Genomic DNA, 72,089 nt, shown 5'->3' with positions numbered 1-72,089 from the left:
GGCTAAGTTTGTTTTATTACGGAGAAACGATTACTATAGTCGTTTACAAACAAACTTTTTGTATAACGATTTAATTTAATAAGGATAAGGTAATATAAAGTAAAACTTTTTCATAACATCATATACATTTTTTCCTAATATTATTAATAATCGAATAATTTAAACTTATGACAAAAACAAAATTGTTACAATAATAATATAATGTAAGATAGGTTGAGATAGTATGTACTAAATTTTGTCAAAATATAGCACGTATATTCCGAGGCATTATTCATCGAAAGTCATAACGTTTTCCTCTTATTTAACCGAATAAAAAATATATTTACTCCAGTACATCACGAATGTTTATCACAATTCTATCGAGTTTCTCATTCCTTCCACGTATTTATCGCTCCTACTTTGTATAACAAGCGTAAACGTCTGTATAAAAGTGGGAAGTCGACTTAGAAATATCTCAAGCAGCTAGTGTGAATTGTCACGGAAAGTTGGAAGCTGTCCGGAACGACTAAAGGATTACAGGGAGAGACGTTCGACAATGTCACCTCCAACTTTATAGTGATACCTTGACGCGACTATAAACTTTGCTCGATCTATAGATTTACAATTCTCGAAAAGATTTCTATTTATATATTAGTTTATTTTAATTGATATTTTCACTATTATTACCAATGCAATTAGAGGTTGTATATATTTTTGTAAATTAATATTATTGATTTATTCAAAATAAGAATAAAGTTTTCTTACGAATGGTCATCTGGATAACTTAAATATTTTGATGTAAGACTTGTGAGGGTAAGGTTTCATTCCAGTGATTAAATATGCAACGGTTGGGTTGCGAGTTTTTTTTCATTTATTTTAATTTTATTATTTTTGTTTTGTAATATAATTCTATTAATATACGCGACATGAAAAACATATTGTTTTTCGTAAAACCTTTTTCTATGATATATAATTCGTATATTGAGAAATAATTGGTTATATAAAAAGGTTATGGAGGTCAGTAAGTAGAATTTCGGTGAAAATCGAAAAATTAACAAGAAAATTCTTTAAAAAAATGGATAGGTTTTGACTTTTTTGGCCAACTTTTATTCTCAAAATGGGTCCCCAAACACGTCCACTTGTTTTTTCGGACCCTCTACAAAACATCCTGTATATAAAATATTGTTTATATTCAAAGTTTTTTTTACAAAATTTGTGACCCTTAATATATTTCAAGAAAACTTTGACACAGGATACACTAGGAAATCCATATGATTTACTTGGCGAGGTACAAATCATATCATAAATATTAGAAGTGAAATCGAATTGTATAATAATAATAATGTGAGCGGATGCGGTATATATAGTAGTAAACTTTTTCCATAAGTCATTTCGTTAGCACTTCGGAAAGACGAACGAGAAAGTGAGTGCATGCTTTTGTATGTGTGGGTCTGTGTATGTGTGTGTCATCTTTAGATATGCTTATTCAATAGTAAAACAATTATTAATGATAAGATTAACTTTGTTTGGAATTTAATTATATAAATATTTTATAAAAAAATATATAAAAGTAAAATAAGTTAAGAGTTTGGAGCATATTTCAACACGCTGCTACAATGCGGGTTGTATCATACTTTGACCCGACACAAGCATGTTGCCTCATGATATTTTACCTCTGCGCAAATGTCGTATTATAAGCACATATTCATTTGATACAGAGTTCATCTTTAAATGTTACTAATGCCATGAATTTATAAATATTTGCATAAATAGTTTCGAATAGCAGGTAATATAATTCAGAACTAAATGTAGATCGCTCCTTGATGCGGGCTTGTTTGTGTACACAAAGTATCTGTATATTTACATCTGTCTAGATTAAACGTGCGTTTGTATTAAAAAGGTTATGTGCAATGTATAACAAAATTACGTATTTTTTATTTTGAAATTTACCTACGTTAAATAGATTTTAAATTTCATAACAAATTTGTAAATGCAGTAACAGTTATATGTATTCTTAATATTTAATAGATAAATAGACTATACAATCATAATCACTTTTACAATAATATTATATTAATGGTACTCACCAGCATTTGTCCGCAGATGAATCAGTTGTTATCTTCGATTCTTATCTGCAACTTAAGTAATATTACAAACTCTATCGCGTTGCGCACTTAATGCTTAGACCTTCTCACTCACTTTTTTAATGATCGTATCTAAACTGTTACAATAACGTAACAATACAGAGGAATACTCCCGATAAGAACGGCCATTATACAATTAAGCGATTTCTCAAAGCCGTCATCAATGAGCCAACTTAAAAAAAAGGATTTACGGAAATAGCAAATTATTGTATAAAGTCATATTTAGAGATGTTATGCGCAGGAAGCGATGTCTAAAGTATTGTGTCGGACGTAATACGTTTTTAGCATTACTGTAAGCAATCCATTAATAGCAAAGTCGCTATCACCAGGTATTGAACAGAAGATTTCATTACGCGTAGTGGCCGGTATCGTCTTTATAGTGTCATAAACGAGGGAATAACATTAAATGGGAGCATAAAAAGACGACCTATGGCATTGCATTCCTGTCTTAACGTTCATACAACGTTAAACTTTCATTTTAGCATGCTATTGCTATTATCTTCTTTATAAATACATATATCTTGAGGTGAAATTACATAATACTAATAATATAATATTCATGCTTTGTTGTCGTCAACTATTTAAGTTATTATGATAAAAAATGCGGCATTAAATTTGAATTGATTTCTTAATTATTAGCTTAAATATAGTATAATAAAAATTTAAGCAATAAACATAATAAGTTATAAACAACAACTGAACTAAACTATATTGTTATTCGCCTGTAATGCCCTAATGCAACGTAATACACCTGCGTATTTTTTCGCAGTTTCTATTAAATATATCGTTACGTATCTCTTACTGAAGAATTTTTACTACTATTAGATTTCAATAAACACAAGTCAAGAAACTGTGAACGTTGATTCAACTAACAATTGAAATTTTATAAATTATAAATAAGCTATGCGAACTATTTATAATAGTAGCTATATAATTTACTAAAATATAATGCATTATTGTAATTGTACGTTTTATAATCATTTGATAGGTTACGTCGATCATTCATATCTAAAATCTTTTTATTTCAAAGTGTATACAGACATATTTTCAATTTTTTATTCTATTATATCAAACTGTCTTTATTTTATCCAATTTTTTTAAATATAAGGAGCTTACTTTGATTATTATTTATTTATTAAAATACATATTATACGAATTGTACAATGTTATTATAACATACGTTTTAACTTCATCGAATAGAGCGTAAGATATATATATAGAGCTTGTAATCGAAGACAAAGTAACATAATATATGCGAATCCATCAATAAAGCAACCGGCCGTCAATAACTATCTTGTTACAAAATCAAATATAGGGTACCAGTATTAAAATTAACATCGCTTAATTGATGTAAACAAAGGGGGAGGTAATGGAAGGAAGGTATCACTCCATTTAATTGACCATATGCGCTGAGGTTGCTATGTTAATTGAAGTTAATAGCGTTACTGGCCCATTCTATATGGGAACATAGACTGTTTATAAACACAAAATAATTGAATTATTTCACGACCAGGCTTTCAGTTTCAATTTAAAATAAAGTTGAATTTTAGCAGCGTTCGGGCTTTGACCGGGTATTAGAGATTAATTGTTACTCTTTGTTTTGCATTAACTATTTTTTTGGAATTTTGGAGTTATTCTTTATAACTTAAATCTATATAACTTGAAGAATCTTAAAAGAGAATAAAAACACAAAAATAGTATCAATATCATTATGAATTTTATTTAATATATAGTCAAGACCATCTATGTTAGTCGGTATCATCATCATCATCAGCCCGTACCCGTCCACTGCTGGACATAGGCCCCTCCAAGTGTACGCCACTGTTATCTTTTGTGGATAGTCGGTAGGTAGGAATAAAAAAGAGCCTAACCTTATGTCCTTTTTTGGGCTTAGAGCTTGCTTCATAGCCTATTTCATTACCTATTTTCAGTTAAGTGGTTTGGGCGAAAAGAGCAACACAGACAGACAGAGTTACTTTCCGATTTATAATATTAGTAGGTATAGATTTTCCAAACAACAAACCACTTTCGGGTTATGTGTAAGTGGGATTGAATATGCACTAGTGGACTGCTTATAGATATCGTCTTTGTATCGACGATTGATTGATTCTACTCGATACTGTTATTGATATAAGGAAAGAAAATCACTAGTTTTTATAATCGAGACGAGTTCGCTGCAGGGTATTTTCTTAATCGGATTTTTTATAGGCGCGTAAATTGTTTCGACAAATGGAAATTCTTAAACAGATTTTTATTTGTGATTCTGTGAAATACCAATTTGTTGCTGTTAATTTTTTTCCTGCTTTGTTAAAATAAAGTTTAATTTAAAGGAAACAGATAAATTTCAAGTGAAATGTATCTATTTTTCAATCGATGTATTATATTGATAATTGAAGTTCGTTACTGTGTGTATGCATGCATACGTTTGCGATGAATTAAGGAAATACTTTGTTGATTTATTAAATTTTTACGAATAGAATATTGGAATTAATGATAATAAAATGAGAAGAGCTGAGATGGCCCAGTGGTTAGAACGCGTACATCTTAACCGATGATTGCGGGTTCAAACCCAGGCAAGCACCACTATATGTATTTGCTTAATTTGTGTTTATAATTCATCTCTTGCTCGGCGGTGGAGGAAAACATCGTGAGGAAACCTGCATGTGTCTAATTTCATCGAAATTCTGCCACATGTGCATTCCAGCTACCCGCATTGGACCAGCGTGGTGGAATATGTTCCAAACCCTTTCTTTAATGGAAGAGAAGGCCTTATCTCAGCAGTGGGAAATGTACATGCTGTTACTTTACTTTACTTTACTAACATGAGATTAGGTTAAATATTTCATCACTAAGTACGTGTTTGTAATGTAGCTGATACGTTAGTCATCAGAACAAAGTGGCACGCTTGCACTAAGACCAATAGTCGGACAACGCATTAGTTAAATGGGTACGCTAAGTCCTACAGTTCTGTCTAAGTTACTCCACAATCCGGCCAGTAACTTAGATCACTGCTGTTTTGCAATCCTATATCAAACAATGTCTACTTCGAAATGAAACGTCACTGCTTCAATGGTGCTTCTGACAATAGTAACTTATAAATGTGATGTGAGTTTCCTAATTACAATAATTATTAAAAACGATAATTAGGTATATATCATATAGAATATATATATTGTTTTTAAATATTTAGCCCGGAATTAATTTAACAAATTACTTAAAATAAATGCTTTTAAATTATAGTTTTCACGAAGATTTGCAACAAATTTGTAATTTATTAAGTATACGTTTGTCGATTAAATTATTTAAATGTCATATTTTATTTTTGTTCTTTCAGTGGAGCGAACGTGGGATTTCAATTACTAGAGCAAAGTCAACAATTTAAAAGAAAGAAGAAAAAGTTAAGAGTAAAAATAATAGATGCATTATGTAAGTAATTTAGAACAATAACTTACATTCAAACTTATGTCACTCAATTTATGATATTTACGATTCTATTTTGATGTGTTTCGAGTCATATTTACTAAACTATATATAGCTATACCCGCCCGCTTCGCTGGGCATTAGTCGCAGAAAAAAAAATGTTTTTCATTTTGTAATTAATTACTGATCATCAACAATGTACAAATAATAAAGAAACAAATAAAGAGAAAAAAACAATCGAGATCTAATCAAATTCTTAAAAAAAAAATTTAATATTCGTCATCTATTTCATCTTCTTCAATGATGTTCTCGATAGGCTGCAGATTGGTCATAACACCCATAAACTTATACGATGTTACATAGGTACGATGAAATTTTTAATTAAATTTCTATAGTCTGTAAAAGTTTGCATCAAACCAACACGTCCTCTTTTATCCGGTTCTATCGAATATCAATGTTAGTACATTTACAACCTTGTCAATACTTGCGAACGTTCGTCAAAACATCCAGAGCATATTCGTGCATATGTCTTGGAATTCCACTGTACGAAGATCTTTGTCCAATATCAGCATCTCGTACATAAATGTACTCTTTTGCTCAGAGTTTTGATTGGTTGTATCGAATGTAGTTTAATCGTTCGTTCTCGACCATAGCGTACATGTCCACAATGAATTGTTAAAACAGTTGACGACACTACAGAATATGGTTAGACTCATTATCTCTAATCATTATACGATATGCAAAAAAATCCATACATAGTTGTATGGATTATTTTGCATTCTCTTCGATGTCACAGAGCCTGTCATGAGAATATTTTGATACAGTCCGAGATGATATCCATCTTCTGCTCGCATAAACATAATTGGATAATCGTAATAATTGTCATACGATTGATGTGTTTCAGCGACAACTTGATTGTTATACCTCGTTTTGTAATTTCTGTACCGACAACTACAGCTGTGACTTCAGGAGCTACGGCAGCATTAAAATGCCTTTCATGCTCTGCAATTAACGGCGTTCTTTCTGCATTGATAATGACTTTGAATCATTTGTTGTTTCACCTTCTAGAGTAGTTTTAAAATCTTTAACTATATATTTATTTTCATAAAGCATACCTAATCCTAAATTTAGCGATGATTTCTCGATTCGTTGTGGTACTGAACATGCATCGAAGATCAATCTTTTTCTACGTTGTCCATGGAAAAAATGTCCAGAAACTGGAGATTTTATTTAGATACTGGAAGATGTGAACCAATCATATGATGATACACTTTAAACGTAGACGCGAAATTATTGTATTGTACAATATTTGTTGCTCCAAAGCAAGAATTGTAATTTTTAATAGGCTTAAGGAAATATTCAGACTCCTCAGTAGTTCCCGTAACGTAGATAAGAAGAGGTTCTGATGGTTCAATCAGTTGTGGTAAATACATTTTGCCAGTGGAGTAGCTCATACCAGCAGTTTATTTTAAACATCATAGCGTGATAATATGGGCATACTATATTCATTGAACCAATGATCACATCGGGATTTATTGAGATTGCTTCTAGTTCTTGACTTTAATTGTAATAAAAGTCTATTTTAATCGTTGATCATCCAGTCGTTGGGCTCGCTCGTCAGGTTTTTCAGTATCTCTTCATTCGGATTCCATTTGTTTCTAAACGTATTTCTTGTTGGTGTGTTGTTTCCGTAGCTCTATTGTTGATGTTCCGAGCATTTTTTCTTCAATGGCATGGTGGTTTCTATTTACATAAATTATTTGATTCGATGATGATTAATGATTTTCATATTTTATACTTTTCGGTTGATCGGCATAGAAATGCATCGTAATACTCGTATTCTGTTGGTTATTTTTAATGATACGGATGAAATAATCACTTTCTCCATGAAAAAATACTTGTACGTACTCATTTTCATGACAATCGGTTGAACGGTGTAGATATCGTAGCGCTACCCGGTTGCGAGTTACATCAATGGGGATAGCATAATCTCTTTATTCATTTAATCTCAATGATCAATCAAATAGTTTCTGAGTTTATCAATGACACACATACAAACACATCGACTTTTGTATATAGATGGCCTATCATTTGCAAGCACATGTTTTTCCTGTATACCAATTTTTATGAAGATGCACGGTGCATCTGTTCTCGAGTTATAGCAGAACATTCACACGGACAAAAATGTCTAAAATGGTAAAAATTATGTCAGTCAATCATAAAAACAATACTTATGAGGAATTAGGACAAAAGTAAGTATAGATTTTGTATTCGAGTGCGATAGTTTTATTATTAGCGTATTTCATGTATAACTTTGGTGTTTATGTGTCTATACCGATTTCTATGCTTCTTTTTTATGGAATAGTTAAGACTGTTATTTTTTTTAATTTGGGATGATTGAGAGTGTTATAAACGCAGGAATAGACAAATATAATCAGAAAGCTTCAAACTACTAAGCCGTTGGGAGTGACACGTGTTATTGTGAGTCAACCATTAAAGATAGACAAAGGCTGTCATGGGAAATTTTTTATATAATTTTAAGGAGAACATTTCCGTAATACACAGTTTCTATGTAGCTTTAACCATTAAGGTTGTACACGTGACGGAAGCTTAAAATATGGAATAACTTCTCCCGCTTTCCCGACATTTCCCTCCACTGCTCTGCTCCTATTGACTGTAGCGTGATGAAAAGTATACTATAACCAGCTCAGGAGTGTGAAAAATAATTGTACCAAGTTTCGTTAAAATCCGTCGAGTAGTTTTTGTTTCTATAACGGTTATACGGACAGACAGACAAAAATTTTACTGATTGCATTTTTGCCATCAGTATCGACCCCTTTTCAACCTCTGATAGTTATTTTTGAAAAATATTTCATGTACAGAATTGACATCTCTACAGATTTATTATAAGTATAGATAGGTATAAAATGGTGACTGTTTTAGAATTAATTTAAATTATTTAATCAGGAGTATAACAAGGATCTCATCAAGGACCCATTTTGTTCCTTGTATTTATTGATGACATTACAATTAACGTTAAAAAGTGTAAAATCTTTTTATTTTGCTCATGACTAAAATTTATAAAACCGTAAATATATAGTCGCATATTGTGTTATTACAGGATGATTTCAATGCAATCAGTCTCGGTATGAATGAAATTTTAAGTTAAGTATTTTCTCACAATGTGAAAAGTACTTTATCAAATATTACAGTAAGCTATAACTATTTCTTTTACAGCTATATAAAGTTAGATTAGAGATTTGGATGATTACACCCAAAAATAAAATTCGTTTAACTCATCACTAAAATCTGTCAATAGAGCAGCTAAAATTCTCGCGCGAATTTATAAAACGTGACATTAATGGCCTTTCTGCCTCAACGGAAACATTGCTGTATAATTTTTTTGTTTGTAGCCATCTGGAATATGCTTTTGTATTTTGAAATCTCTAAATAGGATTCACTCACAATATTTAGTTTAATCTAGTATTGCATTAAGAGAGTACAACGTAATTTCACCAATCGTTTAGATTATTTGAGTAATTTTACTTTAGGATTGGAATTCAAAATTCCTTAGCTTTATTATATTCCTATATTAGATCTAATAAAATCTGCGATTTATATTTTTGATAACATTAGGTTAATATTAAAAATGATTGTCCAAATATGTGGAATTATGACATGAAGGAGGTGGTGGGACATGCGTAGACGCCACTTACACTTTGACACTTGGTACAATAGACATTGACACCGTTAAAGTGCCCTTTTTACTAACAATGCGCCACCAACCGTGGGAACCCTCAGTTCCTCCCAGGTTCCCTTACCCAGATTTGTCTCTGATAAGATAAGTTTACTCTTTTTTTTTACCGGAATACATCAATATTAAGTATTGCTACTTGGGAGCAGAATGTAGGAGTGGCCTACGCAAACGAGCTGGCACAAAGCTTTAGTTACGTGATACGTCTATCACGTAACTCTTTAGTTACGTGAGAGTAAATAGAATCAGGTACATTCAAATAATATAAATTACTCCTCAACGGAATATTTAATTATTTAAAAAATACAAAAGGATTGTTAAAGTTTCTTTATTTATTTATTTGAAGAGAATGTAACTCTCATTTCTCTTAGTTCATTATCGATATCGATTCATTGCTTACTCTCATACAAAGAGTCTGGTGAAAGTTAGAACAAATTGTTGTGTAATTGCTTAATAAAATAATACAATAACTCTCAAGGCGATACCAAAACTAGCATTGTCGAGAGGACGGTATAGAAATAGAAGTACTGAATGCAATATTCATACCAGTTCTGAGATGGGTCACAGGGGAGGGACCTGACAAAAGTATATATTGCTGATTGCAGTGAAGATAGAAGTTCTGGTATAAATGCGTTCTCAGCAAAACATAAAATAATAATAAACAATATTGAGTAATGGTGTTTCATATAAAATGTAAAAGGTAAATCGAAAAATTAATAAATTAAAAGAGCCAAGATTATTCAGTACCAAAACCTCATTATGGATTGACTAATATTCCTATTTCTAATTGTGCTACAAGCTTGAGCAAGGAATGGGTATCTGGATCGAATCTGCAACTTTATACATCGCCGGGCGGCCCATAAACCATTGCGATTCAAGCTTCAATAGATAGAACAGTGGATTGGAAGTAAAAAGTTGTGGGTTAATATTTAGAGTACCATTTTATTTTCATGTACTTCAAAAGCTTTAATAATTCATATAAACATTAATATAAATTCATTGTGCTTTTCGTGATTACGTCATTAAAGTAAAAAAAAATCGTTTTACCTCTTTAGAATTTAGATATTATGGGATAGATCGGATAGCATTTGATTCTTAAACATTTGCCTCAGGGGCTAATGCATGCATGAAATTCTATTTTACAGACGTATACTTCCTTTGCGAGCATCCTTTGAATGAACTTTGTCTGAACAAAGACGAAAATCTTGCTTTATCTTTAAATATGTTATGCGAACAATACAACTTTATTATTTATTTCTCGATGAAGTAACCTAGTATTTTACATATAAAAAGGCACTCAAATGATAACAAATTTAATTTAGAAATAACATTTTAAATCTTGAATATAAATAAAATTTTAAATAACTGCTGTTATTTCGACAATTCGCTTCAATTAAAATCCAAAGTCAACTAAAAAAATACTATACCACAAAGCATATTTGAAAGTTTGACGGTGAAAAATAAATCTCATAGTATCGCTATCAAGCTTTTGTATTTTAATAAAAAAAGGATTAGTCACAACGGACATACTGGACCGGAACAAAAAGTACTGGTTTTTACTGTAAAGAAATTATCAGTTGTAGCACGAGTCTGTGAAGTTAGCAATACTTACGATTTACTTCTATGTTCTTGAACTATTTGTGGCCGAGGCGGTTGAAGAGAAACCGTGCTTTCTGGAATAAGGAACTTGGTATCTATAGACAGAACTAATTACCATCGACTTAGATAACTAATTATATATATGAGAATATATATAATATAAATTAGTTAACGTTCATGTAACGTTTTCTATGTATTGCCCAAGTAAACATCTAAAGAAAATCGTTTTTCTTACCCATCGAGTAATATATTTCGCCTCGTCGCCGTGAATCACTACCTCGTAAGCATCTAATTTAAGGCTCCTAAAAGAACGGCGCGGACAATGAGATGTAATTAAAAGTAATAAATCTCTCAGCGGCAACAAAACGCGCTTCAATGAGCTTCGCATGTCTGCGGCCGGGCGTGGGAAACACGCCTGCAAGAGTTACTATGACCATCGCCTAATTGAATTTTAATTATCTTGAAATTTAATTTTTAATTTTTAATCTTACAAAAACAACAGCAGCCTGTAAATTCCCACTGCTGGGCTAAAGGCCTCCTCTCCCTTTTAAGGAGAAGGTTTTGGAACATATTCCACCACGCTGTTCCAATGCGGGTTGGTGGAATGCACATGTGGCAGAATTTCTATGAAATTTGTCACATGCAGGTTTCCTCACGATGTTTTCCTTCACCGCTGAGCACGAGATGAATTATAAAGACAAATTAAGCACATGAATCAGCGGTGCTTGCCTGGGTTTGAACCCGCAGTCATCGGTTAAGATGCACGCGTTCTAACCACTGGGCCATCTCGACTTCAATTAATCTTATCACAACACTAATAATGCATAACTTTTTTTTGTTTAAATATCTCAGAATCAATTTTATTTTGTTTATATGGAATATTGAAGCAGTATTTTTTCATATCAATAATTTAGTAATGTATTTTTAAAATATACATACAGCTGCAGTACATAGAAAAATGATCTGAGAAAAAATAGTTAAGCATTTAAGCTTTCAGTAAAAGTCTAAAATGATTGAATTCTACTTTGTTACCATTTTATTTGCTTAATGAAATGTTATTTTTATTTCTTTTGATAAAAATTTGTATTCAAAATATATTTAAAGATCTTAAATGATAAAGTATTAACAGCGATTATTTTAGTATTAAACTATATTTAACATGAGTCGAGTCGCGCGTCGTCTTAAAACATGCGCTTAATTATCTTAGGAACTGTATGCAAATTTTAAACACGATATGAGCTCATATCTATTAAGAACACGGTAAGGGCGTTGCGTTTTATATCGCAAGCTTTTACCGGGCTCCAATCGGCGTTAGAAGTTTAGTGATGTTGTGGAAATATTCCAACATGTAATTTAATGCTAAATTATATACTACATTTCCATAATACTATAATATATCCGTTTATACTTGAGTAAGAAATAAACGATACGACTAGTATGGACAGTGTATCTAACCCGTGTAGGTATATCAGTATCAATGACCATTTCATTTGCAAATCATCAGCGTGTCATATAATCTTTCCGTTTTCATAATTGTGAAGTATCAAACTAAGTTCACTCGACCATTCGCTTCTAAATTCAAAGAATATTATTCTGACATGTTCCTATAGTACAGCCATCATGATATACATATTACACTTATAATATAATTGTGTAAGTTAGGACCTCAAATATATTCAACCGCCAAACAACAATATTCATTGGACTGAATGAGTCAGTGTGACAACTAGTGTTACAAGGGCCATACCATATTAGTTTCCAAGGTCGTTGGTGCATTGGCAATGTAAGGAACGAGTATCAATCACCATCTGATGGCATAAAAGCCCGTCCACATGCCTATTTAAAAAAAAAAAACAACAAAAACGCGATACCTAGCGTACTCCACATCAATACGAATAACTTTTATGGAATGGTTTTTCTGAAATAACATAGATTTTTCAGTGTAAAAATGAAGCTAGATCAATTGTAACGTACGAATATTTCAAAATACTCGACTCAGCGGTCGTAGTAATATTTGTCCCCGGTAAAGCCAGTGGCCACGGACGTACCCTGGGGATAATAGCTTGTCCCTAAAAACCTAAATATAAATCAACAACTTCGCCGTCTTATTCAAAATATGATTAGTAAAATGATTGTTTGGAAAAAGGGTATTTATTAATTGTTTGTAATACTCATTCATTTTCAGTTTAAATATATCTGATTAGGTATTTCGATATGTTCAGTTTTTAACAATAAGTTAAACAGTAGAAGCACTAGAAATACTTGACTTTTATGGTTCTTCTGAATCTATCCAGATGTTAATCTATTTACAAACGCCTACTCTCATTGTAATACTGTATAGACATGTTATAACTTACCCTATTCATGCAGGTTTCCTCACGATCTTTTTCTGAATATGGAAAATAAACAAATAATACCTATCATCGTATGATTTCTATAACTTCTACTTTTCTTTTATAAATAGTATATTATGCTGGTCTTATTTTCTAATTTATTTTATCTATTTCACTATATAGGTATTTAAATCTACATATTTTATATATTTTTTATTATAATACTTAAATTTATTTAAATGTATAAAATTTATTTAAATAAGAACTAGTTAGTGTTACGTTCATTAATTCAGCTCTAAGAGTCCAAAATGACAGAAATTTTATGTAATATTTATTTTATAAATTTTATTTCATTCTGTTATATAATGAACTTAGAATAAAAACTGTACGTAATTTTACAAATTTATCCGTGCAATGGATGTCCGGTTTGAAATACCGCGAACAATATTAGGCAAGGCTTCGCGTCTGGAACATGGGGCCTTTCATGCTGAACCTTGTTTTGAAGTCGTAATCTTATTTCATTTGAAAAGCTTTGTTATAGCACAAAACTTTTCAGTAATCATCATAAAAGCATACCTATTTATATAATATTTTACTGCTTCAAAAATTTTCAGTTTAAATATTCTTATTTACTTGCAGCTAAATGTTTCTTGTGTGAGACATATGCGTCTCCAATTTCGTTTCTATTATTTTTAGAGCGATTATTTTAACCGTAAAGGTTCACACCTGATGCTTGGAAATGATTTTTTTAGCAAGAAGGCGATCGACAAATGTCTTGTGTTGTCAACCGTAGATATTTGTTCACAGAGGCCAACGCATGCGTGAAATCCTATTTTACGGCTCGTATCCTTACGTTGAGAGCGCCTTTTGAATGGGCCGTGACTGAGATCAAGTCTTAATATTCTAATTTTACTAAAGATTTAAGACTTATTTTATTAAAAACGATTGCATTTTAAATAAAACTAGATTATGGTTTAAATTTATCATATTTCATATCTGTTTGAATACCATGGACATATTAATTAAATGAAATCATTTATTTGACAATCACAAATAATTGCTTCTGTAATCTTAATATCATTAATGTATCTAATTGTAATTAAACGTAATAGGACGTGTGTTTTATCGATAGAATTATAACTAGTATAGAATGTTAAATTACATGAAAAATTATATACTCATGGGTACATGTATATTAATCAATACACATATTATAATATAATATGGCTGGAAAGAAAAAAAACTTATTTAATATAGAATATGTATTGCTTTTATTTGCCACTACAGACAAATGACACTAGCCTATGCAAATCAAATACAGAAGTATTTGATTTGCATAGGCTAGTGTCATAATAACCACCATATAACGCAAGGAATGGTCAGGGTTATTTATATATCTTGATAGTAATTCACTGACAGGTATCCAGTTTTTCACCCGATTGTAAGTGGTTATCAGAGATATTGGCGCTATACGAAATATTAACCAATTATTACATCGACAATATGACACTAACCTAGGAACAAAGATTTGTGTCTGAGTTAAACTGACTCACTTTAACACTGGAACACAACAACACCAAATATTCCTGTTTGACGGTAGAATGTTATTTAATGAATATTTCCTATATATTTTAAAATAAAATATAAAATTATATTTATTGTAACATTTTCAACTAAATTATAATATAACAATGCTGTGATATTCCACAATATAGGCAGTAATATCGAATAACATACTGAAATGCGGTTTAAACTCGCGAATCCCGTGACGCAGCTTTATTGTTCATCGAATTTTAATGAACCATCTAACTCGCGATGAATACCGATGGAGGCCTTCTGTTTCATTCTAAACAAGCACGTCGTAGTACCTAAATTGTATTCGTATACAAATAGCGGTACCGTTTTTATTCACACTGTTGACTTACGAACATGTAACTTTTTCAAATGTAAATTGATATGCATATGTTGCTGAATAAAATGAAATATTTATTTTCGACTGAATTTGATGTTTTTTTTAAATTTTATTATTATATGAACACACTATACAAAATTTTGATATTCTTTATATGAGTAGACTTTTGTTACAATTTTTGTAACGTCATGTTACGATATTAATTACTACATAAGTTATCAGGGGAACGAAAGAGCTTGTATGTTTATAAACAACACAAATCTGAATCTATAATAAATCTCATACGTTATGTTTCTAGACCTCAAACGTGATGAATGGAAATACACCAAGCATGTCAGGGATAGTTGCGGCCGATGGTGCGAACGGCGAATGTTGCCGCGTGAATTGCGCAAACGTCAGACGCGATGGGCGATAGAAAATAAATATATGAATCAGTATGGATTCGCAGCGAATAGTTTAGGAACCAATATCGTTTGGTTGAAGTGATGAACATACAATCTTTTGTTACTAAAATGTGAGTTTATAAGATTAAACAAGGACTCAGTTACCATAGTACGCCGTATACTTCTATTTCTTCCAAATATAATCTCTAGAACGAGAAATATAATACTCTGCAGCGATTTCGAAAGAATGATGATATATTTGTATATTAGACTTTCGTTCGATACTGGTTGTAACTACACTGGCTTGCAAAACGCGCGGCACGGATTGCTGTCCACCTCGTTTGCGTTGCCCTTTCCTATAACCACACCATATTCAGAAATTCAAAATGTTGCTTTTATATATATTCTAGTTAAATTTTTATTGTAACAATAAGTATCTTAAAAATTAAATAACTCAGTAGATATTTAAATTTGTGCTGTGATACTGTCTAAATTTTTTTTATTTATGATTTTTAAAACAGCTCGCCTCTTTATTTGATGCATGTATTCCTCATCGGTTAAGATATTAAGCGTATCTCGAGCAATGCCTCAGCACAAACTACGTAGTTTGACGTATTGCAAATAACAGCATATGGACGTATTCTCACGCTACGAACGCCTACGGACCGTCGTAACACGAGTGTTTCGTATGATTCGTATCGCTTCATGCCGTAGAGGTTGTACATATTAGGTAAGTACGACTTTCGTAGCCAATACGATAAATTATATAATTACATGATTGAATTTCTAAGATATTCAATGATGTGATTATGTTGTGTTCAGAGTAATTTCGATAGATTAAAATAATTTAAAAACATTATTGTGTCGTTGGTTAATATTGTCTATAATGCCACGTTGGTTTGTAAAAGCAGTTTATACTTCTTTCCGTGCAAGAGTATATCTAAGCAGTTACGATCAAGTAGCTATTTATGTATTAAAACGTATGGTTACATTATATAGATTAGTAAGTGTAGCAGTAGTGTGTCTTTAAATGTACAAGTATTCTGATTGTTAGGTGCTACTGACATTATTATATAGGAACAACAATACTTTATCATTATAAGCTAATGTGGTTGTTAGAAGAGAGTCAAACGATGCAGGCCAATGTGTTTGCTTAAGATTCCATACGTCCATTCGTTCGTACGTATAAGACCTTTTGATATGTAACAGCTATTGTGGAGCGTCGGACCGAGTGTTAGCGCGATGCGTCGCCACGTCACGCGTCGGTAGGCTGAGTGGATAGTTTGTAGCATCTAATACTGTGTAATGATTTGTTATGTGCAAATGACTGTATGACAATCTAATCATTTTTCATATTTCACATCTACTTGTATTTCACGTACTACGAGAGCTCAATTTGTAAGGAGGTCATAAAATTGTTTTTCTTTTTAATATTTGTCGATGGTGATGAATTTTAAGAAAAATTATAAGAACAAAATCCTTATCTAAAGATGGAATGTATTACTACAAATTCGTTGTATATTATGAATAAATGGGAATTCTATTTTAGAGTTTGAAAATGAAACAGAAAGAGAATGAATCAATATTATACATGTTCTAATTTTCTGCATGAAACATGCCAAAGCGAGTACAATAGTTTCAAAGGGCACCGACCTGTGGGACTTCAAAAATCAAATTGTCGCCGAACAGCTGAATACGACAAGTGAGAGTATATAGAGGGGTTGAATAATTTACGATGCACTAACTTTAGCCAGCTACAGATGTCGAACTACATATATCAAAGCGACCCGATGTTACAACTTCAATAAAACTTTTGTAAAACTTATTCAAACGCGTCGGCCGGTGAAAGCTGTTTTTAACTTCTTCCCCTCGAGATCAGCCTTACAAATAAAGAGTTAGTTGAGGTAAAAAACTTCTTATCCCGCTTGCCACCGAAAACTTTCTTTAACTTATGAAAATGATTTTTTAAAGTTGTACCTTCCTTTATATAGTAAAATATGCTTGCTAGTAAATAACTGTTTTGCAATTTGTTTTTATATTCCCGTTTGTATCTTAACTTACTTATAATAATATTATGTATTCATAGCTCCTTCAATGACATTCAACCCGATTCGATGTTATTATTATCTGTAGTTTAAAACTCCTTCAAAATGTATCTCATCAATAATGCCGCCGATAATGAATGATACGTAATTAAATCTTTTACTATATATTATATACTTTTTAAAAGAAACAGGTCTATATAAATTAAAATATTATTTTGAATATACTTTTCGTCTTTCTTAGGTTATAATATTAGTAAAGATATTAAGCATGTAACAATTAATTATTATTTATTTACGAGTTACTAACGAGTTACTAACCAGTCAAGATGGCCCAGTGGTTAGAACACGTGCATCTTAACCGATGATTGCGGGTTCAAACCCAGGCAAGCACCGCTGATTCATGTGCTTAATTTCACTTTATAATTCATCTCGTGCTCAGCGGTGAAGGAAAACATCGTGAGGAAACCTGCATGTGACAAATTTCATAGAAATTCTGCCACATGCGTATTCCACCAACCCGCATTGGAACAGCGTGGTGGAATGTGTTCCAAACCTTCTCCTCAAAGGGAGAGGAGGCCTTTAGCCCAGCAGTGGGAATTTACGAGCTGTTGTTGTTGTTGTTGTAACCAGTTATCAAATTGTTACTTAGTTATTTTAAAGGATAGTTAAAATTTTATATGTAAAGGACATGTTTTTAAATACATTTTATATTATAATTTATATCTACTCGAAATCAGCAACCACTAATTACACTAATGTGCCGTAAACTCAAAAATTTTTTATGTTTATTTAATACTGTTGACAACCGACGAAAGATAACAATATACAAAGGATATTCTTTCTAATAGCGTAGAGAACAAAAGGTAGTTCATATTGAATTCATTTCTCCACGATCATTGTTTTTGCTAACGACCTCTGTGGCCGCGCACAAGCTCGCCCGAACAGCAAATGCATTTGCATAAAGACAAATTGGCTTCAACAAACCGTATGCGACCCGCAATGAAAGTTTAACTAGAACTTCTATATTACATCTCTTAGCTTATTTGTAAAATGAATTCATTTGATATCGAGGTACTTATAAAGGCAAATATCTACAAAACCGTATCTACTTCGCATTAGGGTTAGTTATTTAAAGTGAATGTCGCGAGAGCCCAGTGGTTAAAATAGTAAATCTTGATTAAAAATTGCGGATTCGAACTCGAGCAATTACAACTGAGTTTTAATATTTAGGGTATGTGGAATCCTGCGTGGTGAATGAAATTCTATCATTTTTTTATCCAACTAATATAGGAGTAAAAAAAAGCACTGTGAAATAAGCTAGATAAATTCTCGTTAAGAAGAAGGAGATGGTGGTCTACCTGTGGGCCAAATAATTATACTTTTTGTCGCGTGTATTATGATATATCAAAGAGGTGATCTTAGTTTAGCTAGAACATGATATAGCTATAGTGTTCAATCACAGTAAATTTCATTGCTGCAATTTGTCATAAAGAGTACATGAAGGCATCGCGAAATCTCTGACACTCAATGAATATAAAGCAAATAAACTCGACTCGAGTGCAAGCTTACACTCGTCTTCGAGTGAACACTCGACGCGCCCCACTCGTCAAGTGTTTAGCTGGCTTTGTAAACACCCTCGCACTTATGATTCTGTGATACGTGAATTAGTTTTCATAAAAATATTTTATTTTTTAGTCATTTATTTGAGTCAATTAATATTTCCAGATAATTTTTATACGAGAGTACGAGTCTATGGTGCATTTTTATGCCATGTAGTATCATTAAACCCCCCGGTGGTTAACTTGTATAGTAAGTTGAAGAAACGACGAAGTTGGTTTGTTAATTTGCGACGCTTTCAAGTCTTAGCTACTTAATCGATCATCATGAATTTCAGCGAAGACAGGTTACAGAAAAAACACAGGATCCATTGCACCTTTGAAACTACATGAGGAATCTAGTGTAACAATAATCCTTGAATTCGCAAAAACATTAAAAATATTTTTACTCGGTTAAAAAAATCCGATATGCCAAGGACAAAAGTAAAATAAATTACCAATGACCATGAGACTGCGTTAAAAAAATAAAATCCACCGTAAATAGTGAGGCAATATTTTAAATATCGAACGTTGATTGGGCTAGACAATATTATTTTTAATGAACTCAATTTGTGTAAGTCTATTAAGGTAGATCGAACGGAAAGTTTTCCAATAACGCGGCTACACGTTCCATCGGGAAACTGACTTATATGTCTTAATTAGTTGTTCATTGCGATCGTGTTTGGCTTATGATTTATCCAAATTTTTCTGTTATAAAATGAAAATATTTATTCAAAAATTTATCATAATCAATTTCAAAGGACGGGTAATTTCTGTTTAATTTGTAAAAAAGTAACAGCCTGTATATTTCCCACTGCTGGGATAAGGCCTCCTCTTCCATTAAGGAGAGGGTGTGGAACATATTCCACCACGCTGTTCCAATGTGGTTTGGTGGAATGCACATGTGGTAGAATTTCGATGAAATTATACCCATGCAGGTTTCCTCACGATGTTTTCCTTCACCGCCGAGTACGAGAGGAATTATAAACACAAATTAAGCACACATATATAGAGGTGCTTGTCTGGGTTCGAACCCGCAATCATCGGTTAAGACGTGTTCTAACCACTGGCCCATCTCGGCTCTTAATTTGTGTGAGTTAATAATATTCACAGAAATCAAATATTAATTTTACTACAATTAAAATGATTTATGTTGTTCATTTCACATCGTAACGTTAATCTTATCCCTTGACGTATCCGTTTGCATTGTTGAAGACAAATAAAAATCATTAAAAAATAATGATCAGATTTGGAGCGAGTTTTTCATATCGTATTTTGTAATTAATTATTACAGCAAAACGAATATATTTGATCATTGCGCAATGTTAATATTGATGCGGTAAATTATTATTATTTAATTATTTGTTTGGTTATCATAATATTACCTTAAAATAATATTATAGAATGAAATTAAATATAAAGGGGGTAAATAATTCAGAAACGTTTTTGTACATATTTGATTTAACGTCCAACACCGGGATGAAAATACTTAAACAATGCATTATATTATACAGGCAATATTAACTCGTAACATTGTTGTGTAATAAGCGTCTTCCTTTTTTCCATTTTAACGCTTTTCGTAATATCATAATATCATCTCCACAGTTTTGTAAGTACTAATTTTCGGGTATCAAATGTAAAGAATGTCGTGATGGAAGGATGAAACTCGATTAAATTAAGTTACTACAGCGAAAAGGAGAGCCAATTTCGATTCTCATAGAATTCAAATGAGCTTTTTATTCAAACACAGGACTCGAGGAAACACTAAAACAGACGGTTCTGCTCCATTGCGTTAGAAAAACGTAGAGGTATATTTTTAAACATGCGATTGCAGACTTTGTGACTATGCAAAATGTTTCCGAATATAACTGGAATGGTCTCCCATTGGTCTCATAATTTACCAGCGCTTACTTAAAGGGAGGCATTGAATTTAAAGGCCAATGAATAAAGGCATCAAGAAGTATCATTTAATCAAATAAAAAGACAATATCTATACTTTTTTTTCCAGATAAAAGCCAATTTAAACTCATTACATCTTTATAGCCATGCCGATATATTTTATTATACATATATATTTTTATTCTAACTTATTAAAGCTGTAGATGCTTTACAGCACTATACAAATCTAAATTTATTTATTATAAGTTTGAAACCCATTTACATTTTATATATAAGAATGATATGGCTTAATTTCAATTTTTAAATATGTATATTTGGTTTGATTATTTACTTAGAATGATTATGTAATAAATATAATAGTTCTACCTACGGTATAAATTAATAAGGTCAATAATATTTTAAGATATAAATAAATATTAATAATTATATTATTTTTTATTTTCAAATAAATATATTATAATCATCAGCGGTTTTAGTTATTAATAGTAATAAAGGATACAAACCCGTTAACATTGTGTTAAATTTTATGACTAATCTAATTCTATAAGGTACTAAAGTACAATGGATAGACAGCGAGAGGCATGTTCTGAATAATCTATCGGAAAATATCTGTTCTAAATTACAATTTTTTCATAATCAACAATAATACACACGAGCCTATAAAATTTCTATAATAATAATTTATCTAATATATCATAATGTTACTTAAGCACTATAATTTATAATACACTGTAATACCTACGTAAAGTACACAATTAGCTCTTTTCATAAGCGATATAGTTTAACAAGGCTGTACAAAATTTTATATACAAAGACTTAGAAATTATTTTTGTCTACACATATTTCATGTTTCTATAGATGAACGCCTACAGTAGCCGAATATTTCTTCAATACTGTGTCCAGCTTTTAGCTGAAAGGGAAATACGAAGATTAATGTGATGTATTTTCTTCTTTTTATAAGAGAAATTATAATATTTTTATTTGAATACTTCTAGAGTACTTTATTCGATTTATGATTAAATCGAATAATATATTTTACTATACGTTTTTTTTTTTTCGATTAATCATTATTCAATGCGTATACATTACAAGTTAGAACAAGTTTTAGTTCAACGCGTGCATGTACTACTGTTATCTAATGGTATAGATTTGTTGAGTAATTATATCCTCACACAATAAGAATGCAAGGAATCAATGTGGAAAATAAAGAATATATTGTTAATAAGACGAAAAAAACATTGATAATCTGACAAAAATATTCGCGGACAATTGTTAAACATTTTAACAATTGTCCGCGAACTTGGGATTAAATTAGAGACAGAATTAAATGAAAAAAAAAACACACACTATAGCGAATGACGATCATTAAAATTAATCATACCTTTGTAATGCATATCTCGATGCATGCTGGGACAAGTCTTACCAGGATACTGAAAACAATTTATTTTTTAATATGCAAGTCGAAACAAAAGAACTTCATATCCATAAAATCGTTTTAATTACCTTGCTAAGATCAAAGTCAATGTTAGTCCTGACTGCCCGGTGGTGCAGCGGTTGAGGAGGTCTGAAGTTGTTTCCTAGCGGGGCTTTTGGGTGCCTCGCGTCGCCTTGCATCAATCGCCGTAGGGCATGCAGCTAAAGTTACACATAAATTTAATTAACCACACAGTTAGTGGAACACTGACTAACTTTTCAAATTTGCAAAAGAGCTTTATACAACTCTATTTGTGTTAAATGTAAACCGTTTCGCGAGAGATGTATAAATTTCAGTTGTTCACATCACGGTTATATTACTATGGCACATTGTAAATTAATCAAATTATTTAAGTGCATAATTAACCAATGCAAAATCGATTACCAAATATTTCGTCCGATCTCATTTTAGTAAATTAATTTGTATCTTCTCATATTCTAAATCAAAATACATATTATTTAGCTCAGTACATATTTGCAAACATTTACAAAATTTCATGAAACTTTTCAACATATTAGATCTAAATTTGCAGGTACTGAAAACATACGCTATTGTTTCAAACTCATTTGTGTTTCAGAAATAAAACGATTTCAGGTAAATTGAAACTTCTTTTATATATAGTAGTGTTGGTATAGCGGACGCGGCGGGATTAACTGGCCCGGCGCACGCGAGCCGCTATCATTCTCATCGCTGTTTACGCCGTATTAAACCGTTTGATTGTGATTATAGACATCACCTAAAAGCTAAGAATCGTAGATTGCTGAAAGGATTCCCTACAGCTCTATTATCGCTTCATTGTCTTAAGCATAATTTCCCACTTTATATCTCTTGTGCAAGTAATCTGCAACGAAACTTTTATTTATATATAATTTTGAGATACAAAATAAATTCGTATTTCCGTTTGGATTCGAACAGATTGGAAATCGAAAGTGACAAACTTGGGGAGCGGCGTAAGACTCGGCGAACTAGCCGCAAGATTGCCAGCAGTTTCCACTAGCACTTAATTTCCCTACCAACAAACGGAAAACATAAACAATGATTTATAATAACAGCCGTACAACGCGGCACTTTCAGTTTACTTTTAACACGTACATAACTCACGGTGGAGTCTTTGTCTAAAGGCGAGGGACGTGAGTTGTTTATTGTAGCATGAGCACAAATGAAAATGTTATTACGCTGGCCTCAACTGCGGGCCGGTTCACGGACTTAGCGAGTACCTCACACGCTAGATGTGTCAGCGGCCGGCTATATATCTACTCATACTTTTTATCTGATTAAATATTTTCATTAAAGATACCTAAGAACTTTCCTTTAGATAATCTAATATACCTATAATATTTTTCGTGAAATGATTTCATTTTTTTCCTTTTATGAATATATAATTTTTGAGACGAGATTGTTCATTTTGACATTTTATTTTGATGTTTTTCTTCAAACATATTTTTGTTACATAGGGTATTAAAACGATAATTTATATACTAATTATAAGCAGTAATAAGGAGCGGTCTTATGCTTTAAAGAGTTATTTTTTAAGAACATCATGATAAACTTAATATTTTTAGCGACCCACCTACGTATTCGAACTCAATATCTCGGTATCTGCACCCTTACAAATTGGTCGATAGGTATTCAGGTTTGTAATATTTATGTTGTAAACTTAATTAAATAAATATGCGTTAATATGGTATATTTAGCTACCCTTCTTAATTTCGAGTGCAAGCCGCAGTCGGGTCTTTGCTTATGAATATTATTACCGTTATACTGATGCATGCAAACATGAGCAGTGAACAGGTTTTCAGTTTGATTTACAAGTACCGGCTCGTATAAACGTAGCAACGTCGAGTTAAAATTTTGAGTAACTTCAGCTTCAAGTATTAAGGGTTCGAATATATGCTGCTATTAAATGACTGTCCGAGCGCTATCGAAATAATTGCGTTGACCTTTAAAAATTAATAAATTTCCGTAATCCAATGTGTATTTAAATTTAGAATTGACCTTTTATGGGCATCCTTCCATATTTAAATGATACTGTGACGTAAACAAACATTGTTTAATAAGGCGCGTACAAATAATACGACTTAATCTTTAAGTTATGCTTTGTTGTTATGAGGTAGTTAGGATGTAGGCAGGTTCATTAAATATCCAAACAGCTTTGTAGCACGCATGTTCATATAGTCAATCATTACAGTCACACTTATATAATAATGTATTTATGTTTGTTTACCGCAATTTCTACTAATCTATGAACACACAATTACATAGAACTTGAAAGTATATAGGTAAAGGTAATTAAATATTGCTAATTAATTATTTCATATATAATAATGTATTTATGTTTGTTTACCGCAATTTCTACTAATCTATGAACACACAATTACATAGAACTTGAAAGTATATAGGTAAAGGTAATTAAATATTGCTAATTAATTATTTCAATGTAAGCAGAGAGATAATTTAATCAACCCGGGCGTCATTTTCGCCACTGAATACAAGACGAACTAAATAAATTAATGTTCTGAATATTATCTATAGAGGAGGGAGACAAAACATATCTACCTCTCAAAGGCAAGTCACAATAATACCCCAGTTTGTTATTCTTTTAGAATAATTTTCGTATCTCAATCGTGTAATGTTATGTATCTTTTAAATACTTTATATACTATAACTATACTTAAATTTCACTATCGTGTCCATTCATGACTTCAGAGTTTTTTCCTATATTATAAATACAAAAAATAAATATTGGACAACATCACAAACATAACTCTGATCCCAATGTAAGTATCTGAAGCACTTGTGTTATGAAAATCTGAAGTAACTATCGGCGACGACACCCAGACCCAAGACGACACAAAAAATTAGTGAACTTTTTTTACATCGATTTCAAGAATCAAACCCGGAGCTTTGGAGTGGCGTACCCATAAAACTGGTGTATACACTACTCGATCACGGAGGTCGTCAAAAATTATAATTCTACTGATTAGTTTAACACATTCCCAAACTAAATAATGACTTTATGTAACAAGTTAATTATTTCGATTAGTGTTGAAATAAAGTAATAGCAGAGTAAAAAATAACTTTACGTTTCACACAGTGAGGACTATGAACGATATAACGTTGTACGAAAACGAAACCGACATACATGGAAAACCCTCAAACGTTTATGCAATATGTACAATTTATAAGATGTCTGTTGAGATACAATAGATTAATTTACCTGCTGCTTAGTGATGTAAATGGGTTTGTTAATAATGATCCATGTAACAGTCTCGTAGCAGGCGGGCGCAGTGGTGGAGCCGTCGTATGTCATATAATAGTCCGTGTCGGGCAGTAACCCTCGGACAGACAGACGGTTGACTGGCATTTCTGCCCCTAATGAAATATAATTATATTGTTTATTCGAGTAGATTTAGCTTTATTTATCATAGTTTGCTTAAATAATCATTAATTTAAAAAAATATATTTAGTAATATTAAATAGCGTGATTATACCTCCATATTTTATATTTTCTAATTCCTCTGTTAATATTCTCAGTTCTGGATTTGACAAATCGCCGAGCTGCAACAAATAGTTTTAAACCAATATTAGACGCAATACTTTTTAAACCTTAATTCATAATTAATCAATTTACATGAGAAGTGGATATTGATATAATTTACATTACTAATTGCATATTGAATGTCATATTAATTTAGTATAATTACATCAAAGCAAACACAATAATACAGCTCATAAGTTTAATCTAGTATTAAGAGAAAAATAAACAAACGTTATGAACTTGAATAACAAATATACTGTACGGAATTCAATTATAATACAAACAAGTTAAGGGAGAGTTAGAAACTCGTAGGTAACTCAGTAGATAGCCGTGTGAAAATCGCTGGCTTTTGCATGTTTCATATAGCGTGCTAGCTCGTGGAAATATGAACGTACTCGCAAACACCCCTTGGGACAACAGTCCGCCTTCATTAAGGACTCGTAAACGATCGAATACTTTATAACGCTATAAGAAAACTGTCTTGCAAACAGTGTAAAATCCACGCAACTAATTGCCCCGGATTAATTGTGTACGTAGTCAAAGATAATATTAGCATGCAGAATTTATTACTTGACCTATATTGGGTTGTGAACGAAAATATATAAACACACGTTTCATTTTATATTACGTATAAAGTAATAAAATAAAGCATATTAAAAAAGATAGATTAAAACTTTTAATACGTATGTTTATAGATTAGAGGACGTATATTTCATAAATTTAATGAAAATAAAAGTAATGTAATCTCGTCTCATGTTCATAATAATTGCCTTCGATATTGCACTATAATTAAAGAATCAGAGAGTATCGAATATAGGAATCATTTATATTGTAGCTATGGTGACGCGAATTTAAAATGAAACAAAGGAAACTAGAAATTAATAATACTATCATATAGAATGAAGTAATTATTGAAAGCAATATCGTTGTAAAAGCGATCCATATTTTTATATCATAGTTCAGACAGTTCTTAATTTGAACTAATAGCTCCAGCTAATCCAATGCCGCGCAGAAAATTCCAATTTACTTAATTAACTACCCCAGTTTGGGTGGAAGCGATGGATAGGTGCGGCCCATTGATAACGGTTCATCGATAACAACGTTACACCGCATTTCACTGCGAATAGATAACTAATAATTTGTTCTTTTTTTAATTATAGGCTGCAAAATTGTTTTTCAAAATTTAAATATGGAATGTTAACAAATTTAATTAATGTGTTATTTATTTAGACTTATAACATTATTACTTTCAATAAAATTGAATATTAGCTTACCTGTAGTAGTAAAGATATTGATACAATTCCTTGAGCTTTGTGTAGAGCTTCTGAGAAATTCGAATAGAGCTGTGAATTGAAACCAAATATTTGAATCTGCAACAAAGTTTAAAATATTTATTACATCATAAAATAACATGAGTTATTCCATCACAATAATGGAATTAAAATATAAGCTAAAAAATAACACAAATTATACTGACTCAAATAAAAAAATTTCGAGTCGAGATGGCCCAGTGGTTAGAACGCGTGCATCTTAACCGATGATTGCGGGTTCAAACCCAGGCAAGCACCGCTGATTCATGTGCTTAATTTGTCTTTATAATTCATCTCGTGCTCGGCGGTGAAGGAAAACATCGTGAGGAAACCTGCATGTGTCTAATTTCATCAAAATTCTGCCACATGTGCATTCCACCAACCCGCATTGGAACAGCGTGGTGGAATATGTTCCAAACCTTCTCCTCAAAGGGAGAGGAGGCCTTTAGCCCAGCAGTGGGAATTTACAGGCTGTTACTTTACTTTTTTTTTTTACTTTAAATAAAAAAATTTAACTATTCAATATGTCTCCCAAGATGGATGGATAACCAGGCAATGGGCTACTTTATGGTCACCACCACCAATGAATATTTTATTTTGAGATATATTAACCTCGTCGAGAAGCCATCAATCTATTGAACTAAGATACTATGTCCTTAAATTGCGTTTTTTTAATGAACTAACTATGTCAATGATATTTATTTTATAAAGATACATATATATGTACGATAAGCATACTACTAGAATATTCTAACTGCTATGTAGATTACGATAGTGAAAGAATCATAAAAATCAGTCATGTAGTTTATAAAACGATCGCGTGCTTACAATCATACGGAGAGAACAGAGACACTTCCTTTTTGCACTCGGTTAAAATTCATAGTTATTTTAGAACTTTAGTAATAACAATATGTTAGAACTAAATATAAACACTGTGAGATATTTTTGTAGGTATTATAAAATCTCGATAGAATATTTTATTCAAAATATTTATAACAAAAAAAAAACCCTTCCCTTAATAAAGTGCGTGGATAAAAATATAAATCCTTTCAAGAATAAGCACATGATTTTGGATTTAACGTGGCTGTGTAAGAATTTGTCACATAAATAAATAGGAGGTACGCTTGAGTTGACTCGCAGTCGTTCTTCGGGATTACATTAGGGATTTGGGCGCCTCGAGGGGAACGCACGGCCTATGTGTGAAAACATCTGTTACGTTTTCTTTGTTAAGTTTCTACAAAAAAATCGTTCGCATTACCAATAAATCCATGAAACGATTTATAAATAAATTAACTCAGACGTATATAATGAAACGTTGGATTACTTCGTTAGCTTAGAAGGTAATTTATGAGCGGCAAACATGTAGGTTTGAATACTTATTCAAGTCCGAGGCGCTTCGTTACTTCGTAGCACGCATCGCATTTGATAATTATTGCTGAGAGTATAATACAAGCGTTTTAGTTATTTTACAATGCATTAACCTGTCAATATAATAGGTCATTAAGGAATTGTAGGCACTCAATACGTTTGTACAGTAAATTGCGTGCGTTCGTAGTGTGTTGGCGTAGCGTATAATTTAGAAGCGTATTTATTGTAGGTGTAAATGTTTGCATACGTGTGCTGCAATCAATTAGTGCGCATCTTCCCTCTGTTTACTTGGTGAACTTAGACGTGCCTACAATATTCCAATGAATATCGACTAATTATATAACAAGGGATATTGGTTTTCGAATGGCCTGTGTTTTGCTCGGCCTGACCGTCTGTTATACATATTGACGATGACGGCAATGAGATGAAGAAAAACAAAGAGAAGTTATAAATAACCAATATAAGCTGGCCTATATAGAGAGAGATAGATATAGAATTATTATGTTGTCAGAACCTTAAATACTACGCAATAGTTCCAAGGTTATTTTAATACAGATCTCCAAAAATCTATAAATTCTTTATATCTTTTGTTATAATTTATTCTTCTGTTACACTAGCTCTGCCCGCGACCTTGTACACGTTTGAATTTAACAACAAATATATTATTGTAGGCTACGTTACTCCTTATTGTATCAGTTCAAAGTCCCATCAAAATCGGTCTAGTCGTTGCAGAGATTAGCCGAAACAAATAGACAGACAGACGAAATATGTTAAAAAAAATTATTTTGATATGTGCACCATGTACATGTACATACTTATGAGATACATTGAGTAAAAAAGGGCTATTTTAATATTACATACAGACATTTCAATTTTATTATATGTATGTATAGAAGATATATTTAGCGTACTTTGTAGATTATATTATATATGTTGGAGATTACGAGATATAATTTAGTCAATTACAGTACGTACTGATAGAGGCGGTTTAGTTTGTTGAATTTAATTGCAGATATGATGATGATAGCCTTAAAATGATCGTAGCCTCCGGTATTGTAGTTTGTTTATTAGAGGCTATTTAATAGTGGCTTTATAGGTCAGCATAGATGGAAAATCACCTGTCCGAGTGCTTTTCAGGCGAACATAATATAACTGTAACAGATATACTAAAGCTTTGAATGGAAAATTTGTAAATACCCAAAATTCCTATAGAATCGTCAGCATTGGTATATATTTACATTTTGTAGATAATTAAAAGTAACCTTTACTTTTATTAACTCAATTTATTTGTTATTTTCGAATGTGTGTGTAAGTATTAATAATTACTGGTATATGGATAAGAAGCTTTTTGGTAACCAGCATTGCAAATACCTTCATTTAATGGTACGCTATTCGTGAAAATAACAAAAAAAAATCAAAACATATATCTTTTACTCCCACAGAAACTTATTTAAATGCTAAAATTTAAAAAACATACATGGTTCTGTTATAGTTATATTTAAATTAAACAAATTGCTTTAAACTTTAAATAAATCGAAACCTGACTATACCCGATACAAAATATCTTGCCTGCGTGATTAAGGGAAACACATTAATTAATTGGATTAATTGGTACCATCTATAATGTAAGAACAGGTAGTTAACAAACTCGACAATGATCAAGTAACTTAAACAAAGCAGTCTTACAAAAAATAATTATTAAACAACAATTAGAACGTCATTTAAAAATGGGTATGTATTGTATATTAAAAGAAAATAAAAAAAAATCGCATCAAAATTCGTTGCGTAATTGTATATACCTAAGCATACATAGGCATAGACAGCGGTAAGCGACTTTGTTTTATACTATGTCATGATAATGATATTGACGAACTTTTGTACAAATGGTCATAATAAGTTGGAGAAACCTGTTGAGTGGTAAATTTAAAAATTAACTATAATATATCTGAAAATAATTATCCAAGTCGATTCATAAATTACTGAGATCTGAATTAAAAATTACACATTAAATAGGTACATGCCTAGGCTTGTTTTAGATATACATGCCGGATTTTATAACGCTGTGAATTATTATATAATCTTAGCACTTATTGTAAATTATATATATAAATAAACAAATAGATTTCAACTTACCTCGGCAGGGAACGAATATCCGTTGATAGCATGCTCAGATCCAAATTGATCGTGCAGTCCATAGTGTATGTGAATCTCATGAAATTGATATTTGTAGGAGAGAGGTCCGCCGGTGATGTTGATATGATGACGAGTCTCGTTCTCCACGGTGAAGATGACCGAATGACCAGTGTTGCTGATCAGACCGTTAATCTGTACAAATAAATTTTCATTACTTTATTGTGTATAGTTGTATTAACTGCTATATGTTAACTTTTATATTAATCATGAATCTTTTTTAATTGCTTTCATTCTTTGGATGGATTGAAAGGATCTTTTAATTGTACATTACACCGATAGAATCATGATAAGTATCTGATAATTATCATGATCAGTAACTTAAAAAAGTAAAAGATAAAAAATGTATATTGTGGGTTGAAAAAGAGATAAACCTATACCATAAGGGATTTATTTGGTAGCCTTTTTAAGAAGTACAATACTGTAGTACGTTATTTTGATATATTTTGTAGATTTCAGCCAGCGTTTGCGATGTAAGTGCAAAAAATATGTTTATTTACATATAACATTATAGTCTCTAAACTCTAAAATAATCAATTTTTATCTGTTACAGTGTGTATATATCGTACATATAAACCTTCTTTTTTAACCAATCTTTTGAAAAAAACCGCATCAAAATTCTCTATGTCACTTAAAAGATCTAAGTATACATAGGGACAGACAGCGCTAAGCGACTTTGTTTTGTACTATTTAATAATTATTAAATCTGCATAAACAACTTTTGTTATTTGTCTAACGTCTTATTTTTAAAAAGGAAGATAATTTAAATATTATTAAAATATTCAATATTATATATAGTATATTATAGTATATATGTGAACCTACTCTATGTTTATCTATATGCAGAAATCGAAGATTGGGATCGAATAGCAGCTTTTCCGGTTCGAGGTTCACCGGGGACTGCCTGCGCCCCTTGTTGCATAGCGACCACTCGGGGTTGATAAGACCCCAGAACGCTGGACCTGTGGAAATAAGATTCGTTAATCGTGCACCATAGACTAGTTTAGTTCGCTAATTAAGAACATAATACATAAGATTAATTAATGAACTGCAACAAATTTTACTAAAGATCACATTATTAATTGTTATATAGTTTATTATCCAATCAAAAATCTAAATAAACTTTATTCAAGTGGGCTTTTACAGGCACTTTTGAATCGTCATTTAACAATTAAGTGAAGTTACCACCGGTTTGGAAAGTAGATTCTCCCGAGAAGAACCGGCAAGAAATTCAGTAGTTACTATTTTTCATCATTTAAAAAATACAAAGTCATGTTAGTTAATACAATTATTTAAATTAATATATCCTGCCTGGAAGTCAACAGCTATCTATTAATTCCACACTTTTTAATCATTTATGAAAATAAAGGACATTTAATTTATTTATTACACTTCAATCACATATTATATATTTTTATTTATTTAAAATACTTTATTGCACAACACATTACACGAAAATGGGTAATAGAGAGACAAAAATCAACAAATGGTGCGCAAAGGCGGTCTTATCGCTTATAGCGATCTCTCACAGACAACCTATGGTGACAGGAACTTAAGACGAGAGAACTGGTAAGTGCAAATAGAATTAATAGTTAAGAGATAATAACTATAATTTAAGTAGACTAATATTACAGTATATTAATAATAAACTACACACAACTAAATATATATGTTAAAAAGGTACATAAGAAATTATTAGATTGTTCAAAACGGCATTAGGTACAACAGTAAATTGGTAGCCTGCATAGACAGCAGTCGGATGTCACGGTAGCCAGCATGCGTAAACGATCGTAGTCTCTCAAAGACGCAGAGGGTATCGCTGGGCTTAGTGGATACAAACCGAGTTAAAACAGGCCGACTTAGCCGTAGCTATCTATAGCATCTTGCGTTTTGTGTATGTAGATATAATATGCTTGTAGTATGTATAATTATAAAGCTATAACGACAAGCTATACAACAATAACTTAATAAATATATACTTATATAAAACGAATGTCAACACGGCCATATTTAACAGAAAATAGTGATCTTATTTTTTATCAATTTAATATATATGTGTATTATTTGAAATTGCATATATAATGTATACGATGAATAACATAAATTCCTGTTAAATTTATAACATAAGCTTAATTTTTGAAACATCAACAGGAACACTGAATTGTTTAATGAGTGAATCAAAACAAATTGAAAGGGAGCATTATTATAAAATATATCATCAAATAGTGGATGTTCAGCATGACGTGTTCGGTGTACCTAGCATGTTTCATGCCTACGCAGTCCGTTGTAATCAGTTGAAACCAAAATGTTCTGTTAATTATTGTACTGTCAAAGCGTCATAAAGGCGCATTCACACGGTGACCGCAACCAATTAAAAATAGTGTTTTATTTATCATAATACGATTAATCGCTAGCATATATTTCATACATGTATAAATATTATTATTTCTAATTGCTTAGCCCGGCGCTGGTAATAAAATCAAGTTAACGTTCATATTCGGTATTTCAATATGGAGAAAATTGTACGAAAGTGGCCAAAGTGCTTTGGATAGCGTTCACGTTTTTATTATTTATGACCTTGAAAATTGCACGAGTAAGCCGGCGCAGTGGTTGCGGTCACGCCTACTTTATGGCCACGCGTTAAGTGTGTTTTTTTGGCATCGCTTTTATGAAAGATAAAAAGGGGCCGAAGAATATTGCGTTGTGTTGATTAAATTCTACTTGGGAATTAAAACTTCCAAAATATTTAAATGCAATATACAAATATATATCTATAAAACCTAGTCCTAATTAATTGGTTATCAATGATATATATTAACACGATTTTGTCTTTTTGATTGAAGGATTTGTTTCGACAGGGCAGGATTTAGAGGAGCCTTTTTCTTTCTCTTCTTTTCGTAAGGCATGACATACTTCTATTTTACTATAACAACACAGATAACAATAGTTAACAGGTAGGGATTATGTTTTTTTAATCTCTATTGAGTGGTCCCCTCTTTTGGGGAGGAATCTTTTGTGGTCACCTATAAACTACGTTTAAAAGGTTTTTTAAATGCACAAATAAATTTAAAAGGTCGTAAAAAGAACTACTAAAATAAAACACACACTGTTTTACATTTAAAATGTACTAAAAATAAAAATTAAAACATTTATCTAATTAGGTATCACATAACAGTTACTTAAACATTGCGACCAATATAACCATGTATTTGTATTAGCTGTACAAACAGCGACGCAGCGGTTGTGGTAACATTCACTTTATGGCTTGCAGCTACTGTAGGTTAGGGTAAATTTTTTTGGCAAGGTTCACGTGGCTGTGTAAAAACTGTAATTACGTCAGCGACAGTGTTCTCGCTACACTATTAGAGGAAATGTGACCGCAAACCGCTTGCTACCTCCCTAATCTTTTTTTAAACACTAATTGCAACGATTTACGTTTACGTCATAATTTATAAGGGTATTTTTTTTGTTATGTTTATGTTTATGTCTGTCTATTTTATATTATTATAATAGCCCTTCAGTTTATATATGTTGCTGCACTTGCACGCATTTGGACATATATTGTTTAAAACGTAGCATCGATAATAATTGTAATATAGATATAATAAGTTTACACACAAAGCCTCACTATTGCGTTTACACGAAGACAAATTAAATAATAATAATAGATCTGAAACGAGATAAGCTAATAACAAAATTAATATATACGAAAGAGATGGAACATGAGATAATGTCGAAACGATATTACTGTCATAGCAAACGTTATCAAAAAAGAGAGGCAAAGTATCGTAAGCACGATTACTAATGGGCCTGAATATTAGAAGGGATGGGGCTCTACCGCACGCAACATCGATTCTGGACTTCGAAAACCGCGGCCAATGTTTGCTCAATACATTTGAACGCTTGTTTGCTAATCTATTAAATTTAAATTTTATCAGTAGAATAACTTAATAAAAAAAATGTGTTTGTAAATTTAAAATTTTGCATTTTTTTGCCTGTATGTTTAGAATTACTTGGATATAATAAGGGATGACGAATCGGCATAAGAGTCAAAGATAATCTGGGCGTAAAATATTGACAGAATAATTCGAATGATAAAATTCAAGTAAGACCATAATATGAAATATCTGTAGCCGAGTGATGCGATAACACACCTCACAATTTTGCGAGTAACGCAATATGAATGCAAGATAAATCGCCCGTATAAATTTCATGTCACGTAAACTGGCAAAAATGTTATCGGCACAGAGAAATTGATACGGTTCACAAACGAAATATTTTCGGATTTGGGGTAGGTCATTCGATTGAGATTTTCAATGTGACCCCAAATCAACAAACGTGGCCCGCCGGTTCCGTACCTTTACTCTTTCGATCGAAAGTTAATTGGTTTCAAATAACTACGTTATGCAACATAATCATTGACCCAGTATGTCAGTATAGTGTAAAATATACATTAATAACATTTAAAAAAAATCTTGATCGTAGTTACATAATCTATAACATCTTCTGTTATAATACCGATCTACTACTTTAATAAATATAGAGCTATATCTGTTACGAGTTGAAAGCTTATATCGTTCTATCCTAGTTGCTGTGTTATTAATGCATTTTCTCAAGACGACTCCTTCAGTGAACGACATATATATTTCGGAACACCATTAAAACATGATTATGCTCGGTCATTTTAATTCAATTGCATTTTTATGGAACTACTTCAACTAACAATGATATTCAGTCACGTAATTAAGACTAAAAGTTGATAACAATAATTGTTAAGATGATAATAATTAAATAAAACCTTATTTATGTTTATTTCTGCGCGGTTTCCAATGTGTGGAACAAAGTCAATTTATTTCAATCCGCGGGGGCCGTTTAAGTTCACTAAGGGGTATTTTTGTGAAGCACACCCATTAATAGAGTACGCAAGTGTAAAAATATAGTTGAGATATTTTTATTTTAAATAGGTAGTTTGTGCCACGTCATGGCAAGTGGTCACCATCACCACAATTAAGAAATCTTGTGTCACCGAAGTTATTAACTAATGTGTTAACACTCACCATTATGTTTTATACAAAGGGAATATATCAATAATAAGTTTTGCTGTTTGTCGGTAGTGGGTGGTACCTAACTCGATGGTTTATTTCAAAGTCACCAAGTATAATAGTGGGTAACAGATCCCCACACAACAAAAACATTCCCAAGGAGAGTTGACGCCAGACAGGTGGGTGTCCGTAAAAGTCTGTAAAATTATTTCCATGACGTCAAATTCTTTACTCACTGTTTCGACTCCAAGCTAACGAGATAAAGGCGAGAATCGCTAATATAATATTCAATGATTTGAAAAAATAAATCAATTCACAGAGTGTTATTATGCTGTTATAAAATAACAGCTTTGCTTGATTCAATTTAAATGTGTTTATAATATATTAAATACACATAATTAAGTTCTTAATATATGAATGATTATCTGATATAAATAATAAATGTTTGCTTTGAAATAAACCCATTATTATCGTTTCAAACTTGAATTTCGAATGTGTGAAATATTTTTCATTAAGTTTTTCTAACACGTATTTTCACAACATTAATAAGTAATATATAAGATGCATACAAGTATATGCCTATACTAATATTATATATGCGAAAGTAACTTTGCTTGTTTCTTCTTCACGGTTAAACTGCTCAACCGATTAAGATGAAAATCAGTATACCCAATATTTCAATTATTGGGAAATTAAATAAGCTACTTTTATATCCACTCCTGGACGTTTTATAAAGGTGGTGATGGTTGGTGTGATATAAATTCAGTTTTAAAATCGCGTGGGTAAAGCTGCAGGTTTAGCTAGTAATAAATATAATATCAAAGTGTCGTGCTCACCTGAAATACCGTCGTAGGTCCACCATTCCTCCCAGCTGACGCCGCTGACGGCTGCAATCAAAACCAAGTCTAATTAACTGCACTTTCGTTATGAACATTGCTCTTAACATTTCTTGTATAACCTTTGTTTTAATACAATTTACATTTTCTGACTTAAGAAGTTTAAAAGTATTACGTCGTCACAACTTTACTTAAGCTTAATTATTATTATTTTTCTAATTGTAGTAACAACTACTTCGTAATAATATTTTGTATATTTTGTTAGAAAACTGATGTGTACACTTTATGTTTTGGATTTATTAATTAATTAAATAATACTCCGTTATACGATAGACAAAAAAACAAAAAAATACCTAAACATGAAAACTATGTACCAAAAAAATAAATAAACAATAACAAAATGAACTCTAAATTTATTTTTATGTTTCTATTTCACTTTTACGTTACTAACAAAAAATCATAATGAAATGAAATAAATAAGCCAATGAAGCGGAAAAGCGGTCTTCTTTCGAAACAAAACATTTTCCTTGACGAGGCGACGTTGTACACTTCAATTGTTCTCAAATCGTTATGTCGATTATTTCGTCGCCTTTTTTGTTTCCGAAACAATGTGCAAAACATAAAAGTGTCCGTTATTATATTTGCATTAAAACCTATGACATAATTATAATAAGAGTATTATTTTAAATACCAAGTCGTAATATTAGTTAATTTTATTATTATTGTGGCAACTCTCCGTGACTCACCACTCCAGAGCAGAGATAAAATTAAAACACGAATAATTTTTACCTTAAAAACGTAAATATTTCAACTTCACGGACTACACCAACTCACGAGAGACGGATTTTCAGGAGATTAAAATTTCTAATTTGAGCGTTCTGAAGTTCTCTTAATTAAGATTATAGAATTATGATACTCATAATATTTCGGAGCAATTAATTCAAAAATACTTAAATTGAGATTCTTATGCCGTAATTATCTAAGAAGTAGCTTTTCTTGTTACAAGATATTCTCACTTAACGGACGGTTGATAATTGTCTTAACAAAGCTGTAATTAATGTTTAATTTGATTACAGTTTCGTAGTGCATTTCCGCCGCTGAATTCAAAATAATAACTGAACCAGTAAACAAATTTCAAAATATATAAGCGATATCCATCGTCGTACATATCCCAAAGCGTACAGTTAAAATGTATACCAATCTCGAAGTTACTCGATACACGCCTGATTTATGCTTTTAATTTAAATTTTTGCATTCGCCAGGCGAAGTTCGCCACGGACGCGCCGCCTGCATTGCAAATATATGTCGCAGTCGAGTCGAGAGATCGTTTCCAGTTTCGATTCGATACAGCTTGAGCGAACTGTCGACTTTTAATCTTTTAATGCTACTCAACAAACTTTTGCCTCACGGAATACGTTCACGTTTATTTCAGTTAATAATATGTTTCGAGTAACTGTTTTCGCAGTGAATTAAAGTTTGTGATTGGAACGATTTCGTAAATTACTTTAACCTTTTAGACGCAGTGCTGACGTCACTATTAGTTGGGTAAGGTTCGTTACGATAACTAATGACTTTTTCATTGCTTTGTTATACAAGAGCATGGATAACATTAACCGAGCTTACGAGCCTACGAGCCCAGTGAATACAGCTCACAGCGGCTTAAAGTAACTTTACCGCCGAAAACAAACACCTGGGACAGCAGGCACGTTGTAGGAGATCTATGAAATACTAAAATTTGCTTAATTAAAACAAACGACATATTATGTTTTGTTATAAACGTATTATGGACATATATTGACGATGACGCGATGACACTATGTTTCTCTTCTTTCTATAGGATAGAATTAAAAAAAAAATTGGGTAAATTAATTTGAGAAATTGTCAGATTATTTCACTTGTATTTGAAAATTAATTCATACTCAAGATTACTTCCAGAGTCTTAAAATAAATACTTTTAAATTATTCCGCATTTCGACTCGTTTAGTACTGCAAATGCTCTGAAACAAACATAAGATTGAATTCTTATGCATTGTTGCATTTTGCAGACGCGATTGCTACGTGACGGAGGAAAGTGCCCGCCTGGGAGATGCCAGTCAGCGTCTGTTTTGTAGTCTTAACTCTCGACCGAGTCTGCAAGACAGAGCGCCGGCTCTACCCAAGGGAATACGAAATTATTTTGTATGGAAGAATTAGATTTCCTTCGGAAATTGAGGCTATACCTTAACTTTGAAGTGAATAAAATCTGTAACGATACAAGCGCAGAAAAACGATCAAGCATCGAACAACAATATTTCAATGGCATTGATGTCGCAATCAAATGTTGAAAACGTGAGCAATTCGCAGCCGACGAACTCCACAAAGAGCTTCAACCATGCATCGGAAATGAATCAGTTTCCGTTTTGAGTGGGGCATATGATATATCTCACCAACAATGCGCAATCCAATATAGACTCTAAACTATACGCAAAAATGTTCGAATTAGAAGTCTTAACGGAATGGAAACAAGAGTAGTCAGGGACATATCGAACGTACTTATTCGTGCATTTTAAATTCATAGTGTAAGTTCGTGAACATTCGAGAATTAAAAGTAATTTAATTTAGTTTTGCACTTGCTTTTTGTGCCATGGGGTGCATATTAAAGCGCTTTGCTGAATAAGTTAAAGTTTGTAACATTTCAAGTAATGGCGACTTTACGAAACAGCGAGTCACAACGGAAGGAGAACAATTTTATTGACGAATGAAATAAATAAAATCACGTGGAAAATAGGCTATTTCACGGTGCATTGAGTGTTCTGTGCGTGGCAAGTGCAGCTAGCGATGAATCCTTATCGGCGGCACCCGCGGCGCAGTGCAAAGATTGCATTGACGCGAATAATTGTAATAGGTATCTTAATATCACTCGATTGGAAAGAAAACGAAAGATCGACAAAGGCCATGTTATAATAATTAATATTGATTATTATAAAATGGCCTTAAAATATTTTATAAGCGATTGATATTTGATTAAGCGAGTGTCGGAGTAAACATAAATAATTACATACAAATTGTAAAGAATACAGGTGACGTTTTTTTTTGTTTTAAAGGAATGCATTTTACGCACTTAATAATTCGATCTATTAAAAAGGTTATTTTAAATATCTGTATAAAACATCAATAATGTATAGATATCGTAAGCGGTGAGTTTTCGGATTGTGGAGTCATTTTCTTAAATTTAAAAAATATTCATAACATATTATCAATATATTTCATGAACAACAATATTTCAATAGCATTGATGTCGAAATATAAATATAATATTTAAAAGAATCGATAAAATATATACGATATTCGATATATACCTACGATGTCTCGTTTCCAAATGAATATTTCTATATCATAGGACTTTTGCGTCCGTTCCGATTTTTGAGTTACAATCTACTTGTTATGCTTTTTTTGTAAATAAAAAGTTAATGAAGGTTGTCCTTTATTTCGTTTTTTAATTAATTATACAGTTTGTAAATCTGTTCTATAAATTCTTATATTTCCAGATATTACAGCTGGCTTTAAATGAAGTTCAGTATTTTTGCATAAGTAATGTACTGAAAAATTATATTTACTTATGGAAAAAACTTAGTTAAGACTTTTGTTTTATATTTTCATTAAAATTTATTAATATTAAATAAAACGAATATAAATAAAACATATCTTTATTCATAATTACTTATTATGGAACTTACAAAAAAACACGTTCTTAGTTTAAAACAGTAAATAGAAATTATGTCATACTCTTGTTTCAACACTCAGTTAATAAATATGAAATAACTTGAATTCTTATTTTAAATTAAAATGGCAAATCAGTTTCAGACGTTATAGTGTTTTAATAACTAGAAATTATTACAAGAACAATATTCAGTGAAGCAAAGTTAAATTAAAGTCGTATGCGGATTTGGCGTCGGTTCGCCTGAGCTTAAGGCCGGGCACCTGCGCCCTGGTCCCGACCTACCAGTGAAAACACAATTTGCGGTGCGCCTTTTGTGACTCCTGTTTACTTTTATGCAATTTATTTTTCGTGTTTATGTACGTTGCACGAGCATTCATTCAAGCTTTTCTCTAATTCGCCAGATGGTCACCGCTGTCAGGATTTCTAAACATACGCCTCTTTGTCTTTCGAGGTTTTATTAGAATTACAAAGCCCCTATATAAATTACATAAATAATTATAGTTTTACGGCTGAATCTCCTTATCAGTTAAATAACTATCTGTGTATAAACTATACACAATATTTTGTGTTTCTGTTATTAAAGAATGTTCACTTGTATGTTCAATTGAATACATCAATGAATTTAAATAGTTAATATTTATTGTATTCCGTTAGTAGAAAGTAATAAGGCAACACGACTTTTTGCATTAAGATCGCTTGCAAAAGCAATACAATGTATCAACAAAATACATTTATGGAAAATCTATACGGAAAATATTTTAGTATCAGGGTTCATAGCAATTCTATTTATTTCTAACAATTCAACTTTGTACTTCACACTATAATTTAGTCATCACAAATACATAAGTATTCATTGAGTCGGTGACGTTTTTTGCATAACAAAATTATTAGCTCCTGTAACTTTTATCATCTGTAGGTAGGTTTGTGCAAACCCGCGTGGGTAGCTACCACCCACTCACCAGATTTCTCTATCTATGTTCGGTTTGATAAGTGAATGAGCCAATTTTACACCTTAGCACCCAAGGTTGGTGGCGCTTTGGTATTGTGTAAGGAATGGGTATTATTTCTTACAACGTCAATGACGGTGGGCGGTGGTAACCACATACGATCAGGTGGATCATTTACCCATCTACCTATTACGTAATATATGTACAAACAGACTTACATTTCTAAAACATTAATAAAAATATTATTGCTAAAAGTAATGGCGATAAAATCATAATACATAAGAGTATTCATTTCATTCATTTTTATACGAGTTTTCAATACGTATAGTAGACTTCTAAGTTTATCTTTCAGTTTATTTTGTAATAAATTATAGCATTAAAACTGCTTTAAATTAAACCTTTTAAGCGAGATTTAAATGGAAACAAATAAAGTGTGAAGCAAAAGGAGCTCAAACAAGGTCATAAAACATGTCACTGGAACGAGCCTATATATAATCAGCTTAGTGATAAATTGGTAAATAGCACGCGAACGACACAGCTGTTTCCGGGCTTAACCTCACGCCTGTCTTCTTCATAGCTAACCGACTTCGACCATTGCAGTGCTACGGAGATAGTCGAAAGTGCGACGAATGACGTTACGTTACGACAACACATACTTTTAAAAGTTTTCAAATAAGTTAATACGACGCCCACTACACAGTAGTAAGTGTTGGTTTTAATTCTTTAAAAGTGAACAGGAAATTTCAAAATAAGCCTTTCACTTGGACATATCAATTTGTATTATTATATTATAGACTAGTTTTGTATTGTTATCATGAGTTTAACAAAAAAAGTAGCCTATGTCCTTTCTTCGTTCGGTTCAGTGGTTTGTCCGTGAATAAGTGTCAGACAGACAGACGAACAGACAGAGCTCGAAAATAGCCAGTAGCATTTATAATTTTAAGTATAGAAGTATGGATTAAACTTCTTAGGAATTACTTACATAGTCCACGTGACAAGAGCTTAGATTCAATCACAAGTAAAATTATCAATTCACATAGTATTTTGAATATGAATATAATAGGCCTATGTTAATAATAAATAGTTATTCGATAAGACCGTCTTTCTTAGACTTTTAAGCGATTTTCCTCGTGTAGTTCTGTTGCCGTTTCGATCGTCGCCGTGTCGCAGTGCTACTTTAGACCGACCGACGTCTCAGATACCGAACAATATTGACCTGTATCGCCGAGGGCTACATTGAATTTTATTATTTCAAACATAAATAGAATTCATAACAATGAACTTCGTTTATCCATGCTGTTGTTAGTTGTTTTTTATCAGTTCTATGAATACATTTTTATTTGTTTTCAACTCCAGTATTTTACTAGATTTAAAATAAAAAAATGCTGAATTCCATTGTATAAATAAATAAAGTATGACTTCGGTAAACTGAGATATTTGATTACAAATATTATACGATACTCGTTTGTCGATGATTATTAATAACTTTTATTCTAAATAAAACTTATTTTGGGTTATTAGTGTAGATATATCGTTTAAGCGATTTGGATACAATCATTAATTTGCTTGATGTCACATAACGACATGTTTAATCTATACTATAATATTATAAATGTGGAAGTAACACTGTCTGTCTGTCTGTTGATCTTTCACCAAACCAATGAACCAAATTTGATGAAATTTGGTGTAAAGCTGAGATGGCCTAGTGGTTAGAACGCGTGCATCTTAACCGTTGATTGCGGGTTCAAACCCAGACAAGCACCACTATATGTATGGGCTTAATTTGTGTTTATAATTAATCTCTTGCTCGGCGGTGAAGGAAAATATCGTGAGGAAACCTGCATGTGTCTGATTTCATCAAAATTCTGCCACATGTGCATTCCAACAACCCGCATTGGAACAGCGTGGTGGAATATGTTCCAAACGCTCTCCTTAATGGAAGAGGAGGCCTTATCTCAGCAGTGGGAAATGTACAGGCTGTTACTTTACTTTACTTTACTTTTTGCTGTAAAGCAAATTTAAGCGCCAAGAAAGGACATAGGCTACTTTTGTTGCCGTACATCCAACACAAGCAACTCCCTAACGCCAGCAAAGCCGTAGGGACTACTAATGTGTTATACGTAAACTGACCCTATTACTATAAAAGGTAAATCAATTCCCTTACGAATATTATAATTGTTTACTTGACGTTTACAATTTAATTTAGCATAATATTAGTTAATGGTAGTTTTTTAATACGTTAGTTGCAAGCCATTGTTTGCTTTTTTTATGGTATAGGTTGACGGATGAGTATATGTCACCATCACCCATAGACAATGACGCTGTAAAAAATATTAACTATTCCTTAAATCGTCAATGCGCCACCAACTTTGGGAACTAAGATATTATGTCCCTTGTGCCTGTAGTTACACTGGCTCACTCACCCTTCAAACCGGAACACAACAATACTGAGTACTGTTGTTTGGCGGTAGAATAACTGATGAGTGGATGGTACCTACCCAGACGGGCTTGCACACAGCCTTACCACCAAGTAAACCTTCTAAATTAAGTGCCTCGTTCATCTCACCTCGCCATTAATCGTATATGCTAATTTAGTTATTGATTATATTAATTGTATAAACATATTTCATTAGTATTTAAATAATTTACTCTTTGATGAATTCAAAAACAAGCAATTTGATATTGTGCTTTAAGAAATTAGTATTTAAAATCTTACCTGTATAAGAGAGTAAAATTTGCAGTATTGCCGACGCTGTTGCCGCACCAAGGAGGTTGTACATTGTCTATGACATATCTTTCGGCTCCGGCATTTGAAATTGTCTATAATCTTATAAGACTAAAATAATTGTCTTCCTTTAACTTTTTCATGGTCAATAATTCAGACTAAATCAAATCTTATAGTTGAGGGTGTCGAAAACATAACTCGTTGCTCCGTTTCATACTGTCACCTGCAACAAAATAATAATTGTTGTTACAAAATTATTAATAAATATGACTAATTTCAATGCAATGATTACACATGTAACGTTGTTTTGCTAAAATGTTTCAGTTTCACGTGTACTCGTTAGCACGAGCATCATTTTTTTTTATAATAAAACAATTAATATTAATGAACGAACATAAATGCGAGCGCATAATTATGTCAACATTTTATTTTCCAACGCAATAAATTAAAGTACTATTAAAATAAAATCACTCGTTCTATATTACGGATAAAATTAAATATTTAAAACATGGTTATACAGGCAGTTTGCGAAAAATATATATTTCATTAAATTGATAATATATTTTATGAAATATGATATTGATTCCGTAATTTGAACATATCATGTTGGACAATAGCATGTATGTGAATTTTCTCTTTGAAAGTATGTTTTGTCATTAAGTGGAAAGAAGGGGCCAAAAATGTACGTTGTTTTATCACGAAAATTATATTTATATTAAACCGAATTTGATTACTGAAAAATACAGATAACTCAATTGTAACTAAGTATTACATCAGCAACTTCTATTCCAACAACATTGGTATATGATTAATATTATTCATTTAAAATGTATGTATACGGTAAAGTGACCACAAAAACAGTTTTGTTTAATTTAAACGTAGCTCGTACGGAACCCAGTGTTTACTCTTGCAAGTACATTTATTGCCGAATTTATTCAATAAATAGAAACATTTTTGCATTCGCGTACGTCTGTTGCAAAATTGGCGCAGCATTCATAAATCCTTCATAGCCTTTATAAATTAATGCAGGCGCGATTCCAACACGAAACGTTACGATTCGAAGAGTTGCTTTATGGGATTAATATAGAATTGTGAATTTTTTATTTGATATTTATTACATGTAAATCTAATTACTTATTTGATTTAAATCGTAGTTTCATTAATTTCCATATAAAAATTACAGGTCGTAAATTAACTTCTGTGAGATGATATTATCGAAAATCAAATGATTGATTATGTATTGATTCTAAATAATTAAAAATAATTTAGCTCCAAGTGAAGAATTTAGTGTCGATTTTTCGTGAGAATTAAACTCGATTTATAAAAATTGTAAACGGAAACAGAAAAATCTAAATGTACTCAGTTAAATGTAAAGGAGATTGTTGCATTTATAAAGATTAGCGTTTTTGTATTAATTTTACATTTTTTAATATAATGATTAGGACGTATATAATAATTAATTATTATATACTATTTTATTACATTTTATATAGGTTATTGCACTGGAAAAAATGATAAAATGACAAGTGTCTACTTAAGCTAACCCACGTTATTAGAAAATTTCTATTTTAAACAAATTTTATACAACTTTAAAATATAAAAACGTTCATGATAACTTTTTTTTAATTATTCATACAATCAGTGACTTTGGCAATGACTAATTATATTACGTCAGCGTCTTGATTTTTAACTTAGAGCGATATATAAACAGTGATATATCCGTAGTTAGTAAAGGCATTGTGAATATAATAAAAGTTGAAATGCGTCTGTTTATATTATTAACGAGTAGATAGATAAGATGAGCACAGTAAGCAATTATTAAAAAAATAAAATTGTAAACAAAATATTGGGTCAGTTATTTCTATTTTTCAAGATATCACAATAATAAAATCATGGCTCTGCCAAATTACAAGTTAGACACATAAATTCAAAGAATGTATTTACCTAACAGTGCTTCACGGGAGAGCAACGCTTTCTATGCATGTGGTAACGAATGTAATAAATAATATGCATCGCAGTCTTCCTACAAAAACATTTACAAACATACCAACAATGATATAACAGAAATCACTATAAAGATGTAAAATAACGACCGATAAGGTGGGCTTGTAACGAATTCATAACTAATTGCTACTTCAAAAGTTGTTACAGTAATAATTTCGTAAAAGCGGAGATTTGTGTCTACATAAGTTATCGCTTGAAACTTGCTGATAATGGAAATTTGATAGGTAGCAGTGTTGTAACACTTGGATGTAAGGTCCTACGTTGGTTCGCTTCATCGTATAAATAAGCGTGAAGTTGTGTGGTATCACGCGAACCGGTCATTAACCCTGCTTCACGGTTTACTAATGGGAGCTGAGGGTGTCAAAACGACCGCAACGAAACCGTCAACTATAAGCGGCACAGCTAAGATTGTAATACTTGTTTGTATAATAACAAAGACGACATATACTTGTTTGTTTAATACCTTATCATAGATCGTTTATATTATTACGTATAATTGTAAAATCAATAAGTTCATATATCATTGTTAATTTAAGTTGACTGTTGATTTTTTAAAGTTTGACCAGATTAACAGGTTGACAGTCGACAGCTCTGACCAAAAAAAAGCTTAAAAAATATTGACAGGTAATACTTACATACCATAGGTAAAAAGTTTTTTATTAGTTTTGATCTTAGTCATAAAGGGCATTTATTGTATTGTTACAGAATCACAATCTTTACTTAAATAATAGATGAAAATTTCCTTGTTTTCCTTCATTTATTTGTCTTTTTTACAAGCAACAAAAGAGTAAGGGTTGGTTTTTTTAAGAATAGGAAGTTGTTGGCGAAGTATGGCCTAATGCTATGAAGGCCGTGCCTATAAATAAGTAAATGCATAAATATTAGTTAGTTGTGGAAAACATCCAATGTTATATCTTTACATAGTATAAAACAAAGTTACTTTTTCTGTCCCTATGTCCCTTTGTACGCTTAAATCTTTAAAACTACGCAACGGATTTTAATGCGGTTTTTTAATAGATAGAGTGATTCGAGAGGAAGGTTTTTATATATAATACATAGACAATATAGTTAAGTAACACTGATAATTTTTAAAGTTTCTCATGTGATGTCGTAAATTTTTGAATTTTTTTGCGCTCACATTGTAATCGCTGGCTGAACCCTACGAGATAGATCAAAATAATGTACTACTGAATTGTATACCTCAAAAATGTCTACAAAAAAATACGCGATGGTATATGTCCATCTCTTAAACAACAGCAGCCTGTAAATTCCCACTGCTGGGCTAAAGGCCTCCTCTCCCTTTGAGGAGAAGGTTTGGAACATATTCCACCACGGTGTTCCCATGCGGGTTGGTGGAATACACATGTGGCAGAATTTCTATGAAATTTGAAAAAAAATCAGCGTTGCTTTCCTGGGTTTGAACCCGCAATCATCGGTTAAGATGCACGCGTTCTAACCACTGGGCCATCTCGACTCTATCTCTTAAAGATAACCCACAATAAACTTTTTTTTATCTTTTATTTTTACGAGAAAAAATGGCTTATTTTCGAAGCGATTTTAAGCAATATAGCATTAATCCTTATCCAATTAGTTACCCTAAATAAATTGTGCATTCAATATAGATAAATATGGTCCCTTACAGCATGTAGTTTAAATGAATATTTTCGAAGATATTACAGTTTTAAAACGCAGGGACATAGCGTTTTGTGTTTCCTAACGAGTGAAAACTGTGTATATTGTACATTTTTTTATCACTGCACAGTATGAGTGAATGAGTGATTTAAAGAGAATGATTTTGTATATTATAATACGTGAACAATATAGTAGATAAACACTGATAATTTTAGAGGTGATAATCTTAAATTGTGTCGTATATTTTTTTGATACATATACTATGGGGTCTCCTTGGCTGAAGGTTTTTTTTTAACAGATAGTGCAAGGGGAAGGTTTGTGTATATAATACATGTACAATATAGTAAAGAAACACTGATAATTTTAGAAGTTTGCAATGTGATGTCGTTATCAAACAAATGCTGTAGTATATTTAGTATCAGTATTCCACCCGTGCGAAGCCGGGCGGGTCGCTAGTTCATTAATAATCGTGTTTATTACTTCACTATATATCAGTTATTCTACGTTTGACTCCCTCGGGGTATTTTTATTATAAGCTGAGCAATAGGAGATCCCTCAGTCGACGATTAAAAATATTAATAGTGGATTGATGTAAATGGCTTGATTTTGCTTGTTTTATTTTTTTTAAATATGAAGCCACCTGATGATAAGTGGTCAACACACAAAGACTTTGGCACTGATTGATATATTAACCATACCATTCATCAGCATAGCGATATCTTGGGAATTAAGATGCTATGTCCCTTATGAGTGTAGTTACATTGGTTTACTCATCCTTCAAACCGGAATAAAACGATACTAAGTATTGCTGTTTGTCGGTAAACTATGCGAGGCGTGGGTGGTACCATCCACACGGGCTTGCACAAAGCTCAACCACGGAGTTGGTATGTAAAGCAACACAATTTGAAAAATGCAACTAAAAATGATTCTATACAGTTTTATGAAATCGATTTTGTTGCTTCGATTTAATTAAAAGTATCTCCCGACGATTCAAACCGCTATCAATTTAATAGTTGATTCACTAAAATCGACTAGTGCGATTGCAGCATGCAGCTTGGAAAAATTAAGTATCTCTTCAAATTAATAATTCAACTTTAAATACAATTGAGATTGATTAATACCATGAAGAATTAAACAATCAAAATTAAACACTGTTTCAACCTGCGAGTAAGGGACCCCTTATCAGTGTGGTGAAGGTATAGGTAGATAGCATGTTAGTTATAATGTATTGTAAATTTAATTATGTATAACAGGTATACGGCGATATATATAATCTTATTAATCGGGAATACTTGAAGAGTACTTTGACAGTGATTTCCGATCTAATATCAAAGCAAATATTAATTTTACATTGTAAACTTTTACTATGTTTCGCCAATAACAACTTGAAATTTTAATTTATTCGGATGTTTTATTACCTCAGTTAATTTTAAACTATTTAGCTTACGTACGATAGCGAATACAAAAAGGTAAGCTAGTGTCAATGTGTTAATTTTTTTTTTTTCTTTTTTGTTTCTTCAGTGTTGGATCGTACATTAAAAATATTTTATCCTCAATTAGTCGGATCGAATTATATGAAGGTGCCGTTTGTAGCTTTGGTGTTTTTAAGCTCTAGATTTTTGGAGTATCATAGGCTCAAGCCGTATTCCGGAACATAGACCGCAACTCCAACATGCAGTTATTTTCACAATTTTAATATTTGTACACATTTAAGAACTTCCGTAAACAGTAGTGCTTGCACGGAACAGATTTAGTTAAGATACATGTGTGACTATTTTCTGTCGTCATTAAAAAAACGTCAAAGTATTTTATTACAAGTAGACATCCGCGGCTTCGCTTGCGCCTTATGGTATTGGTTGTCATGTCTGTCCTTTCTTGGAGTTCAAATTTGCTTCATACCAAATTACATCAAATTCAGCTCAGCGACAGACAGACAGAATTACTTTCACATTTATAATATAACATAAATATAATCTTGTTTTTTATGTTATAGGTTGGCGGACCAGCATATGGGCCACCTGATGGTAAGTGGTCACCATCACCCATAGGCAATGACGCTGAAAATAATACTAACTATTTCTTACATCGTCAATGTACCACCAACCTTGGGAACTAAGATGTTATGTCCCATGTGCCTGTAGTTGCACTGGCTCACTCACCCTTCAAACCGGAACACAACAATACTGAGTACTGTTATTTGGCGGTAGAATCGAATCAGATATTAAAAATTGTAATTATGCTTCTGTAAATTTAAACAAGATCACTAATTTATTAATACATCAAATGTATACGTTGGGTAAATTAAAGTTATATGATTTTATAGATTATAAAAGCCGCGGTCGGCGTCCAGGTTTCAATGAAAAGCGTACACATTGCTCAGTTCTATGTGCACATAAAAGTTTATCGCGGCTGTCGCATTTATTCGTAATTACGCGTAATTGGATGCAAGATAGTAGTATGAATTCAAATCTACTGAAATTTGTATGTAATGTGTGTGTTAATATCGTGCTATAAAATTGCAACATGACTTTATTGTGGTAAATTGTTCGATTGTACAATACCTCAATGTATCTAATATTGAGGATATACATACACGTATCTGTATAAATTAAAACTATGTATAATTTAATTTAATTTGCGTCATTCGTCCTCTTTACGACATAGATTTATGTAAACTTTTACGGTGTAAGCCGTCACACGTGTCCTTGATGTGTTGATTGCTTGGGCGTTCTTTTTTTTACATGGCGAATAATTTATTGACGTTTTACGGTTTGATCTTACTTGGCTTTATTAAATACTAGCAACTCGTTTCACACGGGTTCAATATTATACTTAAGAACATTTACGATTAAATACAAAAATAATTAATAATCTTTTTATACATATGTCTTATAAATTATCCTTTTAAATCTCTGTTTATTCGTGAAAACTGCATTACAATCCGTTGCGTAGTTTAATAGATCTAAGCGTGGCAGAAAGTGACTTTGATTGATGCTATGTAGAAAAGCAGAACTTACGGCTTCTAATTCCTTTTTTAATAATGCTAATTGGATGATCAAAGATCATTTCATTCGTATCAATTATTTCATAAGTGAATTGTACAATGTTGTCAATTAATTTCTAATAAAAACTTACAAGTAAAAATTTGATTACAATTTGCGTAAAACTAATAAAGGTACTTGTAATTAAATAAATAAAACAACTTAAACGTATTCACTAGAATTATTAAGCAGCAGGGTTACAAAAAATGTCAATAACATTATGCTAAAAGCCGTGAGCAGAATGGAAGCAGAGCGGAGTGGAATGTCAGGGAAATATTTTTTGAAAAGGTTCGCTTTTTCAAAGCCACGTCGTCGTTGTATTGAATGCGTTTTAATGAAAAAACATGCACCGATTCGCAACAGTCTAGGGAATTAAATCCTCGGAGCGGCGTTCACGATACCAAATGCATCGGTCGGAATTTTCATTCGGCCGAATATTATTTCCACGGGGATTTGGCATCTGCCTATTTAAAATTATGGCTGCGATTGATACATTTTGAATTAGTTCCGAGTATTACAATCGATTTACCATCGAGTACATTCCAAATTGGTTTCAGTTAGGCGTTTTATGTTTTATTGAATTAAAATAGATATCATGAAATGTTAACCAGATGTAAATTAAATTTAAAAACTTAATATTTCAGTGAAAAAGATTACAAAATATTGCATTGAAAAGGTAATTTAAAAAATATGACGTAAGTAGTTTTTCTAAGTATTTTTTAAATTAATAATTGTTTGATAAATATAGGAAAGATTTTATTTATTTTATGTTTATTGTTCTTGGTATAATTATATTAAAAAATAGAAGATATTTGTATTTTTTCAATTTGACGGAAAAGTTTTCCAAGTTATAAAAATATTTAAAATTACAGTAAAGTATATAAGTAAAAATGTATCATTATTCATATAGATAGTCTTCAATAATTAACGTTTTATTTTAGAATATTATCATAATTATTTTGAAGTTATTTCATTGTACATAAATTAACTCGAATAACCAAAGAAACCAATTTACTTCTATCGTAAAAATAGAGGATTAATATTTTTTTATTGCGTGTAACAGGATATAGTCATAATATGTGTATAACTAAATTGACTATCAAAATTATTAACAATTAAAAAAAAATCGTACGTACCTATTTCAAATACGCCGGTTTCTCAAGACAAGTTTTATACATTTTAAAACACTGATATCAGTTTAAACCTAATACAAATACTAACTAAACTGTTTTCTGAAACGCAAATATGCTTGAGATTTTTTTACAAGAATATTTTAACCGTAGCTAAAAGTTTGAGCATTGTCGTAAAGTTCCCGCCATTTCACGAAAAATAGGTCTTAAATCCCGTCTATGCGGTACAAGGTGCGCGGCGCGACTGAAGTCTGAAGGCATGTTTCACTGGGAACCACAGTCAACATGATCCCGCTGGCCTACCTTTCAAGTTTTCTACTCACCGCTACGATTCGAAATATCACATAAGACTTGTTTTGAACAATGCAAATTCGACTTAAAGAATATCATATTTAAAGTTCAAAGTCGTTTGAAGCTAATCATTTTTTGTATCGTTTGTTACCACTTTCAAATAACGCTTTACGGAACGGAGTTACAAAAGGATGAATGTAACAAATTGTTTCACAGAAAATTAAACTTTGTAACGCTATTCAGAAGGTAGTGATCAAAAGATTGACAAAAAAGTGAACATGATACGGAACGCTGGAAAATGTTTGAATTTTTCCATGCCAGACGGAGATAGATAGAGTTTTTAGTGACAAAAGGGTACGGCCTACACAAATCAAGTGGTGGGGATGATCTTAAAATGTTCTAAGATGTGTGAAGACAAACTCGTTTATCCTCCACCTAGATAGAAATATAGATTCTTCGATAGATTTATTAATATAATATAAACTGGAGTTCTAAATCAATAACATCGTATTATTCTTTAATAATATAAATACGAACTAGTGTAAGAACTCTTTCATGAAACATGTAACATTTTCAAAGGACCTAACTCAAAGCAAAATGTTGTTTATTTTGTTAGGAAAGAAAGCCTGTATACAACGGAGAAAACGGCACATGTCAGAGCATGAATAAAAGAAGAGCTATGTTTCAGACTTTCAAAAGTTTAGGTAGTATTTTTCAGGGAGATACTTACATTTCTCATGTTGCGTGTCGGTCGTTAGAGCCATCTCGGGTTCAACGAAGTTGCTTTTATATGAAACTCGTTATTTTTAGAATGAAATACAAAAATCTTCAATTGTTTTCAAAGAAGAAGATAATAGTATTCTTCTTGGCATAAAATAATACTCAAGTGAAGCGTAGACATATTAAGTTATTGTTAAAGATTCTTAAATGCTTAAATGTTATTTTTATAGAACAGTTATGAAATACTAAAGAAACAAATATCCACCTTTGCAGATATTTATTTACAGTTTATATTTTATTATTACATGTTTGTTAATTTTTCGTATTTATATATGTATGACAAAGTGTAAAGACATTTAATTTTTTATATAAGTGAACGTAAGGCAATAAAAATTAAAAAGCAAATTGTTATCAGCTGGTTTCAATTGTTGTTATAATATTCTAGAAAACGTTAGCCTACGTAACAACTCTCTCTAACGCCTTTAAAAAGAAGGACAAAAATAACGCTAACTTCAAAAACGCACTAAAACTGAAATAACTCAATTGGGTTTTTTATCAAAGAGTTATATATGTTCTATAAAGCTATTCAATTTTAAGTCGTTGCCTTCAATAAAAAACCTTTTAATAAAAACCCAATTGTGTCATTCCTTCGCTTTTTAGTGTATATTTTATTTTTTTCGAAGTCAGTTTATATAAATAATATTGCAGAACGATAACTGAGTGTTTAAGGAAGTGACGTCACCTTTCAGACGTAGTAAAAGCAAGGGGAATTCATCTTAGGTTGTCACGGTGGTCAAAATTTTTAGTTTCAAAAGGTTAGTTTCCGTCGCTATTTATTTTAAATAATTTACCATACGGTCGATCATAAAATTTTTATTGTAATTTGTAAAAAATTCTATTATTTATTAATTGATTTTTTGAAAATCCATATTAATTATTGAGTATGCCAGTGTGGCGACAGGCACAAGGGATATGGCATCTTTATTTGCAAGATTGGCGCATTGGTCATATGAGGAAGGATTATTTCATATCTCATAAAGTACCGATTTTCACGGGCAGTCGTCAATATAACCATCAGCCTATTTGCCAGACCGTCTATATATATGACATTAAATCCAAACGGATTGCATTTGTATATATATGCATTTATTATCTATTCGAAAATATAATATTGCAAAGTTTTTTTTTATTATTATTACACTTTACAAAGAGTATATATATTTTTTGGAAAATACAGTGTTTAATTAATGAAACATAAATAGTCATCATTCCACTAACCCGCATTGGAACAGCGTGGTGGAATATGTTCCAAAACCCTCTCCTTAATAGAAGAGGGGGGCCTTATCGCAGCAGTGGAAAATTTACGGGCTTTTACTTTACTTTTACTTTAAATAGTCATCATTACCTCATGGATACGAAGAATTGCAATTGATTGTTAATAAATACACTCGTTATTAACGTGTGTCACATTTAAGTGGTATTATGACATATCAACAATAAAACATCAAAATATTATTTGTCAGAATGAAAAAAGTAAAAGTACGTCCGGTAAATAAAAATAATTTCAGTAAATTAAACAAACATTACTCACACATTTCTAGCTCCTCTTAAGTCCAGCATTGCGGAACGATAGCAATAATATACCAACTAAAGGAATTTACGAGCCCAATGTTTGACCCTAAATTCGCGTAATAAATTATGGTTTACTTTGTCGTTTATGAGGGCTGCTGTAGACATAACCGTGCTGGGAACATGTGTAACAGATTGCGGCAATAAGGGAAATTGTCTTTTTTATGAACGCCAGCCGACGTGAAGTTACGTCAAGAACAATCTGACACTTACGGCTGATCGCTTTCGTCTTTAACTTAAACGTCTTTTTGATAGCAGATTTATTTTATCGTTTGTATTATAAATAATGTCATAATCCTATTGGATTACCAAGAAATAAATTAAAAAATGATGCACCATATACATAGCCTTATGTGATGTATCATTTACTTGGCATAACATCAAGGAATGTCACATGATAAAAGCAGTAACTAAAGGACGTCCTATAAATTTAAAAGTTACGACGTTTTTAAAATAATAATTATTATTTTCGAGTTGATTTTATAAAGATGTATCTTAAGAACTTTCGAAACACCATACTAGACAAGTCTATATTTAATGCTTTACATTTTCGACTAAAGTGTACTTCGTGTGATTATTCTTCTGAATTAAATAGCAGTATTAAGTACATAACTATAAAGTTACAGTGAACGTTTATTATACATTTTATAAAAAATAACAGCAATGATTTAATGCTGATTTGAGTTACGGCTGTTATTCTCTGAGGTCCAATAATGTGTGCATAAACACTAGAGGCTTTAATTCCTTACTCTCATAAGCCATCGGGTGTACGTGTCTTTTAGATGCGGGACTGTTAAGACTAACAATCACTAACTTAAAATTTTGGGGGACTGTTACTGAAATTTCTTAAAAATAAGATTAGTTTATTGTAAAATATCTTGAGGTCGTTGTAAGGCATTGTTACAACGATAGCATATGCACAGTGTACCCATTTAGTAATATTTAAAAATTTAGAACAAGTAGCCAAATAGGCAAAAGGGCCACCTCATTGTAAGTACTCACAATCGAAAAATATGAGAAGTTTTGTTTGATACCCGTGTCAAACAGTATTGCTTTCGTTACATATTGTGTTCATGCACAACAAAATAAATTAACAACGTTTAGAATAATTAAATGACAATGATAAAATTGTTATTTAAAATTATCTTATATTACCTTACTACCTAACTACCACCTTGCACAAAACACATACAGATATAAATTATAATTACGGTTGGAAAGGACTGGCGAAGCTAACTCCTAACTGCTCGAGATGCATCTTATGCATCAGAGTGCATAGAATCCTATGAACTTTACTGAATGCGTACACACATGTGAAAGTTCTTAACATCATATAGATGAGTGCACATATACTTTATTACTCATAGATTATTTAAGTATTCAGTCTTAAAGTTACATATCGATTACTAATACTATAATATAGATTTACAATTCTATCTCTTGATATCTATAATACATACATTTAAATTATTATTATTATTTTATACAGTATATGTATTTTAATTTTATTATTTATTTTGTAACCATTACTGACTTTCACAACTAATGTGTCGTGAACATGAATTGTAATTAAAAGAGGAATTTTGAAAATCAAATATCAGTTTTAACGCATCAAACAAAAAAGTATGGCTAGTTATAAGAGCATCAATATAGTCTACCTACAGTATATCTAGTGAGTTAATTACAATTTAGTCGTTTATCTTTCGTACCTGAAGTGTCCAGTGTGAACTGAATCCAGAAGTTAATTTCACGGCGTATTTCTCGCACCGTAGGAAATCGCCTCCTTACTTTAAAGCGCTCTTGTGTAAAATGGAATTAATTTATTTCTTTCTACTCATTACAAGAATTGTACCTTTTTGTAATTTTCTTTCCTTCAATTGACGGATATTTTTTCTATAATAAATCTATATTTAATCTTGGTTTTAGTTCAGTAAGTGCATTAATTATTCGTGTACTCGTATGTTTTACAATTCTGCTTCTATCGTCAGTTACGTTTTTCTAATTTAAATATTCAATACTTCCCGTGAAGCCCTTAAGTTTTAACGAACAAACTATCCTTAATTTTCTATGTAGTTTCCTCAGCTACTTTAAATGTATAAACCGACCCAACTGTCTCTGACAGACAATATTATGATGACGTAAACTTTATAAGATACGGCGTTTGAGCGAGGTAAGTTACTTGCTTCCTGTATAAACGGTTTAGAACAAAAGTTACTTTTGCTGTAAGACAATAAAGTGATCATTTTAACACGCCTTATCCATAATATAATTCCAACAAGATATCTTTCGAATTGTACGCTTTTTTAAATCGTCATTTTGATACATTTTCTCTTATTAAATACTTCACTATTTCATATAATAAGAAAAATGGTTTTATAGTATATTTAAATAATAGTAATCACTAAAAATGGTTAAATTTTATTAAAATCCGTGTAATCCGTTTATTATGACCAGTGGAAAATTACTGTATCTTAACAAGAGACCGCGGGTTGAACTATAAGCAACTCGATGCACTACTGAAATTACACGTGCTTATCAAACGTGCTTTTTAAACGAGAATAAAAATACCATATTCATCTTCTTGTCGAGGTGAAGCAGCTTAAATCCAGCAGTGGCTCATTTAGATTATATATTATATTTAATAGAGATGAAACAGGGGAAGAATATTTTTTTTATGAGATAGCTGGCAAACGAGCAGTAGGCTCACCTGATGGAAAGTGACTACCACCGCCCAAGGACATCTGCAACACCAGGGGGCTTGCAGGCGTGTTTCCGGCCTTTATGCCGAATAATGAAATATTTTTTCAAATTTTCTCATAATTGACGGAGTTATGTATAAAATAACTTGCATAAACTATATGACATATCTAACCAACTTAATAACCTTCCCTTTGAAGTCGGTAAAAAATGTAACTGTACATTTATAATATAATTTAAAATTTAAAGAGACGTTGTCAAGAATATAAAAATGTATACAGAGCGATCCAAAGGGAAAACAATGTCCATCATATCATCCACCAAACAATTTCCCCCGTTGTCTCAGAAATTATCTCAACAGGCGACGTTCCCCGTACGCCATTATTTTCCTGACATATTTTTCTGTAAGAACGTTTTATCCGTTTCAAAATATACTTTTACAATGTCTAATATCTATTATATTCGAAAAATACTGTCTCGAAGACTTTAATGGAAAATTCTGAAATATAAAAAAAAATATCCTTGATGAGAACGAGGAATTTGTTAACTTTTTAGTTAATTTTGCAGTTAAGACATTTTAGACTAGACAATATTGATAAAAATTACCTTGTTTTTATTTGTAATGCTTATTTAAACTAACTACATTATTATAATCTCATGTTTATATGTAACTAAGTTTCCCTAATAATAGATTAGATCAAATCATTAAAATATCTGTAAAAACAGAAACTCAAAAAGCTTTTCTCAGGTGAAGGAAAACACCGTGAGGAAACCTGCATGTGACAAATTTCATAAAAATTCTGCCACATGTGTATTCCACCAACCCGCATTGGAACACCGAGGTGGAATATGTTCCAAAACCTTCTCCTCAAAGGAAGAGGAGGCCTTTAGCCCAGTTGTTGTTGTTTGTTGACAGAATATTTAGAGAACTAAGTTATTTTAACAATTTTCACACAATTTTCAATAGTGGTATCCTGACCATATAGCGATATAAAAATCATAGTTTTGACCACGCCCCCGTTTGCTATATAAGGATAATTGATATTTATATTTTGTAGAAAACCTTTTCTATAGACAAATATTATTTTAAAGACAAAAGACACAACAATAGCATACATAATGCAATAAATAGTCTTGAAATTTCGAATCCGATGTTGCAAGGAAATAAAAGTGTACTAAGACCAAAAACACCCACAATACATCCTTGAGATCTTAGTCTTATAAAGACAAAAAAATATATATTTATTTTATAATATGTCATTTCTTCGAAACCATTCTATTTTGGCGCAATAGTGCAAGAAATGTTAAAAGTGCTACCTTATTGCCTCCACTGGTGACAGGATACTTCTGTTTCGCATTGAGAATCGGAAATGCAATACAACGGTGACATTATATGCTGATAGTTTTATTACACTATTTTATTATGCAGTTATGATACCTTTAGTAATTACAATAAAATACTATATTACCTAGTTTTGTAACCTTTTTACAGTTGCTAAAATAATGTAGTTCATTATATAATAATTTGCAAACACAATTAAATATAATGTATAAACACAATTTTTTTTTAAGTAACAAATTTTTTAGGAATCATTTGCGTTAAAATTGCTGTTTATTTAATTATTATAAGTTTATTAATTAAATGTTATCTGTTCACTAAGCTTTCTCGTTGAGTATGTATTGAGAAGTGATATCAGTTCAGTTTTAGATTCAAATCTAAACCCCAAACATAGTTTTTTTAAATTTGTTTTATGTGTTGAAAATGTTACGTTGGAATATTTTTCTCATTATAAAAGCTTCGTTGTAACGTCAAATAGGTATTATATAGATATATATATTTAGATATACATATATTATATTAATTTAATAATTGTATTAACTTAAAAATTAACTAACATGACTGTATTTTTTTAAATGTTGAAAAAGAGTAACTACTGAGTTTCTTGCCGGTTCTTCTCGGTAGAATCTACTTTCCGAACCGGTGGTAGCTTCACTTAATTGTTAAATGACGATTCAAAAGTGCTTGTAAAAGCCCACTTGAATAAAGTATACTTTGATTTTGATTTTTGATTTTGATTTAGATAACCTCTTTTTCAAGAAGTGACTATAAAATGTTATTACGTTTCACCTTTTTTTAGTGTGTTGATTTGTAAATTTTTTTAATTTAAATTTTTTTACACATAATTCAATATAAACTTTTTGCCGTTCGTGTTAAGATTGTTTACAAACAACAAAAGCAACTGTCGAGTAAATGATTGAGATTTAATTTCCTCGAGTCAATCAAAAATTTAATTCAACTTATAAATTCAATGTCATTGAACTTTTCTTTGTTTGACATTATAACCACGGGCTAGCTGTCATACACAATGGCAATCACGTTTCGGTTCAAATTAAGAGCGACTCGTCAACATTTTGCTTTTACACACTCGACACGATCAATATAAATGAAATGTTTTTAAGATAACAAGTGTTCGACATTACGACCATTTCGTCTTTTAATACAACTTTTTTTTTAGTAGTTCATTAATTTATATAAAAACTTTTTAATGTAATACTTTTTAGTTGTAATTGTATTAAAAAAAAATTAATATGTCAAAATCCTAATAAAAGTTTTGTCACAGTTACATCGAGAACGACAGAGTTAAATCGAGTCCGAATATGACATGATAGAAAAAGTTGAAACAAATCAACGATACGGTGTAGTCTGAAGCGTTTTTATTTTGTCTGCCACGTAATTGAATTTTGTGGTTCGTTCGATCATAGACCGACCCGCGGACTGTTTGTTTACTGAAATGTATTAGTATGCGTTATGCAAATGTTTTCAATTGACATCTGAACTGTACACATTCCGATATAATTAAGTACACAGTTAAAAGTTTCTTTTAGGCCAAGTATAATTAATTCTACATCTAAACATTTGTTTGAATGTTTTAGTCACCTACGCCAATATAAGCAGATTTTTTTATTTAGTAATTCGTTTGACGGTAGCCATTTAAATTATCATTAAAACATAAACGCTTCGGCTAATATGGGTGAAAGTTTGAGGAATGTCTTTCGAAAATTGATAATTTTTTTATATATTAAAGTTCTAACCGCATATACGAACTATAACTATACTAAACTATATATGTATGTAAAAATCATAATACTTTCATTGTTTTTTAACTTTGACTGTAACTTAAAATCAAAATTGTTTTTATATATAAAATCTTTTTTATTAATTCTTCTTAGCAATGTCTAAGTCAACAAATAGAACTTAAACACCTGAGTCGATTTTAACAAAGAAAAAGAAGTTACACTTGTGTTTCGCCTCAAGCTTTAACTTCTTTACTGTCATCGGCTATATATTATTCTTTATACTAAGTTTTACAACTTTTGTAAAACAGTTACTTGTGTAACCTTTTATTTTTAATTTAAGACAAAAATAATAAAACAGGTTCAAATTTGCTTTTTATATCTTTGGTAAACTTTCGGGTAAATTAAATCACAGTCACAATCACCAATCAATAAAAACTTAATAAAAAAAAAATATACATACTTATGTATAAGGAAATAACTTAAGCAAAAACGATGAAATGATGATGATGATGAAACTTTTTGTATGTTTCGGAAATAAAGAACCTTCTCGATGTTTTGTAGGAAATAGTTTGAAAAACTTAACGAAAATATCTAAAATCTTATTCAAAGGGCTGATCTACAATTGTGCTCGCTTGCAGTACAAGTATAGCTCGCGGGCAAAATAAAAAGTGTGAACCGCACCTGCTCCGTTCGCACGGGTTACCAGATAACTTTCGTATTCTAATCCATTCGTTTTTCGTTTGAAAAAAGAATTTTCTATTTCACGTTCGATCTTATCTCAATAAGAATTAAATTATCGAATGGAATTAATTCATTTAAAAATAAAATCGATTAAAAAATGTGCAAGTATAATTATTATTTTATTTTGATAAATTTAAAGTAGATACAAAATATATTTCATATGTATGATAAGAAAATGTATGTAATAGGCAGTTTATAAAAATGAATTGTAAACAATAAAAAGGGTAGCTTTATGCAGTTAATATAATCGAGTCGTGTTCTACAAAAAGGAAAGCGTATTTAGTTTCATAAATATTTAAATTCGTTACGACCTTCGTTGTTTCGTTGCAGTAACTTTAACCATTTTTATTGTTTTAATCTCTTTAAAATGCCATACTTACTTGATGCACCTATATTGTATGATATTCATGCAAAGAAGAAGTAATAAACTTTAGTTATTTATGTTCTATTTTTGGGGTGAAGTTTTTGACGGGTATATTTAACGCGATTAGTAGGTAGACGGGTAAATCGGTTACCTTTAGGTAAGTAACTTCTGCCAAATGATATTGGATATTTCTACCATTCATTACATAACCAAAGCGCCACCAACCTTAGGAACCTGGATGTTATGCCTTATGCTTGTGGTGGTGTATACTGGTTGATTTGAAGGATGAGTGAACCTTCAAACCGGAATACAACAATACTAAATTTTGTGTCGTTTTGTGTGTTTGTGAGTAGTACCTACCAAGACAGGCTTGCACAAAGCCCTATATCACGCTTGGCCCTACCATCATTCTATCATGTATCCACCACTTGCAGTGTTATTTCAACGAAATAAATTAAGCACAAAAATTTTGAGACGTTGCTGGGGTTGTATCCATCCTCATCGTTTTATGCATCATAACCTATGATTTATCTCGGCTAGTTACTTAAAAAACAACTTCATTTATCTTTGTCAAATATACAATATCATACAAAGCACACAATGGTCAATAAAATAAATATGAATAATATATAAAACAATAATATATTTCCTTTCAAACATGAGAAATGAAAGCCAAGAAGAAAAATGACGAAAGTCCACAATACGGAACCATCGCTCAGAACTCGCAGTGTGCAGTCAATAGCTGGTGTCAAAACAGTTCTCATTCTATTCAATACGTCTGCTTATGATTCAATAATGGCTCTCAATGCTTCGAACATAAATAATTCAACTTCGAATTCTTTATATTGTTGTTATTCTTACGGTATAATAGAGTTATTAGTTCTTGAAATAAAAAATACTTCTATATAACGTAGACTTATGTAATATTATAATAGGTTATTAGTTTTGTTTCTATAGACATTTATAAATCAATGTATGTAATGTCAATGTACTTAAAGCTAATATTGTCGGATACTCAGACCATAATAACCCCGATATTGATTTAATTATCAAAGTTTTTTATTTCTTTATTTATATAATTCTTATATATGTAAACTCAGATCTTATAGTGCTCATGTGTACGGCGATTACTTAGCATTGGATGGTCAATTTATTAGTTTGCCTATCTACTTCTTACGTTTTTAACAGTATTCTGTATATTTTTTCAGCAATAAAAATAAAAATTTATCAGTTTAAACTTACTCTGTATAATTACTACTGATTTTTATTTTATAAAACGAAGATAATAAAATCAAAACAGGTTTTACTTAATAAAATGCTAATAATGGTATATTATTCTAAACTACTTTAAGAAAATAAGAGCAACCCCGTTTATCTTACGTCCGGTTTGAAGTGGGGTCCTCGCAGGTATAATCGTAAGAGGTGAACTTTGTAGACCTTGGACCTTTTTAAGAAGCACACTTACGGTAAGAGGCATGCTCAGCTATATTTTGGTCATATCATTAAAAATTAATAAGCAAACACTTCAAAATTTATCTCGAGTACTCTCAATGTCTTAAACTGAGCACCGAGTAAAATATAATGTCGAATGAATTACATAATCCGATGAATTTAATTTATATATATTTTATAAGATTATTGTTCGACACTTCCATTAACAACTCCAATAATCCGAGCGCAGCAAACAAAAGCGGCAATTTTTCTTACGAGATTTACAACTCTGCAAAAAGGTTCTTAGTGAAAAGGTGTTTCTTTTACACGGAAAGTATCTGTTGTAAGCGTTCAGAGGTTTGTTACGTATTTCTTTCAATATTTTATTTCACCTTTTTCTAAGGATTTACAGAATAATAAAGTACATATATAAATAAATTCATTAAATAATTTATTTTTGCTTAAGATCACTAACGATTATTCTAATATTAATTTTATCATCCTCATTGACACTATGATTATTGACTCGGTCGGTTCGGTATTGGTATTTCAGGATATTTTTTTTAAAAATATTGGTTCGGGGTTTGAAATCTGGAAGTAGCCAGTAAAGCCATTTTTCCTATAGTAGAACTCTTTTAAGCTGTATTTTGATGAAATACAGCCGAAATAGAAAGTACTTAGAAAATGATTTTGCATATCATATACACTTGTACATTGTGAATGTGGTGACAGCTCATCATCAACTGTTCTTGCTTTTCAAAATAGCAAAGAAGAACTAAGATCATAATTGTGATTTCACAGTAAAAATAAAAGTTATAAGATATAAGTTTACACAAAAGATATATCATACGACAGTCGACTACCCTCTATAAATATGTTTTGAAAGTCTTACAGAATTTAAAATAAATGATATGATGTTGCTATTTTAAGCTCGAGAAAAGCATTTTCGAATATGTGGTACTTGTATTCAAAACAGCCGTTATTTCCACGAAATTCTTTTATGCTTTCGCAACGGAAATGTTCCGATCGGTGAAGTCGCCTCTTAAACTGATATAAACATCGTAGCGAGGAGAAACGATGGAAATGCGAGTCCCGAGGGGCCCAGAGTCATCGCAACATACTTCCGATGCATTCGCGAGAACTGACAGGCGGTTTTTAGTTTTATGTCAAACAAAAAGCGAGACGCTAACCGATAATGTGATGTTACAATAAAGTGTAAATTTTAATATTCTAAGATTTTGATTTGTAAGAAATACCTTGTGATTGGTTACAGTGTTTAAAAACAACCATTTTTTCTTACATCTAGTAGAATTGACTACGAGACGTAAGTCGACATCTGACTACTGTATCTATCTATCTCGTTGTAACTAGATAATTTTAAATTTTACTATCTACAAGCGTAACGAATTATCTTTGAAAGTAGCGTAACATATAGAACATATATATAACAGTACATATATAAACAGTAACTTCAAGGGGTTTATAATTATTGTCTAAGAGCGAGGCAGGGCAAACTCATCGGGTCGTCGCGTGATAACAAGTCATACATTACAACGTAGGTATACACATCTCCATCTGACGTTTTGTTTACTTGCGGGTAATAATATATTTTATATAAAAAGTAACAGCCTGTATATGTCCCACTGCTGGGCTAAGACTTCCTCAATCTTTGAGGAGATTGCTTTGCAGATAAATCCACCATGCTGTTGAAATGCGATACACATGAGGCAGAATTTCATTGAAATTAGGCAAATGCAGGTTTCCTCACGATGGTTTGCTTCACCCTTTATCACGACATTAATTACAAGCAAAGGTTTCCCCAGTAATAGTAATAATATTTAAACTACATGTGTGGTGGTAACTTTGCCTATCTAAGTATTATGTAGAGTCTTACGTATGTGTGGGACTATATTCGTATAAAGATTATGACAAAAATCAAAAATCAAAATAAACTTTATTCAAGTAGGCTTTTACAAGCACTTTTGAATCGTCATTTTACAATCAAGTGAAGAAGAAACTGCAAGAAACTCAGTAGTTAACTAACTCTTTTTCAACATTTAAAAAATACAAAGTCATGTTAGTAAGTACAATTATTTAAATTAATATTAATATAATAAAAAGAAATATAAGACATATTAAATTGTAAATGTAGTTTTAAAACATTCGTTTCATTAACTCATTCATTGTTATTATGAAGCAAGAGAAAAAACAAAAAAAGAAAACTTTACGTAATTTACTATAGAAAAATAATTGAATTCTTAAACAAAAAGACCGTGCCCCATACATTTCTACGCTTTGGTAACGCTCTACTTAAAGAGACTTATACACGAAGGTTCGCGACCTTTATTACTATACCGCGAACTTCGAGATAACATCTAAAAATATGTAAAGTCGTTTAAACACAATTATGTAACACCTATTAAGGTAAGCCCGGAGGCCATCGTAACATTACCACTGAAGATATGATATCCATAAATAATAAGTGTATGAGATCATTATTCGCTATTCAAAAATAGAAACTTACCTTTTATATTCGCAGACTTAAACTATTAGATTTATATATTTACACAAAGCCACAACAAACATACTTATCTGTATGAGATTATTCAGTTGACAGTTATTGCTGGTATTTCGAAATTTCCTATACGATTTTGGTTTAAGTAAGTTGTTCGTGGTGAATATGAGTTATTACTTAGGAAAACGATTATACTTATAAACAATTTTATCTTTAATAGGATAAAGGAGTAATAGTACACTAGTTGCCGAGCGCGACTTCGCTTGCGTTTTTAAGTCGGTAGTTACTTGGCGCTCCTTGGAGTTCAAGCTTGCATTACTGAATTTTATAAAAATCGGTTCTGTGATTTGTTTGTAAAAGAGCAATAGACTGACAGATAGGGGTGCTCTCGTATTTATAATATTAGTATAAATTATTATAACACCGTTTTTGTTAGTTTAGAAAGGCGATTGAGCAGTTAATACCACTTAAGTGGTAAGTGGTTCTTACCTCCACTTATCACTAGCCCTGCAAGAGGTATAAGCCGCTTACGCCGTCAAAGCGTCGTCAACCTCGATGTTGAAGATGTTCTATTTCTTGTACCTATAATAATTACACTGACTCACTCGCGATACAATAAATATAGAAGTATGAAGTAGATTAACGATCAAAGATATAACTCCCACTTCGACTATCCTAGCAAATATCCAGCCACATATTTCAGTGTCCAAAAATGTATGAAAAAGATTCGTGATTATTTATTCAAGGGACAGAAATTTACTCATACTGTCAAGATGATACATACAAGTCGTCCCATGTCAAGTTTAACGGGCAGGTGCAATATTACAAACATTTTTGCGATACAGCCCAATTTTTCCCTTCAGTATTCTCAAATGGTTCTGAAATGATACATATAGATCATGTGTCAGCACTAACAAGCAATTTGCTTTAAAAAAATGATCAATTTTAAACGACATCATATATCTAATAACCGTTTTAAAATACCTGGTCAAAAAGTTAATTAAAACTGTAGACGGCTTATTCCCTGGGTAGTTTAATTTATTGCTGCGTTCATTTTTCTCTCAATGTAACTCTAAGCTTGTAAGCTGTACAGATAAAAAATATTTATACAAGAATATTAAATAGAAATTCAATTATAATAAGTAATTTACTATTCAATAATTAGCACGTTAATTAGACAGGATTGCATTAATAATTTAATGTGTGATAGTTAATACATTAATTCATCTTGGTGACGGAGGTCACGCGGAATAATAGCTTGTTTTAATTTAACAAAATATTTAAACAAATTATTGGTCTAAAGCTATATCCGCTATACGAATTTGTATGTTTTCTATCTGTAAGTCGATATTTTACTACTATTTTTTTAAGTTTTAGTTAGACGAACCGGCTGCTGTTAATGTGGTCACTGGTGGACATTGACGCTGTTAGAAATCATCCCTTACTTTACCAATTCGCTCCCAATAAGAGAACTCCCAATAAGGAACTAAGATGTTATAACATGGTTTACTAGCTCACTCACTTGACGGTACCTACCCAGACGGACTTGCACAAGTCCTACGACCAAGTAAGTTTGTTATAATTTGTATCATTAATAATAACGAAGATTTATTCTTATCAATATTATGACGTAACTCACCATCGTACTAAAAGCATAACCTTGTCCTATCACGGCGCAAAAAAAGAACAAAAACATAATTCAAAGGTCATTCCTAATGAACTTTAGAAACGTTTAACAATTAAATTTGACACTTGAAATCTGCCACATATTTTTTTTTCAAAGTTGGTTTTTTTTTTTTAATTTTAATTAAAGTTTCATCATTATTTCACAAAGAGCTTGTTAACTTCAGCCAATATATTAGGTCTTAAAGCGATAGTTAAAATTACAAACAAGAGTAAATAGCATGTTAGCAAACTATTCTTAAGCAGTCCGGCTCTACGCCCGTTAGTTTCCTTTGTTACTACTCGACTTGTTACACACACTACCAACTCCTTCTATACATAATTTTCCCAAATTTGCATAGATATTTACATTATAGATGTGACTAGAATTAACACTGAGAATGCGTATTGTGGAAGTTAACATTGAAATAAATCATTGTGTAGAAAATGTATCACTGTCCCATGCCATGAAATTAAATTATATTATTCTTAAAAAAATCATTTCTTAATAATTCGTTGGTACTAATACTTCTACTGTGGGTAGGCTTACTTAACATGAACTTCTAATGTACAGTAATCATTATATATAATTTAGTAAAAATGTTACTTTTATAAAGACTGTAGAGCAAGATTGTTAATCGAACTAGCCTGGAACTAAGTAAATTATTGATAATGAAGTTTTTCTTTGATATATTTTTTAAGAATCGCATCTAGATTATTTATATCATTTGAGATGAGCGCATCCGTACCGGCGTGAACTGAGTGGCGAAGTTAATTTCGCAGAGTATTTGTCTGCTGCAATATATTACTTACTTTTTGTATTTTTGTCTATAAAAAAACATTTTATTAACTCATATGATAAATAATAAAGGAATAATGTTATTTAATTTAAGAGTCGAGATGGCCCAGTGGTGAGAAAGCGTGCATCTTAACCGATGACTGCGGGTTCAAACCCAGGCAAGCACCGCTGATTCATGTGCTTAATTTGTCTTTATAATTCATCTCGTGCTCAGCGGTGAAGGAAAACATCGTGAGGAAACCTGCATGTGACAAATTTCATAGGAATTCTGCCACATGTGTATTCCACAACCCGCATTGGAACAGCGTGGTGGAATATGTTCCAAACATTCTTCTCAAAGGGAGAGGAGGCCTTTAGCCCAGCAGTGGGAATTTACAGGCTGTTGTTGTAATGTTATTTAGTTTAAAGAAATATGTTAAAAATCTTAAGTATTATATATATTTATTAACCATGCTTATTCGTTTTTCGTTTATATGTGGGATATTATGTGTTCCTTGTATCTCCAACATGCAATCAATGTTTGCTTAGTAAATAAATGTCTCGTTCAAAACATTAATCTAACTCCTCGTTATATTGTCAATGCGACGTGTTAGTCCGAGCTGGTGTCGATGTTGTGAATTAATTACTGTCAATTTTTATACTAAAAGCTTTGTACTAACCTTCCCTTTTTTATATTTGTTCTTAGTATTCGATCAGTCATAAACAAATATTGAAATTGTGACATAAAGTACTTTTCTTATATTTATATCTCTTATACTGCGGTGGTATAACTAAAATGCCGTTAACTGACATCTAATCGATTGTTCAACTTCCAACTTTTGATCGCATATTAATTAAAATATATATATCTATCGTCATATATTTTGCATTTTTTGGTATCTTGATTAGTTTTTTAAATAATTTTATGGTGTTATTATCGATAAGTTACATACATTTTACATTTTTGCTGCGTTTATTGTTCATAGCTTCTTTTTTTATAGTATAGGTTGGCGGACGAGCATATGGGCCACTTGATGGTAATTGGTCACCATTACCCATAGACAATGACGCTGTAAGAAATATTAACTATTCCTTTCATCTTCAATGTTCCATCAACCTAGGGAACTAAGGTGTTATGTCCCTTGTGCCTGTAGTTACACTGGCTCACTCACCCTTCAAACCGGAACACAACAATATGTACTCAGTATGTTATTTGGCGATAGAATAACTGATGAGTGGGTAGTACACACCAAGTAAATAATTGAGTTTAGGTAGATAACGGCATTATAGATATACCACGGCAGTATGATAAAAATATAACCTTGAGAATCATTACTATCGTTTGTCTCTGCTTACACGCGTCATGAATTTAAATACAACTTGCCTCGATAGCTTTCAAACCGAATGCAAAGGTACAGATATATACTACTTTTTATCACAGGAAGTGTAATATAACTTAAAGGGTGAAAATGCTTAGAACTTCCTTATCAAACTTAGCAATAAATTCGTGCAGTACAGAGCTAATTATGAAAAGTATAATTACACAGTACCTAAACAAATATATGTTACATTACGAATAAAAAACACAAATTTCATAAATTAATATTAAATAAAAACCACACTATATTTATTAAAACATTTCATTTAATGTTTATTTATTAAATAGTTTTGAAAATCGTCTAAATTTTCAGCTCGGTCGGACCTTAAATCAAACCCGGGAACTAGTAGCCTATTACTATCGCAGTTTAAATTTATGTGTTACCTATCGTTAGTGAACACCTTTGAAAATTATATTTGGCGTAGCTGCACTGCGGTGGGTTAGTTGGGTTAAAGGAAATGGCGTCATTAGCTTTTCTCGTATTTCTTGCGGGTAGACATTTACGCGCACCTTTAAAGAGTTGCTGCAATACACTATTTAAAGTTTTTTAGCGACCAGTAAATAAAATAAGAAGAACCATTATAAAAAATATATCAATAGCCAACAAAACCAAATATTACACAATAATCATTGTGCGTTTAGATATCCAACTCGAAAAAAATGATAATATTTGTGTTTAAGAAAAAGGAAAAAAAAATCTGCCGAAAATAATTTATGCATTACATTGCCCTAAACGTACGAATATATGTATGTGACCACGAACAGAAAACTGTAATATCACGTGATATGACATGATATAATATTATATGATACGATGAAATATCCAAAACTTGTAATATCGTACAATTTATTAAACGGAATCCTGTACAAATGAACGCGTCAGGCTTAATATATTTGCTTAAGCGATTTTCAAGTCGTTTTATTTTCTTTGACCATGGACTTCGCCTAGAATTAGCTCTACATAAAGAATTCCTTTTGCATTTTTTTATTGCAATGAATGCTTACTTGTCAGTTTAAATAATGTCGTGTAGTTTTATTTTGCATATTAGCATGTAACCTTGGGTTCATGGTAGTAACAGGATATTATTTTATACACCGATAAGGCTATTTGATTTTATATGCGCTTTTACGAGGTTTATTTTTAATTTAAAAACTTCTGCACGGTAGTCGTAATATATCTAGATATAGAGTAATATATCTAAACAAAATTAATGTTAATTAGGTTTTGGTTTAGTTTTAAAATGATTCACATATGAGAAAATAAAGCATGCATTTGTTTCAAGCGATCCTTAAGATCGAACAGTGCCCGAGGAGAGTACGCTTTGTAGTGCAAAGCAGGAAAGACCAACTGTACAGGAACGTACGTTCCATGATAAGAGAATAAAACGTTGCAAGGGACAAATAATTTTATCAACGTAATATTCTTGGAAGGCGCCGAAGAGGAGAGAGCTCAGGCTGAGACGAAATAATATGAAATTTGTATTTATAAAGAAAATTTGTTAAACTGAAAATACAGATACTTTTAGTAAAGAAAATACGGATATTATTTAAAATACATTGTAGAGTAATATTAACCCTGACTCTGTGACTCTAGGCGAGTTTTATTTAAGAACTATTTATTACACTACAAACATAAAATTCAAATTTATCAATTTACAATAAAATGTAATATATACGTCTAATTCAAATGTATATGGGCGTTTATAAAGGAAACTGAAATCTATACATATATTAAATTGAAGTGTCGGCTTGTAATATTTCACTTGTAACTAATTACATGTATGTACCGAGTATACACGGTACATATACCAAAATAATATTTTTTACGATTTTTTTGTCCGTCTGAATGACTGGACCGATTTTGACGGGACTTGGTAGCTACATGTAATAAGGAGTAACTTAGGGTACTGTTTTATTTCGCATTTTATCTTACATCACTTGTAATACTAAATAAGTCACTTGTAAAAAGAGACCAAGGCTATTCTAGATATGGGGATAACAGCGTTGCTGCATATATTATGGAAACGAGTATATTATAATTGGAGTTCAGAACGAATGTAAAGCCTAAAGGAATTCAGCGACTCAGGACGGAGCGTACGTCTTCCTGTGTTCCGGAGCGCAGATAAACCGCTTCCCCTTCCTGCCCCTTGCCCAACACCGTGTAACGGACAAAAGACAAAGTATAAGTATGTCTAATGTGCCAGTTTTCGCCTCACGTGTAGCAAGAGAAAAATAAAAAACAATCAATTTATCCTTTTTATATGTACATGACTGTAGAATACACGTTTAATAAACTATTTTTCGTTTCACTGCATTAAGTTAAATCTTACAAGCTCTATTGAATGATTTTACAAGATAATCATAAATGTTAAGCTTTCATCGATTCCACCAAATAGGACAAGAAACGCAGTCGTGTAAAATAAGAAATCACTTTGTATCTCACCCGCGAAATGTCGAACGACGACGTTCGATGATAAGGCAATTTGGTTCTTATAATCCATACGTATTAAAATTACTATACTCAATGTCGCTTATCACATTTTGATATTTCACGCTTGTGTTCTGCTATGAGTTTTGAGTTTCTTAATAAATTTTTTATTCTATGTAATTTAATATTGAGTAATTTGCCTTTTTATTCATATTTTTATAACATAAGATTTGAAATAATTAATGTTGAATGGAGCTAAAAATATCTACGGAATTTTATGATTTTTTCCGGTAATGATATTCTTATGATAGGAAAGACTTTGCAGAGTCGTACTGAGATAATTATCTATCCTTATCATGTTGTTGTATATATGTTAC

At 31.5% G+C, this 72,089-nt stretch overlaps 1 protein-coding gene across 1 annotated transcript; it reads right to left on the bottom strand.

Moving 5' to 3' along the window:
• Positions 1-21,490: 21,490 nt before the first annotated feature.
• Positions 21,491-52,232, bottom strand: LOC124544189 (carbonic anhydrase-related protein 10-like). Its single transcript, XM_047122647.1, has 11 exons — positions 52,007-52,232; positions 44,185-44,416; positions 36,822-36,872; positions 31,769-31,905; positions 30,887-31,078; positions 27,350-27,445; positions 26,029-26,095; positions 25,755-25,909; positions 22,567-22,698; positions 22,445-22,493; positions 21,491-21,973 (listed from the first exon to the last, which is right to left on the bottom strand). Exons 2-11 carry the CDS (start codon positions 44,246-44,248, stop codon positions 21,951-21,953), a joined length of 966 nt encoding a protein of 321 aa, XP_046978603.1. The 5' UTR covers positions 44,249-44,416; positions 52,007-52,232; the 3' UTR covers positions 21,491-21,950.
• Positions 52,233-72,089: the final 19,857 nt, after the last annotated feature.

The sequence above is a fragment of the Vanessa cardui genome, chromosome 4 (genome assembly GCF_905220365.1).
Source record: "Vanessa cardui chromosome 4, ilVanCard2.1, whole genome shotgun sequence".
Classification (NCBI taxonomy): domain Eukaryota; kingdom Metazoa; phylum Arthropoda; class Insecta; order Lepidoptera; family Nymphalidae; genus Vanessa; species Vanessa cardui.
Note: the sequence above shows the minus strand (reverse complement) of the source record. Positions and strands in the feature narration are given on the sequence as shown.

What these genes read in the sequence shown, in the direction of transcription:
- LOC124544189 (XM_047122647.1), bottom strand. Translation starts at nt 44,248, where the DNA reads ATGTACAACCTCCTTGGTGCGGCAACAGCGTCGGCAATACTGCAAATT. An exon ending in GATATTCGTTCCCTGCCGAG is followed by an intron (nt 27,446 to 30,886) that starts GTAAGTTGAAAT and finishes ACTTTGTTGCAG; the next exon opens with ATTCAAATATTTGGTTTCAA. An exon ending in TTTACATCACTAAGCAGCAG is followed by an intron (nt 22,699 to 25,754) that starts GTAAATTAATCT and finishes GTGTAACTTTAG; the next exon opens with CTGCATGCCCTACGGCGATT.